The sequence below is a fragment of the Mobula hypostoma genome, chromosome 12, assembly GCF_963921235.1.
Source record: "Mobula hypostoma chromosome 12, sMobHyp1.1, whole genome shotgun sequence".
In the NCBI taxonomy this organism is placed as follows: Eukaryota; Metazoa; Chordata; class Chondrichthyes; order Myliobatiformes; family Myliobatidae; genus Mobula; species Mobula hypostoma.
In genome coordinates this window covers 68,192,726-68,264,814 of record NC_086108.1, presented here as the reverse complement: position 1 = coordinate 68,264,814, position 72,089 = coordinate 68,192,726, and the positions used below count along the sequence as shown (strand labels likewise).

General features: G+C 41.4%; 1 long non-coding RNA gene across 1 annotated transcript; it reads right to left on the bottom strand.

Annotated features, from left to right (window-relative positions):
- Window positions 1-15,257: 15,257 nt before the first annotated feature.
- LOC134355193 (uncharacterized) lies at window positions 15,258-70,404 on the bottom strand. The gene is made up of 3 exons (XR_010019975.1): window positions 70,326-70,404; window positions 49,572-49,660; window positions 15,258-15,383 (listed from the first exon to the last, which is right to left on the bottom strand). It is a non-coding gene; the product is annotated as an uncharacterized LOC134355193 (long non-coding RNA).
- Between the last annotated feature and the right edge of the window lie 1,685 nt (window positions 70,405-72,089).

Sequence of the window (72,089 nt, the reverse complement as noted above, 5' to 3'; positions counted from 1 at the left end):
CCCTTCCAACTTAAGCTTTGTTTACTTCCCCACTCTTCTTAATGCATTTATGACCATAAAATGATAACTTGTATGCTGCTGCAAAAAAACTAATTTTCTTGGCATTTATATCCTCCATTTACATGCCTTTGAACTATATCTTTTTAATATCACCAGCAAAAATCTATCATTCTTAGTCTTGAAATTTTCAATTTCATCCAGTCTTTAAAAAGTTCCTTATGGTGAATAAGTTGATACTGAGTGGGTAGTACCAGGATAGCTTCTCGTGCTGTCTGATAAGTCTAGAATTGCTTCCATTTTTCTGCTATTCCTTTACTTTCTCAAGCATTTATACTATGTGTCTTGAAATTCTACTTGGGAAGACTATAATGCAACCCTCATCCAAACTCCTTAATTATCTTACGAGAAACAGTATTTTAAAATGTTATGCAATATTTTATAGAGGTCTCAAAAATGTAGTGATGATTTCACTACCCAACCACTGCCAACACCCTTGATCTTAAATTTACTATGAATCCTAAATTTCAAAATCTTGCACAAGTATTCTCAGTTGAGGAAAGTGGTTTTCATTTAAATGAATGGAGATTTGAATGAATCATATTTTCAAGGACAACTGGCAAGGAGAAAGGGGTTGAGTTTAGAATTGATGTCATGTGATCCTAATTCTGGAAATCACAGATGATTTCTGTTAGGAAGGCAAATGTTTCATTAGCATGTTCTGAGACTGACAGATCTTATCCCAAAGGTGAAACCCAGTGTGTATCACTTCCATCAGAAATTCTGACTTTCTCAAATAAGTAATTGAGATTTATGCCTTCCCCCTACCCAAAAGTTATGGAGGTACTAAATTTCTGAAAGCAATATAAAGAATCAATTATTTCAAAATAACTTTCAACATGTATTATATTCTGCAAGTATTTTCACAGCTTAATAGACTGTAAAGTGCCGGGAAAGCTCTGAAAGAACATTAAGGATGCTAAAATCAATTACTACTTCTAAGTTTTATTTTAATAATCCAATTTCTAGATGCCTTAGTTTATTTCCCTGTTATTAATTCAAAGATGCAAAGATTTGGGCAGAAAGACCAGTGTTTGGACCAATTGTTATGTACTGGCTCACAAAGACTGTTCTTGGCATTTTTCATTGTTACTTGACCTGTTTCTATTCTTATACTAAGTCATAGCAAAGGAATCTTATGTCATGGATTTGCCTCCCATACATTGTTACTTTAGAATCTCTCAAGTAATTATCCTTGACCCTCTCCTATTTCTTATCTACAAAGGTGTACATGTTGGCTCCTGGGTAACTTCATATGTACAATGATGACATCAGCTCTACTGTGCCAAAACAGTAGATATAAACAGTAATAAAAACAGTCTGTTTAAACATACATGTTAATTATTTTGATACAGTTAATTGAGCCTATATTTTCTGCATCAGAGACCACCTTCTAAAGATTGTGCCATGTTATTCTTTGCCCCAACTGGTACCAAAATACATTCATTATTTGTTACCTCTAAAGCCAACTGTTCCAATGTTCTCCAAGCTGGATATCATTATCCATTCTCTATTAAATTTCTGCTGAATTAAATCCCTGCTGCTCCAATTTTAATGGGGCACTAAACCCTATTCACTCCAATGCTTTGACCTTTATTGGATCTGTTCCATCAACAAAACAATTTAAAAATTCATATCAAGTGTTTCAGTCCTTTATTAAATAAGTAGCTCCTCAGATCCATAACCTTGACCTTTGCTTTTTACCTTTAACTCCCTCCACTCTGGGTATATATATATATCCTGTTCTCCTAATATCTGTGAATTGTCAACTGTGTCTTCATTCTTCTGGACCTAAAGTCTGAAATTCCTTTTGTAAACCTCTTTTGTTTTCCACCTCTTTTCAAAACATAGTGCTCAATAAAACCTACCACTATGGTCACTATTTCATCTGCTTCTTTGGATTAATCTTGAGTTTTGTCCAGTAATCCCATAGCAATCTGCCTTGAGATATTTTACAATGTAACATTTCATTTGCTGTAAACATCTACATTTATAAAATTTATTGTGAAAATGGAAAGTATGCATCTTTTGTAGTCTAATATTCATGTTACATACATTTTTACTTACTTAAGCCCATCAGCCCTACTTGGGCATAGGCCGCCAATAGCAGTTCACCAAATTTTGTGATCTGGGCAGTCTTTCAAGTTGCCCCCAGGCATTGCATGTTTTCTTGGTGTATCCTTTCCTGCCCAGGGATCAGGTCTTTGGAGCTTCTGTTGGCGATTCTGTAGTTCTGGGTTTATTACAGGATGGGGTTGCTAGCCCCATGCCCAATCCTCCTCCTTTTGCAGCAGCAATTAGGACAATTTTAGCTCTGAGAAATTTGCAAGTAACATCATCCAATACCATTAAAGTTTCCGCTAAGTTACCCATCTGCACAATGAATAAGTTGTCCTTCATTCTGTCCAAGCCTCAATAAGATCACCGTTCCATATCTCAAACAAGAGAAAATCTTCAGATGCTGGAAATCCAAGCAACACCCTCAAAATGCTGGAGGAACTCCGCAGGCCAGGTAGCATCTATGGAAAGGAGCATAGTCAACATTTTGAGCAGAGACCCTTCAACAGGTCCTGGCCTGGCCTCCTGAGTTCCTCCAGCATTTTGTGTGTGTTGTCCATTCTAAATCTTTTCATTCCAAAGGAAGCACTCCCAACTTAGTCACTCTCTCCTGATAACTTAAATTTTCAACCCTGGCTTCTTACCTCCCTCTGCAACTGCATCCTTGACTTCCTAACCGGAAAGCCACAATCTGTGTGGATTGAAAATAACATTTGCACCTCACTGACATTTAACATTGGCACTGGCATCTCAGGGATGTGTGCTTAACCCACTACTCTGCTCTCTCTACATCCCTGACTGTGTGGCTAGGCGCAGGTCAAATGCCATCTATAAATTTGCCGATGATGTTGTTGGCAGAATTCAGCAGGAGCGAGGTATATCAGCTAGGTGAGTGGTGCCGCAGCAACAACCTTGCATTCAACCTCAGTAAAACAAAAGAACTGATTATGGACTTCAGAAAGGGGAAGACAAGGGAACATACACCAGTCCTCATAGAGGGATCAGAACTGGAAAGAGTGTGCAATTTCATGTTCCTAGATGTCAAAGGATCTATGCAGCTACAAAGAAGGCATGACAGCAGCTATACTTCATTTGGAGTTTGAGGAGATTTGGTATGTCACTAAAGACAATTGCAAATTTCTACAAATGTATTGTGGAGAACATTCTAACTGGCTGCATCACCATCTGGTTATGGGGGGGGGGGATGGGAGGGGGCTTCTGCACGGGATCACAATAAGCTGCAGAGAGTTGTAAGCTTTAGTTCCATCATGGCAATAGTATCCAGGACATCTCCAAGGAGCGACCCCTCAAAAAGGTGGTATCCTTCATTAGCAACCCCCATCACCCAGGTCGTGTCTTGTTCTCATTTCTACCATCCTGAAGGAGGTACAGGAGCCTGAAGGCACACACTCAATGATTCAGGCACAGCTTCTCCTTTGCCATCTGATTTCTGAATTGACATTGAATCTATGAACACCACCTCACTATCTTTTTATTTCTATTTTTGCACTACTTATTTAATTTAACTATTTTATAGACATATATTTAGTGTAATTTACATTTTTTCTATTATTTTGTATTGCATTGTACTGCTGTTCCAAAGACAACAAATTTCACAACATATGCTGGTGATATTACACCTGATGCTGATTCTCATTCTGAACCTCTTAAGACTTCTCCAGGCATTCTCTAGTGCTGTCAGTTGCTTCTGTATTCTTGTGACCTGAATTGTGCACAGTACTTTCCTGTGGCACAGGTCTAATCTTAACACAGGATGACTTCAAAACTTACGGCTGAACTGCAAATAAGACAGGTACATTTGGGAAAAAGTAATTACCCATATTTATTCATGCCATTTTATCTAAGGCAGTAAACATATTTGTTTACGAGAGGGAAAACAGATGAAATACACTTCGTGGCCACTATTAGTCACACCTGTACATCTACTCATTAATGCAAATATATAATCAGCCAATCATGTGGCAGCAACTCAATACATAAAAGCATGCAGGCATAGGCAAGAGATTCTGTTATTCTTCAAACCAAACATCTAAATGGTGAAGAAATGTGATCTAAGTGACTTTGGCCATGGAATGATTTTTGGTGCCAGATGGAGTGGTTTGACTATCTCAGAAACTACACACAACAGTATCTGGAGTTTACGGAGAATGGTACAAAAAAAAAACAAAGAAAAATAACATCCAGCGAGAGGCAGTTCTGTAGGTGAAAATGCCTTGTTTAATGAAGCAGTTAGAGGAGAATGACTGGACTTGTTCAAGCTGACAGGAAGACAACAGTAACTCAAATAATCGTGTGCTACAGCAGTGGTGTGCAGAAGAAGTCTGACCCCTTGGAGGGTCAGACACCCTGAGCCAATAGGCTGGTCCTGGACTTATTTCATAATTTACTGGCATAATTTACATATTACTATTTAACTATTTATGGTTTTATTACTATTTATTATTTATGGTACAACTGTAACGAAAACCAGTTTCCCCCGGGATCGATAAAGTATGACTATGACTATGACAACATGCTGAACCTTGAAGCGGATGGGCTACAACAGCAGCAGACCATAGACATTCACTCAGCGGCACTTTGATAGGTACACGAGGTACTTAATGCATAAGTTAATGCTCTCTTAACAAGGGTTGTATTAAACCACTGAAGTTAGATTATCTTGTTAACTTGCATAAAGGAAGATCTTTAAGAGTATCAAAATGACACTTATTTCTTATGTGTTTTTTTAAAATAAAAATGAATTCATGCTTGGTGGCAATTTGATGTTATGGATAGACTACTTTGACACCTAAAACAGAATGAGACTAGTTTTCTTCCAGTTTTATAATCTGTATTATATTAATAGAATAGGTATAAATATTGAATTAGTTTTTAAAATAGAATCACTGTTTAGTATTTTGGAATCACTGAAATATTTGATTGTGTAATAATGCAGTGTATGAATGGTGAACTTTCAGTTAATTTCCCACTCTAATGAGTTGTCAGTATTCAGAACTTCCTTTTTTTTCCAGATTTGTACAATTTATTATAGGATGCAATGTATAACCAAGATAAACTAAATTTGAAACATTTCCAGCCAGATGGAAAACAAAACTGCAAGAAATGAATTTCTTAAGATCTCTTCCTCTTGATGATCTCTGGTTTCCAGTTGACAGGGTGAGTTTCTTCAGTAGCCATGTCATCTTCCTTCTAGACTTTGATTGTTTCAGGACTTTGTATTGCACCTTCAAACGGTTAATTTAGGAAAGAGCTGAATAGAATTGACTCTCTCTTTCAATTTATATATTTATTCTCAAAAAGAATACTAAAAATGCATCATCATTTGCAAGCACAATTTACTCTTTTAATTTAAAATCAGATATCCCCCAGCAAGAACTAACTTAATTTATTATAGAATTATAGATATTATAGTTTGAGCAGAAGATGTTTCTGGATTTCAGTTTGGCATTCAACACTGCTGTCCTACAGATCTTGGCGAACCAATTCTTTCTCCTCGATCTAAATGCACCACTGTGCAAATGTGTGTTGGACTTTCTAACCAAAAGACTTCAGATAAGGATGCACAACGGCTCCTCCCTCCCATCGGTGGGGTGTGCTCCAATACGAGACCTCCCAAGGGTTTGTGTACTGAGACCATTGCTGTATGCTCTGTTCACATATGACTGCATAGTCAGACACCTGAGTAATCACAATGTCAAGTTCGCTGATGGCACAACATTGGTGGAGCTCATTACCAACAACGATGAGACAGCCTACAGAGACCAGGTGGAACAGCTCAAGGCTTGGCGCCAGGCAACTAATTTTTTCCTTAATGTCAACAGGGCAAAGGAGATAGTTATCGAATTTAGGAGAACTCACACCACTCAAACCCTTCTTTACATTGGTACATTGGATTTGGAGTAACAACTATTTTGTTCTCTTTTACATTTGTGTGCTGGAAATAACATTATACCATTTCAAGTTGAATCTTAAAAGGAAGAGGTTAGCTCAAGTAAGGACTGGTTGGACCAAGATGATAAGAACTGATGAACATGATGGGGCTGATAGTTTGAGGTGTATGTATTTCAATGGAATATGTGTTATGTGTAAAATAGAATACACATAAAATAAAACAAATTATGTGTATTATGTGTAATAGATGTGTTAAGGATGTGTATAATCCTTAAGGCCAGGATTAGTACACAAAAGTACAATGTTGTAGCTATTACCAGCTATTGGTTGACAGAAGAGTACGGTTGATAGCTAATTTTTCCAGGATTCAGATGTTTCAAATGTGTAGAGAGGGATGTTAGAGGTTGGCGGGGGGGGGGGGGGGAATGCATTACTGATCAGGGAAAATAGATAAATTATGTATACATGGACTTTAGTGAAGTTTTCAACAAGGTTCCTCATATAGGTTGATCCAGAAGATTGAGGTACTTGTGATCTGTGGATTAAAAATTAGCTTGTGCATATATAAAGGATTTGGATGAAAAGGTAGATGGGATGATTAATAAGTTTGCAGACAAAATAAAAGCTGGTGGAGTTGTGGACAGTGAGGAAGGTTGCCAAAGAATTCCATATAATATGTTATAGAATGGTTGGAAATGTAGGTAGAGAAATTACAGCTGGTATTTAACCTGGACAATTATGAGATATTGCTCTTGGAAAAGTAAAGTACAAAAGGAAAGTATACATTAAATGGTAGGATCATTAGGAGCATTGAACTACAGATTGTTCTGTGGTGCTTTGGAGGATAAAGAGTGATCTGTTAGAAGTGTATAAAAAGATGAGTGACATAGATAGGATAGATAGAGTCTTTTCCTCCGGGTGGAAATGTCAATAGCTTTGAGATAAGAGGGGAAGTATCTTAAGGACAACCAAGTTTATTTTACACAGAGTGTGACAGGTGCCCGGAAATAACTCCCAGAAGTTGTTCAAGTAGATATGATAGAGCTGTTAAAGAAATGTTGACACAGGCACATGAACAGGGACTGAAAGGATATCAACCTTGAGCAGGCAGAAGAGATTAATTTGGATTGGTATCATGGTCAACATAGACACAGTGGGCTGAAGGGCCTGTTCCTCGTGTCCCGTTTTATGAGTTATTTCTGCATACACTAACTTGGAATGTTAGAGTCATTGAATCACTCACTTGCCGATAATTTGATTCACTCATGGAATTTGTCATTATTCTAGACTGGAGTTTCCAAACTTTTGTGCTTAAATGGGCATGTTCAGATAAGAGATGAAGACCACAGGCTGAAATTGCTCCAGGCAAATTTGCACCAATATGATAATGCACTGATGCCACAGGACAGATGCAACAATGTCCAACAGCATATAATGTTTTAATCAAGTCACCTGCCTGAAATTCTATTAACCATATTAGAATATGTTAGTGAGACCAATAGCATATCACCACTTGGGAGAGCATTTGCACTCTGTCTAAAATGGTCAACCCTGAACTCCCAGTTGCAAGCCTTTTCAACTCCCCTTCCCAATCCTACCCTAACATGTCCCTTGTGGACTTCTCTCCTGCTAGGGTGAGGCCCAATGCAAACTACATGAACAAAGCCTCATATTCCATCTGAGTAGTCTACGACCCAGTGATATCAAGTCTACCACCTCAAATTTATACCAGCTGCCTTCTTTCTTGACTCTCAGCCCTAATACAGGGTGTCGGCCTGAAACATAAACGATTCCTTTACCCTCTTCACATGCTGCTTGACCCACTGGACTTGGAGCTCTTCCAATAGTTCATTTTTGCCTCTAGATTCCAGAATCTGCAGTCTCTTGTTTATCCATCCCGAGGTTGATACCTGCTTTAACTTTCCAACATCACTCTGGTGGTTTCAACTATTGAGGCATAATATGCTATCCCATTACAATCATCTAATTAATATCCTCTTAATAATGTTTCTGACAAATCATAAATTGTACGCCTAGATCCTTTCCTGATATTTTCACGTAACACTCCCCATAACTTACTTCCTACACAACCAGTCTCCACAATGTTAGGAAATTATCGTGGAAAGCCAGTGCTACTTTTCCAAAGCTGTTTAGCCAGGTAATTTCCTGGGATATTTCTGCCGCTCTTTCCTTAACCAGTAAGTGAAAGTAGTATTTGGGAAATCAGGTCACATCCAGACCTTTGCTTCTTGATGCAAGTAAGCAAGCGAGTGAGTGAGTGAGTGTTGCTGGGAAACAATAATGCATTCTGAATCTTTCTCGTAGTCACTACAAAACACTTGACTACAGAAGTAACCTGCCCCTGTAATTTTATACTTGCCAATTCCACAAATTTAAGAAAAAATATGTTGGCAAGCACTCACTTAAAATCCAATTGTTAATGTGACCATTTCCATTATTACATGATTTGATCTGAACTTAAAAGCCCACATAAATGTTTTCAATGAAGTTTAAAATATGATCAATTATTTTCAATATTGTAGTGTTATTTAAAAAACACATCTTAATAGACATCTTAAAATGAAATTGCAAGATTCAATGGAGTAAAATTATAATCACTTAGACATATTTGTGCATAAAGTTTTAATTGCTATAGTTGGGGTTATGAAGTGGGTAAATATTTTGCAGTAGCTACTAGTCATTACAGTCTTTTCAATCAACAAGAATTTAAAATTCTATTTACTAAAATCTACATTCAGATAACCATAAATAAAACAGCTGGACCTACCCTTAAATCTGTTTCCAATATCAATAGTGATGCAATGGTGAAGAAGAATTCAGCAGGTTTTGACAGTTCTGTCAGATCCAGTTGTTAATGTTTGACACTATGGACTATCAAATGTTTGATCTTAGAACAATGGTATTTGATCTACATTATTTTTTGGTGTATTTAAAAATCAACTTAAAAAACAATTGTTTTTATTTATGAAGTTTATTCTCAGGCGTTAGAAGAAAAGATACCTTTGCAACATTGCTGTTGAGTTGGAAGATAAATGCCTTGCTACCAATAGATTTATTGATTATTGACCATTTAGTAGATGCTTACTACACCTTATTCTAACTGCTCATTGCCAATATTGTTTTTATAAAACAATTGGTACTTTCTGATACAAAACCTTACTATTTGTCACATTTTACTGATAATTTTCTGTCACTACCAGTGGTATGTATGTATAGTACTATGCAGAAGTTTTGGGTATATATATTATGTATTGCCCTGTACTGCTGCTGCAAAAAAACAAATCCCATGACATATGCGACTGATGATAAGCCAGATTCTGATATGTGTCTGTATTGTGGACAAAGAGTGGGAAGGGGGCAGGGAGAGGGGAATCATAGTTGGGAAAGGGGGAGGGAAGAGGAGGGGGTGCAGGAAGCACCAGAGAAACATTCTGTAATGATCAATAAACCAATTGTTTGGAATCAAATTACCTTGCAAGGTGTCTCAGGGCTGAGTGCGACTCCACCCATGCCACCCTCCACCACTGGCACTTCTTTGCCTCCTGTCCCACACCCATTCCATGGTACTTTGCCCTTGCCAATCCCAACATTCTTTGCTCTCACCAAATTTACGAACTCTCTGTGCTACATTGGTTCATACAGTACTGTGCAAATGTCTTGGGCACCCAAACTATATATATAGAACATAGAATAGTACAGCACAGTACAGGCCCTTCGACCCACAATGTTGTGCCGACCCTCAAATCCTGCCTCCCATATAAGCCCCCACCTTAAATTCCGCCATATACCTGTCTAGTAGTCTCTTAAACTTCACTAGTGTATCTGCCTCCACCACTGACTCAGGCAGTGCATTCCACGCACCGACCACTCTCTGAGTAAAAAACCTTCCTCTAATATCCCCCTTGAACTTCCCACCCCTTACCTTAAAGCCATGTCCTCTTGTATTGAGCAATGGTGCCCTGGGGAAGAGGCGCTCGCTATCCACTCTATCTATTCCTCTTATTATGTTGTACACCTCTATCATGTCTCCTCTCATCCTCCTTCTCTCCGAAGAGTAAAGCCCTAGCTCCCTTAATCTCTGATCATAATGCATACTTTCTAAACCAGGCAGCATCCTGGTAAATCTCCACTGTACCCTTTCACATGCTTCCACATCCTTCCTATAGTGAGGTGACCAGAGCTGGACACAGTACTCCAAGTGTGACCTAACCAGAGTTTTATAGAGCTGCATCATTACATCGCGACTCTTAAACTCTATCCCTCGACTTATGAAAGCTAACACCCCATAAGCTTTCTTAACTACCCTATCCACCTGTGAGGCAACTTTCAGGGATCTGTGGACATGTACCCCCAGATCCCTCTGCTCCTCCACACTACCAAGTATCCTGCCATTTACTTTGTACTCTGCCATGGAGTTTGTCCTTCCAAAGTGTACCACCTCACATTTCTCTGGGTTGAACTCCATCTGCCACTTCTCAATGTCAATGTCTCTCTGCAATCTTTGACAATCCTCTACACTATCTACAACACCATCAACCTTTGTGTTGTCTGCAAACTTGCCAACCCACCCTTCTACCCCGACATCCAGGTCGTTAATAAAAATCACGAAAAGTAGAGGTCCCGGAACAGATCCTTGAGGGACACCACTAATCACAATCCTCCAATCTGAATGTACTCCCTCCACCACCACCCTCTGCCTTCTGCAGGCAAGCCAATTCTGAATCCACCTGGCCAAACTTCCCTGGATCCCATGCCTTCTGACTTTCTGAATAAGCCTACCATGTGGAACCTTGTCAAATGCCTTACTAAAATCCGTATAGATCACATCCACTGCACTACCCTCATCTATATGCCTGGTCACCTCCTCAAAGAACTCTTTTAGGCTTGTTAGACACGATCTGCCCTTCACAAAGCCATGCTGACTGTCCCTGATAAGACCCTGATTCTCTAAATGCCTATAGATCCTATCTCTAAGAATCTTTTCCAACAGCTTTCCCACTACAGACGTAAGGCTCACTGGTCTATAATTACCCGGACTATCCCTACTACCTTTTTTGAACAAGGGGACAACATTCGCCTCCCTCCAATCCTCCGGTACCATTCCCGTGGACAACGAGGACATAAAGATCCTAGCCAAAGGCTCACCAATCTCTTCTCTCGCCTCGTGGAGCAGCCTGGGGAATATTCCGTCAAGCCCCGGGGACTTAACTGTCCTAATGTATTTTAACAACTCCAACACCTCCTCTCCCGTAATATCAACATGTTCCAGAACATCAACCTCACTCATATTGTCCTCACCATCATCAAGTTCCCTCTCATTGGTGAATACCGAAGAGAAGTATTCATTGAGGACCTCGCTCACTTCCACAGCCTCCAAGCACATCTTCCCACCTTTATCTCTAATCGGTCCTACCTTCACTCCTGTCATCTTTTTTTTCTTCACATAATTGAAGAATGCCTTGGGGTTTTCCTTTATCCTACTCGCCAAGGCCTTCTCATGCTCCCTTCTTGCTCTTCTCAGCCCCTTCTTAAGCTCCTTTCTTGCTTCCCTATATTCCTCAATAGACCCATCAGAACCTTGCTTCCTAAACCTCATGTCTACTGCCTTCTTCCACCTGACTAGATTTTCCACCTCACTTGTCACCCATGGTTCCTTCACCCGACCATTCTTTATCTTCCTCACCAAGACAAATTTATCCCTAACATCCCGCAAGAGATCTCTAAACATCGACCACATGTCCATAGTACATTTCCCTGCAAAAACATCATCCCAATTCACACCCGCAAGTTCTAGCCTTATAGCCTTATAATTTGCCTTTCCCCAATTAAAAATTTTTCTGTCCTCTCTGATTCTATCCTTTTCCATGATAATGTTAAAGGCCAGGGAGCGGTGGTCACTGTCCCCCAGGTGCTCACCCACTGAGAGATCTGTGACCTGACCCGGTTCATTACCTAGTACTAGATCTAGTCTGGCATTCCCCCTGGTCGGCCTGTCCACATACTGTGACAGGAATCTGTCCTGGACACACTTAACAAACTCTGCCCCATCTAAACCCTTGGAACTAATCAGGTGCCAATCAATATTAGGGAAGTTAAAGTCACCCATGATAACAACCCTGTTATTTTTGCACCTTTCCAAAATCTGCCTCCCAATCTGCTCCTCTGTATCTCTGCTGCTACCAGGGGGCCTATAGAATACCCCCAATAGAGTAACTGCTCCCTTCCTGTTCCTGACTTCCACCCATATTGAGTCAAAAGAGGATCCTGCTACATTACCCACCCTTTCTGTAGCTGTAATAGTATCCCTGACCAGTAATGCCACCCTCCTCCCCTTTTTCCACCCTCTCTATCCCTTTTAAAGCACTGAAATCCAGGAATATTGAGAATCCATTCCTGCCCTGGTGCCAGCCAAGTCTCTGTAATGGCCACTACATCGTAATTCCATGTATGTATCCAAGCTCTCAGTTCATCACCTTTGTTCCTGATGCTTCTTGCATTGAGGTACACACATTTCAGCCCTTCTACCTTACTGTCTTTACACCATTTATTCTGCTTCTCTTTCCTCAAAGCCTCTCAATATGTTAGATCTGGCTTTACTCCATGCACTTCTTTCACTACTCTATCGCTCTGGGTCCTATCCCCCTCGCAAATTAGTTTAAACCTTCCTGAACCATGCTAGCAAACCTACCTGCAAGGATATTGCTCCCCCTCGAGTTCAGGTGTAACCCATCCAATCTGTACAGGTCCAACCTTCCCCAGAAGAGATCCGAATGATCTAAAAATCTAAAACCCTGCTCCCTGCACCAACTCCTCAGCCACGCATTCAACTGCCATCTCCTCCAATTCTTACCATCACTGTCACGTAGCACTGGCAGCAATCCTGAGAACGCCACCTTTGAGGTCCTGTTCTTCAGCCTTCTGCCTAGTTCCCGAAACTCACACTTCAGGACCTCATCCCTCTTGCTGCCTATGTCATTGGTCCCAACATGTATCACAACTTCTGGTTGCTTTCCCTCTCATACCAGGATGTCGTGCACCCGGTCAGAGACATCCCGGACCCTGGCACCCGGGAGGCAACAAACCATGCGGGTGTCCTTCTCATGTCCAGAAGATCTGCTGTCTGCTCCCCTGACTATAGAGTCTCCCATGACGACAGCTCTCCTCTTCTCCGTCCCACCCTTCTGCACCAAGGGTCAGACTCAGTGCCGGAGGCCCTGCCACCGTGGCTCACACCTGGTCGGTCGTCCCCGCCAACAGTATCCAGGACGGTAAACTTATTATTCAGGGGAATGGCTACAGGGGTGCTCTGCACTACCTGTCTGCTCACCTTTGCTTCCCCCCCCTCTGACTGTCACCCAACGACTTACTTCCAACAGCCTAGGTGTGACTAACTCCCTGTAGCTCTCATCTATGACTGCCTCATTCTCCTTATGAGTCGAAGGTCATCCAGCTGCTGCTCCAGATTCCTTACACGGTCTTCCAGATTGCCCAGCCGTATGCACTTCTGGCAGATGTGACTCTGCGGGAGAGGGGAGTTCCCCCAAGACTGCCACATCTCACATGAGAGGCACATCACCGTCTCAGGAGACATTGTAAAAACTAACTGCGAGCTAGCTTGTCCTCCGCTCCTTCCCGTCAAAGCCTCAAAGTGCCACTCCTTCACTGGCCCACTCACGCATTGGCCACTTTGCTTGAGCTATCCCTCTATTTATCTGTTTGAGCTTTTCAAAATGTTTGGTCACCTGACCTCAGCTGCCCAATAAGCTGCTTTCTGCTGAGTCTGAGCTATTCAAATCTTGATTGTCTAATCAACGGCTTTCTGCCGATCTATTCAAATCTGTGCCTAAGACTTTTGCACAGTACTGTAAGTGGCAGCACAATGGTGCAACAGGAATTGCAACTGCCTCACAGCTCTGGGGATTCAAGTTCAGTCCCAACACCGGGTGCTATCTACACTGAGTTTGCACATTCTCTCCTATGGTGTGTGGGTTTCCTTTGGGTGCTCTGGTTTTCTCCCCCATCCCAAAGGCATGCTGTCAAGTAATTTGATATTACAAATTACTCCTTAATGAAGGATAATAGCTCTAAGAATCAAAAGAGAATTCTCAAGCTTGTGTGAGATAGAATGAATTGATTAATAAATATATTAAATTGAGAATAAACTGGAGTTAATCTATTCCCTATTATTTAGGGTCCTGTACATCGCTAGTGTGGCGTGTTGCCAAGTGGTTAGGGCATTGGGCTCACGATCTGAAGGTCGTGGGTTCGAGTCTCGGCCAAGGCAGCGTGTTGTGTCTTTGTGCAAGGCACTTAACCACACACTGCTCCAGTCCACCCAGCTGAAAGTGGGTACCGGCAAATGGTAGGGGTTAACCTCACGATAGACTGGCGGGAATGTCATATGTTGAAAGATTGGAGCTTGTATACACTGGAATTTAGAAGGATGAGAGGAGATCTGATTGAAACATATAAGATTATTAAGGGATTGGACATGCTAAAGGCAGGAAACATGTTCCTGATGTTGGGGGAGTGCAGAACCAGAGGCCTTAGTTTAAGAATAAGGGGTAGACCATTTAGAACAGAGTTGAGGAAAAACTTTTCACACAAAGGGTTGTGGATCTGTGGAATGCTCTGCCTCAGAAGGCAGTGGAGGCCAATTCTCTGGATTCTTTCAAGAAAGAGTTAGATAGAGATCTTAAAGACAGAGGAATCAAGGGATATGGGGAGAAGGCAGGAACAGGGTACTGATTGTGGATGATCAGCCATGATGAGTGGCAACATAACAACAACTTCCTCAATGTCAGCAAGACCAAGGAGCTGATTACTTACTTCAGGAGCAGGAAACCAGAGGTTTATGAGCTAGTCTTTATCGGAGATGAGCGGTGGAGAGGATTAGCAAATGTAAATGTCTTGGTGTTATTACTTGGGGGGGCCTTTTCTAGGCCTGGCATGTAAGTGCAATTACAAAGAAACCATGAGAGCACCTCCACTTAGGAGTTTGTGAAGATTTGGCATGACATCTAAAACTTCGACAAACTTGTATAGATGTGTGGTGGAGAGTCATTTGATTGGTTGCATCACAGTCTGGTATGGAAACACCAATGCCCTTGAACGGAAAACTTTACAAAATATAGAGGATACAGTCCAATCCATCATTGATAAAACCCTCCCCACCTTTGAGCACATCTACATGAAGCGTTGTTGCAAGAAAACAGCATCCATCATCAGTACCCCCCATCATGCTCTCCACGGTGCTACCATCAGGAAGAAGGTACAGAAGCCTCAGAATCTTCACCGACAGGTTCAGGAACAATTATTACCCCTCAACCATCAAGCTGTTGAATCAAAGGAGATAACTTTACTCAATTTCACCTGCCTCATCATTGAAATGTTCACACAACCTACAGAATTATTTTCAAGGGCTCTTCATCTTATGTTAGAAACATAGAAACATAGAAAACCTACAATACAATACAGGCCCTTCGGCACACAAATGTGTACCGAACATGTCCTTACCTTAGAACTACCCAGGCTTACCCATAGCTCTCTATTTTTCTAAGCTCCGTGTACCTATCCAGGAGTCTCTTAAAATACCCTATAATTTCCGCCTCCACCACAACTGCCGGCAGCTCATTCCACGCATTCACCACTTTCTGCATTAAAAAAAATAAAAAAAAATTACCCCTGACATCTCCTTTGTACCTACTTTCAACCACCTTAAAACTATGCCATCGCATGTTAGCCATTTCAGCCCTGGGAAAAAAGCCTCTTACTATCCACACGATCAATGCCTCTCATCATCTTGTACACCAATATCAGGTCATCTCTCATCCTCTGACACTCCAAGGAGAAAAGGCCGAATTCTCTCAACCTATTCTCATAAGGCATGCTCCCCAATAAAGGCAACATCCTTGTAAATCTCCTCTGCACCCTTTCTATGGTTTCTTCATCCTTTCTGTAGTGAGGCGACCAGAATTGAGCACAGTACTCCAAGTGGGGTCTGACCAGGGTCCTATATAGCTGCAACATTACTTCTTGGCTCTTAAACTCAATCCCATGGTTGATGAAGGCCAATGCACCGTTTGCTTTCTTAACCACAGAGTCAACCTGCGTAGCAGCTTTGAGTGAACTATGGACTCGGACCCCAAGATCCCTTTGATCCTCCACACTGCCAAGAGCCTTACCGTTAATACTATATTCTGCCATCGTATTTGACCTACCAAAATGAACCACCTCACACTTATCTGGGTTGAACATCTGCCACTTCTCAGCCCAGTTTTGCATCCTATCAATGTCCCGCTGTAACCTCTGACAGCCCTCCACACTATCCACAACACCCCCAACCTTTGTGTCATCAGCAATTTTACTAACCCATCCCTCCACTTCCTCATCCAGGTCATTTATAAAAATCACAAAGAGTAGGAGCCCCAGAACAGATCTCTGAGGCACACCACTGGTGACCGACCTACATGCAGAATATGACCCGTCTACAACCACTCTTTGCCTTCTGTAGGCAAGCCAGTTCTGGATCCACAAAGCAATGTCTCCTTGGATCCCAAGCCTCCTTACTTTTTCAATAAGCCTGGCATGGGGTACCTTTTCAAATGCCTTGCTGAAATCCATAAACACTACATCTACAGCTCTACCTCCAACAATGTGTTTAGTCACATCCTCAAAATATTCAGTCAGGCTTGTAAGGCACAACCTGCCTATGACAAAGCCATGCTGACTATTCCTAATCATATTATGCCTCTCCAAATGTTCATAAATCCTGCCTCTCAGGATCTTCTCCATCAACTTACCAACCACTGAAGTAAGACTCATTGGTCTATAGTTTCCTGGGCTATCCTTACTCCCTTTCTTGAATAAGGGAACAACATCCGCAACCCTCCAGTCCTCTGGAACTTCTCCTGTCCTCATTGAGGATGCAAAGATCATTGCCAGAGGCTCAGCAATCTCCTCCCTCGCTTCCCGCAGTAGCCTGGGGTACATCCCATCTGGTCCCGGTGACTTATCCAACTTGATGCTTTCCAAAAGCTCCAGCACATCCTCTTCCTTAATATCTACATGCTCAAGCTTTTCAGTCCACTGTAAGTCACCCCTACAATAGCCAAGATCTTTTTCTGTAGTGAATATGAAGCAAAGTACTCATTAATTACTTCTGCTATCTCCTCTGGTTCCATACACACTTTTCCACTTTCACACTTGATTGGTCCTAGTCTCTCATGCCTTATCCTCTTGCTCTTCACATACTTGTAGAATGCCTTGGGGTTTTCCTTAATCCTGTCCGCCAAGACCTTCTCATGGCCCCTTCTGGCTCTCCTAATTTCATTCTTAAGCTTCTTACTGCGAGCCTTATACAACTTTCCCCCACCATCTTAAGGTAGAGCGTTCCTATGAAACGGTTCGTAAGCTGGAATGTCGTAAAGCGAAGAAGCAATTACCATTTATTTATATGGGAAAAATTTGTGAGCGTCCGTAGACCCAAAAATAAACTACCAAATCATGCCAAATAACACATAAAACCTAAAATAACACTAACATATAGTAAAAGCAGGAATGATATGATAAATACACAGCCTATATAAATTAGAAATACTTCTCTACAATGATTGCCTGCACTGTTCTCCATAGTGAAAATCTCATGCAAGCGCCGTCAGCAAAAACACGGCGCAAGCGCTCTTGGCAGAAAATCTCACGCAAACGCCATCGGCAGAAACACTCTCTCCAGTAACCTTTAGGCTATAAAACTGCCAAATCATACCAAATAACACATAAAAATACACAGCCGATATAAAGTAGAAATAATCTATGTACAGTGTAGTATCACTTACAGGAATCGGGAAGACATCGATCACACTGATGGTGTGTTAGGCTGAGTCGTCGGAGGTTGGGGTGGTGCAGTGGTCCCCACCCTCTAGGCAGCGACCCGATACCGATCCGCGAAGCATGCAGCGGTCCAGCGGTGCCCGGGATGCATCCAGCACATCTTTAAGAAAAAAGCTGAAATAAACAAGCTAATTAATTAGGTGCTGCCCGGCACATAATTAATTAGCATGTTTATTTCAGCTTTTTTCTTAAAGATGCGCTGGGTGCCTCCCGGCTATCGCTGTATTCTCCGCAAATCGGTATCTGTCCGCAGCCCGGTGGTTGGGGTGGTGGGACACCGGGGTGTCATCTGTTTCCATCAGGGCGGGCAGGTCATCTTCTCCTATGACTGCTTGCCTCGATGTCGAAGCTCGAGGTTCGTCGTCTGCTGTGGCTGATGTGGAAGGCTTGCTTGACTGCTTAGCCTTGCGCATTTTTCTATCATACAGTTGTTTGTAAGCACTCAAACCATCCTGCAAATATGCCCTAAACTGACGTAACCTTTCAAAATTAGAGTCGTACTTTATCATTGCAGCGAAAATCTCACGCAATTGCTTCACGTTCAGTTCCTGGACGATTTCACCTTTGGTCCGTTTGCTACTGAATTCGGTTTTGATTGTTATTCTTTCCTCTTCCAATTGCATCAGCTCTTCATCTATCAGTTCTTGGTCATGAGATGCCAAAACCTCTTCAACATCATCTCTGTCAACTTCCACAAGCCAAACTCACTTTGTCCTTACTTGATTCACTATGATCGAAATGCTCAATTATGTTTAGTTTTACGCTAAGTGTAACACCCTTATGAGTTCTTTTAGGCTTTTCCTATACTTTAGAGCTCATCTTGCTAACTGCTGCTCACAGGCACGTGTTTAAGCAATGCCGGTGAGAATGCCGTTCCCGGGGAGAGCGGCTGCTCAGGGCGCGCGCTGCCTTTTTTAGTAACAGTGAAACCACCTTCTGTTAGTGAAAACAGGGAACTAATATAGGTCTTTCATAACAGTGAGGTTTCGTAAAGCGAACGTTCGAAAAGCGGGGGACATCTGTAATCTTCCTCATCTCTGTCGTTACCTAGTTTTTTACCTTTCGTAAGCTCTTCTTCTTGAGTAGGTTTACAACAGCCTTTGTACACCATGGTTCCTGTACCCTACCATCCTTTCCTTGTCTCATTGGAACGTACCTATGCAGAACCCCACACAAATATCCTCTGAAAATTTGCCACATTTCTTCCATATGTTTCCCTGAGAACATCTGTTTCCAATTTATTCTTCCAAGTTCCTGCCTGATATTTCCCCTTCCTCCAGTTAAACGTTTCCCTAACTTGTCTGTTCCGTTCCCTCTCCAATGCTATGGTAAAGGAGATAGAATTGTGATCACTATCTCCAAAATGCTCTCCCACTGAGAGACCTGATACCTGATCAGGTTCATTTCCCAATACCAGATCAAGTACAGCCTCTCCTCTTGTAGGCTTATCTATATATTGTGTCAAGACACCTTCCTGAACACACCTAACAAATTCCATTCCATCTAAACCTCTCACTCTAGGGAGATGCCAATCAATATTTGGGAAATTAAAATCTCCCACCACAACAACCCTATTATTATTACACCTTTGCAGAATTTGTCTCCCTATCTGATCCTCAATGTCCCTGTTACTATTGGGTGGTCTATAAAAAACACCCAGTAGAGTTACTGACCCCTTCCTGTTTCTAACTTCCACCCACACTCAGTAGACAATCCCTCCATGACTTCCTCCTTTTCTGGAGCCGTGACACTATCTCTGATCAGAAGTGCCACGTCCCCACCTCTTTTGCCTCCCTCCCTGTCCTTTCTGAAACATCTAAAGCCTGGCACTTGAAGTAGCCATTCCTGTCCCGAGCCATCCAAGTCTCTGTAATGGCCACAACCTCATAGCTCCAAGTGCTGATCCACACTCTAAGCTCATCCGCTTTGTCATAATACTCCTCGCATTAAAATAGACACATCTCAAAACATCGGTCTGAGCATGTTCCTTCTCTATCACCTGCCTATCCTCCCTTTCGCACTGTCTCCAAGCTTTCTCTATTTGTGAGTCAACCTCCCTTTCCTCTGTCACTTCAGTTCAATTTCCACCCCTCAACAATTCTAGTTTAAACTCTCCCCAATAGCTTCAGCAAACCTCCCCGCCAAGATATTGGTCGCCCTGGGATTCAAGTGCAACCCATCCTTTTTGTACAGGTCACACCTGCCCCATAAGAGGTCCCAATGATCCAGAAATCTGAATCCCTGCCCCCTGCTCCAAACCCTCAGCCACGCATTTATCCTCCACCTCATTCTATTCCTATACTCACTGTCACATAGCGCAGGCAGTAATCCCGAGATTACTACCTTTGAGGTCCTGCCTCTTAACTTCCTTCCCAACTCCCTGTAGTTTGCTTTCAGGACCTCTTCCCTTTTCCTGCCCATGTCATTGGTACCAATATGTATCACAACCTCCGGCTGTTCTTCTTCCCTCTTCGAGATATCACAGCCGCGATCAGAAACATCCCGGACTCTGGCACCTGAGAGGCAAACTACCATCCACGTTTCTTTCCTGCATCCACAGAACCGCCTGGCTGACCCCCTAAATATAGAGTCCCTTATCACTACTGCCATCCTTTTCCTTTCCCTAACCTTCTGAGGGCCAGACTCTGTGCCAGAGGCGCAGCCACTGTTGCTTCCCCCAGGTAGACTGTCTCCTCCAACAGTACTCAAACAAGAGTACTTATTGTTAAGGGGGATAGCCACAGGGGTACTCTCTAGCATCTGCCGATTGGCCTTCCCTCTCCTGACTGTTACCCTCTTATCTGTCTCCCCAGACCCCGGTGTGGCTACCTGCCTATAGCTCCTCTCCATCACCTCCTCACTCTCCCTGACCAGAATAAGATCATCGAGCTGCATCTCCATTTCCCTTATGCGGTCCCTCAGGAGCTGTAGCTCGATGCACCTGGTGCAGGTGTGGCCGTCTGGGAGGCTGGGAGTTTCCTGGACCTCCCTCATCTGACACCATGCACAGAAAACCAGCCACACACATACTTTCTGTCTGTATTCTACACAGATAACTTACCTTGCCTCGACCCTTTATCGTCTAAGCCCCGTTGAGCCAAAGCCTTCCTACTCTGTCTCCCTCTATTCCGATGCCCGCTGTATAAATCTGTCTTCTTTTTAAACTCTTCTCGCTGTTCTCACTGTCCGTCCTCTACGTGCTTGCACAGTCGTGCCCTGTTCAAACCGCTGAAGAAATAACCGTCACCGTTTGAACTTTTCTCACTTTTAAACTCTTCTTGCTGTTCTCACTGGTTGACTTCCATGCGCTTGAGCAGTTGTGCCCCAGTCAAACCGCTGAAGAAAATGTTCTCAAGATTTATCGCTTATTTATTTATTAATATTCCTTATTGTGTTTGCAGTCTATTGTCCTTCTCACACTGGGTAGATACTCAAGTTGGTGCGGACATTCATTGATTCTATTGTGGTTACTATTATATTATGGATTTATTGAGTATGCCCACAAGAAAATAAATCTCAGGGTTGTATATGGTGGCATATATGTACTTTGATAATAAATTTACTTTTGAACCACTTTCCAAACATGTATATCAAATTGTGTAATCTAATTTACACTCTTCTTTATCCTACAATTAAAACAAATCATTTTCTCCTCAGTGTTAAATTGCATTTGCAAAGTGTCTGATTTCATTGGTCTGCTTTTAGCATCCTTGTCTATTACTTTGCCGTTCATTGCTAAATGCAGATCCGAGTTTTGTATCAGGTCATTAATGTAAATGTTATAAAGTGCAGAACACTTAATACTCAGCCATGTAGAACATTTATCCAGCTTGCATTTCAGAGAATATTTTTGGAACAAAATAATTAGTATGGAGAGACAGGCTTTTTACTGGTGAAAATTGGTAGTAAAAGTTAGCGAACAGAATAACCAGTTCAAACAGTTTACTGATGACAATTAAATACAGTAAACTCCCTTAACAATATGATTCCTACAGCCATGACATAAACCATAGATGCACAACGATTTACTTGATAGGTACTTTATCCTCGATGTGCTCGTCAGTGTTATGTTTGTTCTTGATAAAAGACAAACTTAGCAGCATGGGTAAAAACTGAACACATCTTTATTTGGGACAATCCAGCAATGGCTTCGGCCTGACATGAGTATGTGCGACCTGCTCCCAACGTCCTGGCTCTGGGAAAAACCACCCATGTTGCACACTGGGAACTGGAATTCTTTATTATATTCACATATAACACATCTTCTCCCTTTAAAGAAAACCAACACAATATAATGTCCTCAAACCTGCAGGAAACAATAATGCTTTCCAACATAGATATTTACATTAACCAATTGTAATAAGCAAATACTGACCCTTATTCATTCCCCTACTGTTAATCCATCTTTGTGTGGTTTAATGATCTTTCTTGGTCTGCTATTTGTTTCCACAGATGTCTTGCTTTCATTTGCTGCGTTAATATTAGTGTCTTTTTGAGTACTCTGACCTACATGTTCATTTCTTTCACATCCTTGTACAAAAGGATGTGCAAAAGTGATGGGTTGCACTTGAACTCAAAGGGGATCAATATTCTTCTGGGCAGATTTGTTAGATCTGTGGGGGGGTCTAAACTAATTTGGCACAAGGATGGGAACAGGAGTGAGGGGACTCAGGATAAGATGGATGGTGTAAAAAAGCAAAGATAGCATGCAGTCAGACTGGCAGGAAGGGCAGGCAGATGATAGGACAAAATTGCAACTAGCAGGGTGAGTACCAGTGAATGAAAGATGCAGAATCAAAAAAGGTTATCAAATACAGTACTCAAAGTGCTATATGCACGGAGAATAAGAAATAAGGTGGATGATCTTGTTGCACTATTACAGGTTGTCAGGTATGATGTTGTGGCCATTATTAAATCGTGGCCAAAGGATGGTTATAGTTGGAGCTGAATGTCGAAGGTTGCACATTGTATTGGAGGGATAGGAAGGTAGGCAGAAGGGTGGTGTGGCTCTGCTGTTAAAGATGGCATCAAATCAGTAGAAAGATGTGACATAGGATCGTGTGGATGAATTGTGTGAAGATGTTGAATTGTGTGGGTTGAGTTGAGAAACTGCAAGAGTAAAAGGACCCTGATGGCAGTTGTATATTGGTTTCCCAACAGTAGCTGGGATGTGGACCACAGATTACAACAGAAAATAGAAAAAGCGATGTTATGATAGTCATGGGAGAGTTCAACTGCAGGTCGACTGGGGAAAATCAGGTTGGTAATAAATCTCGAGAATGAGTTTGTTGAATACCTATGAGATGGCTTTTTAGAGCAGTTTGTCATTGAGCCTGCTAGAGGATCGGCTATACCGGATTGGGTGTTATGTAATGAATCACAGGGAATTAGGGAGCTTAAGGTAAAGGAACCCTGAGGAGACAGTGATCACGATATGATCGAATTTAACTTTAACTTTGACAGGGAGAAAGTAAATTCAGACATAGCAGTATATCTGTGGAAATTACAGTGGTATGAGAGGGGAGTGGGCCAAAGTAAATTGGAAGGAGATGCTGGAAGGGATGACAGCAGAGCAGCAATGGGGTGAGCTTCTCTGGGAAATGAGGAAGTGCAGGTGTATTCCAAAAAATGAACAAACACTCAAATGGCAAAATAGTACGACTGTGGCTGACAAGGGAAGTCAAAGCTAATGTAAAAGCAAAAGAGAGGGCATACAACAAAACAAAAATTAGCAGAAAGATAGAGGATTGGGAAGATTTTAAAAACCTACAAAGAGAAACTAACAGGAACATGAGGAAGGAGAGGGATCAAATATGAAAGCAATCTAGCAACCAATATCAAAGTGGGTAGCAAAAGATTTTTCGAGTATGTATGTAAAAAAAAATAAGAGAGATGAGTGTGGATATAGGACTGCTAGAAACTGAGGCCGGAGAAATAATAACAGGGGACAAAGAGATGGCATATGAACTAAGTGAGTATTTTGCATCAACCTTCACTGTGGAAGACACTAGCAGTGTGCCAGATGTTGAAGTGTGTGAGTGCAGTTACTATTATAAGGGAGAAAGTGTTCAAAAAGCTGAAATACCTAAGGGCACATAAGTCATTCAGACCAGATGAATTGCACCCTAGTATTCTGAAAGTGGTAGCGTTAGAGATGGTGGAGGCATTAGAAATGATCTTTCAAAAATCATTGGACTCTAGCATGGTGCCAGAGGACTGGAAAATTGCAAATGTCACTCCACTTGTTAAGAAAGTGGACTGGCATTCATTTCTAGAGGAATAGAGTGTAGGAGCAGGGATGTGATGTTGAGGCTCTATAAGGCACTGGCAAGACCTCACTTGGAGTACTGCGGGCAGTTTTGGGCTCCTTAATTAGGAAAGGATGTGCTGACGTTGGAGAGGGTTCAGAGAAGATTCACTAGAATGATTCTGGGAATGAGAGGGTTAACATATGAGGAACGTTTGTCTGCTCTTGGACTGTATTCCTTGGAGTTTAGAAGAATGAGGGGGGATCTCATAGAAACATTTCAAATGTTGAAAGGCATGGACAGAATGGATGTGGCAAAATTGTTTCCCATGGTGGGGGAGTCTAGTACGAGAGGGCATGACTTAAGGATTGAAGGGTGCCCATTCAGAACAGAGATGCGAAGAAATTTTTTTAGCCAGAGGGTGGTGAATCTATGGAATTTGTTGCCATGGGCTGGTGTGGAGGCCAAGTCATTGGGTGTATTTAGGGCAGAGATTGATAGGTATCTGAGTAGCCAGGGCATCAAAGGTTATGGTGAGAAGGCGGGGGAGTGGGACTAAATGGGAGAATGGATCAGCTCATGATAAAATGGCAGAGCAGACTCGATGGGCCGAATGGCCAACTTCTGCTTCTTTGTCTTATGGTCTCATGGAAAGGAGGGAGGCAGCAGAAAGGAAATGATAGACCAGTTAGCCTGACATCAGTGGTTGGGAAGATGTTGGAAACAATTGTCAAGGATGAGGTGATGGAGTACTTTGTGACACAGGACAAGATAAGACAAAGTCAGCATTGTTTCCTTAAGGGATCATCTTGCCTGATGAACCTGTTGGAATTCTTTGAGGAGATTACAAGTAGTACAGATATAGAGGACATGGTGGATGTCGTATGTTTGGACTTTCAGAAGGCTTCTGACAAGGTCCCACATAAGAGGCTGCTTATCAAGTTTAGAGTCCATGGTATTACAGGGAAGTTACTGGCATGTTTAGAGTATTTGCTGATTGCTGGAGGCAGTGAGTGGAAATAAAAGGATCCTTTTCTGGTTGGCTGCCAGTGAGTAGTGATCTTCCGCAGGGGTCGGTGTTGGGACCGCTTCTTTTTATGCTATATATCAATGATTTAGATGAAGGAATAAATAGCTTTATGGCCAAGTTTGCAGATGGTATAAGGATTGCTGGTGAGGCAGGTAGTGGTGAGGAAATAGGTAGGCTGCAGAAGGGCTTAGACAGATTAGGAGAAAGGCAAGAAAGTGGCAAATGAAATACAATATTGGAAAATGCATTGTCATGCTTTTCTTTAGAAGAAATAAGTGTGCAGACTATTTTCTAAATGGAGAGAAAATCCAAAAATCAGAGATGCAAAGGGACTTGGGAGTCTTTGTGCCCTAATGGTTAACTTGCAGGTTGAGTTGGCGGTGAGGAAGGGAAATACAGTGTTAGCATTAATTTCAAGAGATCTAGAATAAAAGAGCAGGGATGTGATGCTGAGGCTTTGTAAGGCACCGGTGAGACCTTACCTTGAGTATTGTGAACAGTTTTGGGCTTCTCATTTAAGAAAAGCTGTGCGGGCATTGGAGAGGATTCTGAAGAGGTTCAGAAGGATGATTCTAGGAATGAAAGGGTTATCATATGAGTAATGTTTGATGGCTCTAGGTCTGTACTCACCGGAATTTAGAAGGGTGAGAGCGTTTTTCATTGAAACCTTTCGAATGTTGAAAGGCCTAGACAGAGTAGATGTGGAAAGGATGTTTCCCATGGTGGGGGCTTCTAGGGAAAGTGGACACAGGCTCAAGATGCGGAGAAATTTCTTTAGCCAGAGGGTCATGAATTTGTGGAGTTTGTTATAACAGGCTGCTGTGGAGGCCAGGATGTTGGGTGTATTTAAGGCTGAGCTTGATAGGTTCTTGATTGGACATAGCATCAAAGATTATGGGGAGAAGGCTAGGGAATGGGGCTGAGGAGGGCAAAACGGATCAGCTGTGATTTAATAGCAGAGCAGACTCAATGGGCCAAAAGGCCTAATACTGCTCCTGTGTTTTATGGACTTATTCTTCTGTCAAGATCCTATCTGTTGATCTCTGTTCTTGTTCTTGCTATGTGACCATAATTGCCTCTATGTGCCCTGGACTACATTCATGTGATCACTGAGTCTTTGCACAAGTTCCAACAGATTCTGATTCAATTCACAGTGCATCTTCTGTTGGCTGTGTTTCATAGATAGTAATACCTCCTGTTGGTATGTGTTAAACTGCTGCTGTTGTTCTAGTCTTGGAGGTTACATGGGCTCCTTGTCTTCCTTTTTATTTTTCCTCTTCAACATCAGCAAAGATCATGAAGCTATTTTTTGATTTCCGGTCTTGAAATGAGAGACAGATTTTGAAACCAGCTGCATGATACGGAATCAAGACAAGAGATTTCATCATGATCACTCTATCCATCACGGGCATACTGACTATCATGCTAGTGTAGCTGTTACGGATGTCTATGGAAGGTGGAGTTCTTGTACTTCTCTTGCCTGTCCTCTCTGGAGCTCTCAAGATTGCTGTTATGAGGTTCTCGAGTTACATCAGGTAAGAATCTGAACCCTTCAAAGACATTTGAGTACTCTTCCATGAGTGATGTGTGTCCTCTTTGGTCCGTGAAACCACTACGGAAACGCTTTACACCAGGTTGAGCTTTCCATATGCCCTCAGACCTAATACTGGCCATACTTCCTTTTCTATAATCGGTAGTTGTGCCTCTTGGTTGAGCTCCATGTGGCTAAAGTTGACTATGCAGCCCCATTTTATTGGTACGTTCTCTCCAGCATAGCTTGTCACTCTTAACCTCACTGGATAAACTTGCTCTTTACTTTGAGCGTTTTGTATTCATCCATGGACAACAGGTTCACCTGGGCTCTGGTGTAAAGTTTGAATGGAATTACCGTCTCATTGTCACTCAGACAATCCATTCTGTTTTACCAACATTCACTGTTTGTAGAGAATCTGTAAAGACTTCCTCAGCAATCGAGTGCACCTTTGTCTTGGTAGCCCCCCGGCTTTGCAGTACTTTGCAAAATGATTTTTCTTTCCACAATTATTACAGGACTTTCCATAAGCAGGACATGTCTTTGGAATGTGCCAACCTCCACATTTGCTGCAGTTGCTGTTTGTACCAACCTCTCTGATTTGCTGTTTTTTTTTGAAAATGTTTTGTGCTTTGCCCCTCTATTTTCAAAGCAGGTACTGTTGGTTTTCTGCCCTGTGTAGCTTCTTTGCTTGAGACCCTGTGGTCTCTGCTGCCCTGCACATATTTACAGCCTTTTCCATCAATATATCTTTCTCATGGCGTAACCTTCTTCTGAGCCCATTATTTGAAATTGGGCAAACTATTTTGTTTCTAACTAGTGAATCTCTCAAATCTCTGAGTTCATTGCCCTTCTGCCCCAAACACTGCTTCAGATATGTCAATGACACCTTTGTAGTGTGGCCTCATGGAGTCCAGGCACTTGAACAGTTCCATGACCATCTGAGCAGTATATGGTCAAACATACAATTTACGATGGAATGGAGAAGAATGATTGCCTCCTATTCCTGGACTTTCTATTACGGCGGCAGCTGAGTGGTAGCCTCGGACATGGGGGTCTTTCGGAAACCCACTCATATGGACTTGTATCTGAACAATAATAGCCACCTTTCCACCTCCCAATGTAGAGTGGTTCTTCCTGCTTTGATTAATCGTGTGACAACTATTTTGGACCCAGAGACTCTATGAGGAAATAAGATGGTTATGCATGACATTCTTACAGAATGTCTACAAGGTGAAGGAAATCAATTGGACCCTTAAACGGGCTGACACAAAAACCAGGAAACCTAACAATGAGGAGGAACCTGTTGCTACTATGTCTTCCTTATGCTTCCATGGTTTTGGAAGGATTGCTGAAGCAGTACTAGATTAGTATCATCCACAACCTTAAGGAAGCTCGGATCTCAGTTTATGTAGGTCAAGGATGACCTGTGACTCACTTACAGGATTCCCTGTGAATGTGGAGCGGCGTATATTAGCCAGATGGCATGCACAGTGGAAACCCGCATCAAGGAGCATGGAGGTGTATCCATTTGGGTTACCTGGAGAAATCGGTGGTAGAAGAACACTGGATTTGCAATGGCCATAGGCTTGACATTGATGACACAAAACTATTGGCAGTGCGAATACAAAACTACTTTGCAGTGCCAATAGATTTTGGGGCCGCCTGGTGAAGGAAGCCATTGAAATAAAACTAGAGGAAAAGAATTTTAACGAAGACGAAGGTAAGAACTAGAATTCAATTGTAAACAAGGTGGGACAGCAGAAACTTAATAGGATGAGGACTAACGAATCGGGAGGAACAGACACTGGGGGTATAAATGATGAAGATGGTAGAGTTTGTCATTGAAACGTTGGTTAAAATTGATACCTGTACCCAACTGGAAGCTCGAGAGAAGTTAATTTGTCATATACGCCGGGAAAACAATAAAGTTTTTTTCTAACACATCTTTACTTGGGACTCCCCAGCAATGGATTCAGCCCAACATGAGCGCAGGTGACCAGCTCTCCAACGTCACTCCCGGTTCCAGGGTGAACTGCCTGCATTGTACACTGGGAACTGAAGTTCTTCTTTATGTAAGCACATAGTAGCACATTTAGTTTACTATCTTCTTCACAACTAATGAAAACTTAATATTAATGTAGGCTAATAATTTATGATTTTGGGCAGGGTGAGATGGATTGGAATCTCATCAGTGTGCATATTTTTAATCATGAATTTTCAATAATTAATGGAAATAAATGTAGAACCATTTTAATGTATTAATAGTCATTATTAAATGCGATGCAAAAACAAAATTTTTAGAAATTATAAAAAATCAATGTTACATGAATGTTGATTTATATTATGTATTTTTTCTAGGTATCTGCTTTATAACATGAATATTTCACAAATTAAGCATAATCTATTTATAAAAGGAAGAGATTAGTATTTCTGTGAGGGAGTGAAAGGATATTTTATTTAACATAATGTTTTGATATGGAGAACCATTGCCAGTACTATTCATGTGAACTATCACGATTATTCTCCTCATGAATCTATTGATTGTAAGCTTTGGAGCAATAACTCAAACAGTAAAATGTTGCAAGTAATTCATATTGACTTTCTTTTTTTCATCATCTTTTCTTAACAGTGCCTTTGGTCATATATTTGAAAATCATAGATTTGCAGATATAAGACTTCATTTTGACACTCAAAAGCATTCGATTGAAATCAATCAAGCTATTAAGACAGTTAAATATTTTAAAATTAATATATTTAGATATTGAAATAAACAAGTAAAGATAGAAACTTATGAACATGTCCTCACCTCACCCTTTTTCAACTATTCCACACCCTTGATATTTGTATCAGCTCCAGGCTGGTACTAGTCCTTTTAGCTGATTCCCTCAGGAAGTAGTCACAATTTTGTTCTTCATTACTGGAGTGCAGCTGGAAGTTGCTAGTGAACAGTTTTTGCAAGTTCAGGAAACTCACAGTCACCCATGCATGTGTGGAAGTTCTGAATTCACTGATGGTTACACTGTGAAATATCAATATTGTCCAGTGTTTAAAGCAATCTTGGTATCTACAAAAGAAAGCATTAAATACTGGAAATATGCCAAAATATGCCACTTCGTTATGTTTCTATAGACACCTACTATCCTGAAGTGTCTCTCAAAGTCATTGGTTTATATCAGATTTCATATTTTTATATCAGATTGCTGAAAGTAGAGCAGTTCATGTAGTGTATATGGATTTCAGTAAGGCATGTGATAAGGTTCCCCATGCAAGGTTCATTCAGAAAGTAGGGAGGTATGGGATCCAAGGAGACCTTTCTTTGTGGATCCAGAATTGGCTTGCCCACAGAAGGCAAAGGGTGGTTGTAGATGGTTCATATTCTGCATGGAGATCGGTGACCAGTGGTGTTACGCAGGGATTTGTTCTGGAACCCCTCCTCTTTGTGACTTTTTTTATCAATGACCTGGATAGAAAAAGTAGAAGGGTGCTTAGTAAGTTTGCTGCTGACACAAAGGTTGGGGGTGTTGTGGATAGTCTGGAGGGTTGTCAGAGGTACAGCGGGACATCAGTAGGATGCAGAACTGGGTTGAGAAGTGGCAGATGGAGTTCAACCCAAATAAGTGTGAAGTGGTTCATTTTGGTAGGTCAAGTTTGAAGACAGAATATAATATTAATGGTAAAACTCTTGTAGTGTGGAGAATGAGAGAACTTGTGGTCCATGTCCATAGGTCTCTCAAAGCTGCTGCGCAGGTTGACAATGTTGTTCAGAAGGCGTATGGCATGTTGGCATTCATCAACCCTGGGACTAAATTCAAGAGCCGTGAGGTAATGTTACAGCTAAATAAGACCTTGGTAAGACCCCACTTGGAGTATTGTGTTAAGTTCTGCTCACCTTATTACAGGAAGAATGTGGATGCTATAGAGAGAGTGCAGAGGAGATTTACAAGGATGTTGCTTGGATTAGAGAACGTGCCTTATGAGAATAGGTTCAGTGAACTTGGCCTTTTCTTCTTGGAGCGACAGAGGATGAGTGGTGACCTGATAGAAGTATATAAGGTGATGAGAAGCATTGATCGTGTGTATAGCCAAAGGCTTTTTCCTAGAGCTGAAATAGCTCACATGACTTGGCATAGTTCTTGGTGCTTGGAAGTAGGTACAAAGGAGATTTCAGGGGTAAGTTTTTCACATAGAGAGTAGTGGGTGTGTGGAATGCACTGCTGGTGATGGTGGTGGAGGCAGAAACAATAGAGTCTTTTAAGAAACTCTTAGATAAGAGCTTAGAAAAATAGAGGGTTATGCAGTAGGGTAATCCTAGGCAGTTTCTACAGTAGATTACATGGTCAGCACGATATTGTGGGCTGAAGGGCCTGTAATATGTTGCAGGTTTCTATATTCTATCTTCTGTATTCTAGTTACTTGGTCCAAGGGAAATAAATGTTAATTTCCTCCAAGAGGACCACAACCTTGTCATTGTCTGGAGGTTAGTCTGGCTCAATGATCGGGAGAGCTCTGCTGGCTGGGGTCAGGGTCATATGTTTTGGCTATTGGAAGTGACCCCCAAACCAAACAGATCAAAAGGTAAGGGCCAGACTAAGAGTAGTTCACCGGTCATCCAGATTTGGGGGTCCAGCTCAGGGTGGACAACCCTGACTGGTCAAACAAAACTGTTAGGGAAACAGCAATGAAGAATCCTTTGCATCTGCATGCGATGGCATTCTTGAGTCTCCACCTGGAATCTGCATGGCTGATAGCAGTGAAAACTGAGAGGAAGCTATTGGCACGATGAATGAAGCCCTTATCATCACTGAGGATGGAGGATCTTCATTGCTGTCCTAAACAGCAGCAGAGTAATCGGCAGTAAAAAGTAAGTAAATAAGTAATTTGCATTTTTGGATTTGTTTAATGACTTTTTAATTGTCCTTGAATGGTTTATGTTCTTTAATTGTTTTTAATCCTTTTGGGTCTTCAAGCAAGTGGTCCTTCATTTATTCACCCAAGGACTGATCAGCCATTGAACATCAGGCTCAAACTCCTGCCTCGCCAATGACAGGACCCCAAACACTAACCCTAAAACTCCAGTCTCAGCGTTATGTGAACCAATGCGGTCATCAGTCATCGTTCTTCCTGCACACATAGAACTCTGACCCATATGGTACAAAAGAGGAATGGCAAAGTAGTGTTTGTGGGTCCATGGACCATTCAGAAATCTGATGGTGGAGGGGAAGAAGCTGTTCCTAAAATGTTGAGTGTGGGCCTTCAGGCTTTTGTACTAAGTTAGTAATAAGTACTGGATGGTGAGGTTTCTTGATGATGAATGCTGTTTGAGGTGAGTCCACAACCTTGTAGCCTTTTTAGATCTTGCATCTTGATGCCACACTACTAGGTGGTGATGCAACCAGTCAGAAAGTTCTTCACGATTCAATTGCAGATGTCAGGCCAGCTACAAGTGTGGAGAGGACTGCGATGCATGTCACAGTCAGCAGAGATGCGCACAATTGAACTTGCCCTCAAGCATAATTTTCTTGACCAGTATCCAGCATGAGGGTGAATGAGGACAGTGGCAGCTGGCCTGCTTTGTGAGATCTGACAGATCCTGGCTAGCAGCAAGCAAGTGATGGTTTGAATCAATGGAAAGAAAAATCTGGCAGACTGAATAGTGTTCGGGTCCATCTGCTTGTCTTTACCCTATAGTCTTTGAGAGGGCATTCTTTTGGGTGTGCCAGTGTTTAGCATGGCTTTGGCTCATCAGCCTTGGGAGAGGTAAAGTATTTGCTAAGGTTCTGTCTTTCTGTTTTTGTCATTCCTTGTCTGTTAGAAGATAGTAGATCATTGAGAATGGCTCCAGGGGCAGTATTTTATACTCTGTGTGGGATGTGGGAAGTCTGGGAGACATTCAGTCTCCCAGATAAGCACACCTACTCTAGGTGCACCGAGCTGCAGCTCCTGAGGGCACGTATTAAGGAACTGGAGCTGCAGCTCGATGACCTTCAACTCATACAGGAGAATGAGGAGGTGATAGATGGGAGCTACAGATAGGTAGTCACCACTAGCTTGCAGGAGAGAGGTAAATGGGTGACTGTCAGGAGGAGATATGCACAGCCAATCCAGAGTACACCTGTAGCTGTTCCCCTCAATAATAGTTATACAACTTTAGATACCTTTGAGGGGGAAAACCTGCCGAAGAGTGTCATAGTGACTGGATCTCTGGCACTGAGTCTGGTGCTGTGACTCAGAATAGCAGAGAGGTGAAGAGGACTGCAGTGTTGATAGGAGTTTCCAGGAACAGAAACGAGATACCATGGGTGTGCTAGGACACCTGGATGGTATGTTGCCTCTCTGGTGCAGGGATCAGGAATGTCTCGGATTTGGTCCATGGCATTCTCAAGGGCAAGGGTGAGCAGCCAGAAGTCTTGGTACATAATGGCACCAATGACATAGGTAGACAAAGTGAGAAGATCCTGGAGAGAGATTTTAGGGAGTTAGGTATAAAGCTAAGAAACAGGACCTTCAGGTTAGTAGTCTGTGGATTGCTGCCAGTGCCAAGTGCCAGTGAGGATAAGAATAGGATGATTTGGTAGGTGAATGCGTGGCTGAGGAAGTGGTGCAAGGGGCAGGTGTTCAGATTTATGGATCACAGGGACCTCTTCCCAATGCAATGGGGAAAAAAAAGTGCAGAAATTGCAGTGGTGAAAAAACCATTGTGGGAATCATATATAGGCCTCCAAATAGTAGCCAAGATGTAGGGTTAAGATTGCAAAGAGAGCTGGAAAAGGCATGTAATAAGGGACTTCAATATGCAAGGGGATTGGGAAGATCAGGTTGGTGTCGGATTGCAAGAGAGGGAATTTGTTGAATGCCTACGAGATTGATTTTTAGAGAAGCTTGTGCTTGACCCTAGTCAGAGAAAATCTATCTTAGATTGGGTGTTGTGTCATAACCCAGATCTTAGTGAGAGCTTAATATAAAGGAATGCTTCGGAGGTAGTGATTGTAATATGAATTCATACTGCAATTTGAGAGGGAGAAGCATAAGTCACATGTATCAGTATTGCAATGGAATAAAGGGAGTTACAGAGGCATGAGAGAGGAGCTTGAACAGGTGGATTGGAGGAGGATACTGGCAGGGATGACGGCAGAGCAGAGATGGCTGAAGTTTTTGGGAATAGTTCAGAATGTGCAGGATAGATATGTCCCACAGAAGAAGAAATTCTCAAAAGGCAAGTGTAGGCAACTGTGGCTGACAAAGGAAGTTGAAGACTGCATAAGAGTCAAGGAAAGGGCATATAAGGTAGCAAAAGTGAGTAGGAAGTTGGGTGATGTAGAAGCTTTTAAAATCCAACAAAAGGCAACTAAAAAAGCTATAAGAAGGGAAAAGGGGAAATATGAGGGCAGACTAGCCAATAATATAAAGCAGGATACCAAAAGTTTTTTCAGTTATATAAGGAGTAAAAGAGAGGTGAGAGTTGATATTGGACCACTGGAAAATGATGCTGGTGATGTAGTAATGGGGGACAAAGAAATGGCAGATGAGCTTAATGGGTACTTTACATCTGTCTTCACTGTAGAAGACACTAGCAGTGTGACAGAGATCCATGAGTGTGGCAAACACCTTCTGAAAATCCAAGTAAATGACATCCACTGCCACTCCTTAATCCACTCTGCTTGTTAGTTCCTCGAAGAATTATAAAATATTTGTCAGGCTAGATTTCCCTTTACAGAAACCATGCTGACTTTGACTTATTGTATCATTCATCTCCAAGTACCTTGAAACCTCATCCTTAATAATAGACTCCGATATTTTCCCATCCACTAAGGTTAGGCTAACTGGCCTATAATTTCCTTTCTTTTGCCTTCCTCCCTTCTTAAAGAGTGGAGTGACATTTGCAATCTTCCAGTCCTCTAGGACCATGCCAGAGTCAAGTGATTCTTGAAAGATCATGACCAACGCAACCATTACCGCTTCAGCAACCTTCTCTCAGGACTCTGGGATGTAGTCCGTCTGGCCTAGGTATCTTATCCACCTGAAAACTTTTGAGTTTGCCTCACACATTTTCCTTTGTAACAGCAATGGCACTCACTCCTGCTTCCTGACACCCAGAGACCTCTAGCCCACTGCTAGTGTCTTCCACAGTGAAGACAGATGCAAAGTACTCATTAAGTTCATCTGCCATTTCTTTGTCCCCCATTACTACCTCACCAGCACCATTTGCCAGTGGTTCAATATCAACTCTTATCTCCCTTTTATTCTTTATATAACTGGAAAAAGCTTTTAGTATCCTGCTTTATAATATTGGTTATTTTGCCCTCATATTTCATCTTTTCCCTTCTTACGGCTTTTTAGTTGCCTTTTGTTGGATTTTAAAAACTCCCCAATCATCCAACTTCCCATTCAGTTTTGCCACATTATATGCCCTTTCCTTGGCTTTTATGCAGTCCTTAACCTCCCTTTTCAGCCACAGTTGTCTACCTCTGCCATTTGAGAACAACTTCTTCTGTGGGACATATCTATCCTGTATCTTGTGAACTACTCCCAGAAACTTCAGCCATCTCTCCTCTGCCATCATTCCTGCCGGTGTCCTCCTCTAATCTACCCGAGCAAGCTCCTTTCTCATGCTTCTCTAATTCCCTTTATTCTATTGCAATATGGATACATGTGACTTATGCTTCTCCCTCTCAAATTGCAGTACGAATTCAATGATATTATGATTACTGCCTCCTAAGGGTTCCTTTACATTAGCTCCCTAATAAAATCTGGGTTATTACACAACACCCAATCTAAGGTAGCCTTTCCCTGAGTAGGCTCAAGCATAAGCTGCTCTTAAAAAGACATCCCGTGGGCATTCAACAAATGCCCCTTGCGATCCAACACCAAACTGATTTTCCCTAACCCCTTGCATATTGAAGTCCCCCATTACATCGTGTCAGTTTCCTTATTACATGCACTTTCCAGCTCCCTTTGCAATCTCAACCCCACATCCTGGTACTATTTGGAGGCCTATATATAATTTCCATAATGTTTTTTACTCTTGGAATTTTTTAAATTCCACCCACAAGTATTCAACATTCTCTGACCCTATGTCACTTCTTTCTAAAGATGAAATTCCACCTCTTTCTAACTGAGCCACACCACTGCCTACGCCTTCCTGCCTGTCCTTTTGATAGAAAGTATATCCTTCGATGTTAAGCTTCAACTATGGCCTTCTTTCAGCCAGAACTCAGTGATGTCCACAACGTCATTCTGACTAATCTCCAATTGCTCCATTATTTGCATTATATTTGAATGCATGTGGTATATGGAATAAGGAAGATGAACTTGTCACACCGTTAAAGATTGGCATGTACTGTATGATGTTGTAGGCATCACAGAATCATGGTTGAAAGAAGATTATAGCTGGGGGCTTAATGTCCAAGAATTCACATTGTATTGAAAGGACAGGCAGGTAGGTGGAGGCGGTGGCTTTGCTCTGTCAGTAAAAAATGAAATCATGTCATTAGAAAAGGGTGACATAGTGTCAGAAGGTGTTTAATCATTGTGGATAGAGCTAAGGAACTACAAGGGTAAAAAGACCGATGGGAGTTATTTACAGACCCCTGAACAGTAGTAAGGATGTGGTCTTCAAATTACATTGGGAGATAGAACATGCCTTCCAAAGGGCAATGTTACAATAGTCAGGGGGAATTTCAATATACAGGTAGATTGGACAAATGAGGTTGGTGCTGGATCACAAGAGGGGGAATTTCTTGAATGCATACGAGATGGGTTTTTAGAACAGCTTGTGGCTGAGCCCACTTGTGTATCAGCTATTCTAGATTGGATATTGTGCAATGAACCGGAATTGATTAGAGAGCTTAAGGAAAAGGACCCTTAGGGGAAGTGATCATTATATTCTCAGGACAGGGATAACGGCAGAGCAGCAATGTCTGGATTTTCTGGAAGCAATTCGGAAGACATCGGATATATACATTCCAAAGAGGAAAGATGACACAGCTAAGAAAAGAAGTCAAAGACAACATAAAAGCCAAAGAGAGGGCATACAATAGAGCAAAAATTAATGGAATGTTAGATGATTGGGAAGCTTTTAAAAACCAGTAGAAGGCAACTAAAAAAGTCATTATGGCAAGACAAGGCAAGTTGATTTCAAACACAAGGCAGTTCAAAGTGTTTTACATAAAACAAAATATAAAAATCAAACATCAAATTAAAGAAAATAAAATCACAATTAAAAATAAAGAAATAAAATTTACAGTGCAAGAGATTTTAATTAAAAGCTATAGTGAAAAGAAAAGTTTGAAGCCTTGGTTTAGAAGAGCTTAAAGTTGGGGCAGACTTCAGATCATCTGGAAGGTTTTTCCAAATATATGGAGCATAGTAACTAAAAGATGCTTCACCATGTTTAGTTTTGACCCTGAGAACGGTAAGCAGACCCACCCAGACGACTGAGAGCTGGGGAAGTTTTATAATACAGCAAGAAATCGGAGATGTACTTTGGCCCGAGACCATTCAGTGCTTCATAAACCAGTAGGAATATAATTAAGAAGATAAAGGTGGAATACAAAAGTAAGCTACCCAATAGTATTAAAGAGGATACCAAAAGCTTTTTCAGATGCATAAAATGTAAAAGAGAGGCTCGAGTGAATATCAGACAGCAAGTTAAGTCACCCGGGTTCAAAAAGAGATGATGGAAGAGATTGTGGAGTCATTAGTAATTATCTTTCCAGAAACACTAGATTCTGGAACGGTCCCAGAAGACATGGTATTACAGGAAAGATTCTAGCATGAATAAAGCAGTGGCTGATCGACAGGAGATATAGAGTGAGAATAAGGTAAGTCTTTTCTGGTTGGTTGGTGTTGACTAGTGGCGATAGGAGTGTGGGTTATGGTAGATTCTTTTACCTTGTATGTCAATGATTTGGATGACAGAATTGATGGCTTTTTTTTTACAAAGTTTGCAGACAATATGAAGATAGATGGAGGGACTGGTAGATTTTGAGGAAGTAGAGAGGCTACAGGAAGACTTAGACAGATTTGGAGAATGGGCAAAGAAGTGGCAGATGGAACACAATTTTAGAAAGTGTACGGCCATGCACTTTGGTGGAAGAAATGAAAGGGTAGAGTATTTTCTACAGAGAGAAAATGCAGAAACTGAGGTGCAAAGAGACTTGGGAATCCATGTGCAGGATTCCCTAAAGGTAATTTGCAGGCTGAAGCTGTGATGAGGAAGGCAAATGCGATGTTAGCATTCATTTCAAGAAGACTGGAATATAGTAGCAAGAATGTAATGTTGAGACTTTAGGGAGCACTAGTGAGGCCTCACTTGGAGTATTGTGAGCAGTTTTGGGCCTCTTATCTTAGAAAGGATGTGTTGAAATGGAGAGGGTTCAAGGGAAGTTCATAAAAATGATTCCAGGATTGAACGGCTTGTTAGATGAAGAGTATTTGATGGTTCTGTGTCTGTACTCATTAGAATTCAGAAGAATGAGCAGTGACCTCATTGAAACCTATCAAATTTTAAAAGGCCTCAATAGAGTGGACGTGGAGAGGATGTTCCCTATTGTGGGAGAGTCTAAGACCAGAGGACACATCGTCAGAATAGAGGGGCGCCCTTTTAGAACAGAGATAAGGAGTAAGTTCTTTAACCAGAGAGTGATGAATCTGTGGAATTCTTTGCCACAGGCAGCTGTGGAGGCCAAGTCTTTAAGTATATTAAAGGCAAAGGTTAATAGATTCGCGATTGGTCAATGCATGACGGGATACGGAGAGGAGAATGGGCTGAGGGGAACAATGGATCAGCCATGAGGAAGTGGTGGAGCAGACTGAATGGACCAAGTGGCATAAATCTGCTCCTATATCTTATGGTCTTATGGCCCTATTCAGCAAAAAGATCAACTTCAGGTTTCTATTTGCCTGATAGTCTCATGGTATATAGGAGGACATTGAATGGTGCACAATAATAACCTCTCATGCAATGTCAGCAAAGTCAAAGAGTTGATTATTGACTGCAAGAGGAAGAAATCAGAGGTCCATGAGCCAGACTTCCTTTGGGGAATGGAGGAGAAGGGGGTTAGTAGATTTATATTCTTTGGCATTAACATATCAGAGGACCAACACATAAGTATTATCACAAAGAAGTCACGACAGCACTTTTACTTTCTTGGAAGTTTGTGTAGATATGGCATGCTATCAAAAACTTCGGGTAACTTCTATAGTGGAGAGTATCCTAACTGTTTGCATCATGACTGGTATGGAAGCACAATGCCCAGGAACAGAAAAGGCTGTAGAACATGGTGGATTAGGCTCAGTCTTTCAAAGGCAAAACTCTCCCCACCACTGAGTAAATTTACTTGGAGCTCTGCCACAAGAAAGCAGCATCAATCGTTAGAGTCCTCCAGCATTTAGGTCATGCCCCCTTTTCTCTACTGCCATTGGTCAGGAGGTATAAAAGCCAAGGGTCCCACACCAGCAGGTTCAGGAGCTGTTATTACCCTACAACCATCAGGCTCGTAAACTGGCATGGATAACTTCATCCACTGATTCTACGACCTACAGACTCACTTTCAAGAACTTTTTACAATGCATTTTCCCAGTATTATTTTTATTTGCACAGTGTTTTCTTCTATTGATTGTTTTCAGTTTTTACGTATGTATAGATATGCGTAAAATCCAATTTTATTTCTTTTTCCCTGTAAATGCCTGCAAGAAAATGGATCTCAGGGTAATACATTTACGTAATTTGATTATAAATTTACTTTGAATTTTGAAGTTTGATATATTGTACAATATTGCTGTGTTAGTTACATTCTCAAGGGCAATTAAATATTAGGTTTGACTGTGACATCTATTAATTTGCTAAGAAGTTTCTTTGTGCTGAAATTTCTGAGTTTGCTATCAGGAACAGAGCACGAGCAATAATTGTACTTCTCAGCTTGTATCTTGAAGTTGTGCAAGGTCTGAAGTGAATCATGTGAATATTTAATTGATGACTCATTAGCTTCCCGATATCCAGTGATATTAACCTGCTCTTTGGTGGTTTAGTTTGTGACAATTTAAAGATTATAGCAAACTATATTAAACCAAACTAAAGATATAGAGATGGAAATTCCTTAATAATATTTCCTCAAGAGTTAAATTCAAAAGATATAGATAAATGTGACTCATTTGTGGTGACACATAAGGAATGTACATTAAAAAACTTGCATATACTGGTGATCCATCTCAATGGATGAAAAAGGATAATCTGCTTATGATTTCAAGACATTACAGTTATGTAATTTGCAAGCATGTTACAGAAAGGCAATGTATAATATATTCACACTATTAAGGAATCTTAATTCTGCATTTGGTGATATTAATTTTATGATCATTGATTCTGTTTATGGCAATTTTGAATTTTATTGAATTTTGAAATGATTTAACATTATATGCCAGTCAGTGGTGAATTGTACATTTTTATACAAGAAGAAACAATTTTCAATTTGTTAAATTAAGTTGCATATCTATTAATTCTCTCATTTATTTAAAGTTTCTTTTTGTGCAATTATAGTATCCAGTAAAAGGTTGAACCTGAAGAAAGTCATTCCAATTTATAGTTATTCCACTTATCTGTCCTTCTTGAAACTAAAAGTGCTTTGTATATATTGAATTAATGTAGAAAATGTTTTAATAAACTTTACACTAAGTGGATTGACCCTAATTTATGGAGGGGACGACTGAACAAATCTTATTCAGAAAGATTTTTTAAAAAGTATATGGCAGTGAAGTAACTTGTGATGCAATCTTTAGAAAATAAGTTAAAATGGCTGTAACAAAAGGAGAAGTTTGCTTAGGTTATACTGGGATTGGTTAAATTTAAGAACTTCAACATTAACCTTACCAAATGAAGCCTCTTATAGCCATAGCATCACAGATTTGTACAGCACGAACAGCCACTTTGACCCATCTTGTCATGCCAACTAACCAAAATACAATTCTGAGCTAATCCCATTAGTCTGCATTTGACCCAGATCCCTCTAAACCCTTCCTATCCACGTACCTGTCCAAATATTGTAACTGTACCTACCTTGACCACTTCTTTTGGCATTTTGCTCTATACACCCATCAATCTCTGTATAATAAAAATACCCCTCAGATTCTCTTTCTACTCTCAACTTAAACTTCTTCTCTCTATATTAGACTCTCCTATACTAGGCCTGCGATTATTTATCCCCTCATAATTTTATAAACCTTTATAAAATCAGCTCACATCTTCCTATACTCCAGGAGAAACAGCACAACTTATCCAATCTTTTACTACAACTCAAGCTGTCCAGTCCTGTGGTAAACCATATATATGTTGTAACTGTCTGGACACGCCCCTCTACTGACTGCCCCTGTGGCTCCTCCCACAGATTCATGGATAAATGTGTTTCGCCTTGCCCCTGCCCCTCAGTCCAGGGGCAGACACTCAGCATGGAGGTCGTATTGTACAGTGAATAAAAGCCTTTCAGTATTTTACCCAACTTCAGTCTTTTAGAGTTATTGAAGGTGCTTCAATTTTATTCGCCATAAATTTTAAAGCAGGGAACACACTCTGAGACCCAACAAGTTAGACCTCGATCCGCAAACACCTGAAGCTGGAAACGCTTTCGAACTCTGGCTGGGATGCTTCGAAGCGTATCTAGAGGAGATTAAAGCGACCGACCCCATAGCGAAGCGCAGAGTTCTACTCTCCAGGGTCAGTCCACGGGTTTATTCGCTGATCAGAGACCAGCCGAACTACGATGGCGTGATGAGTGCACTCAAAGGACAATACCTGCGGCCGATAAATAGCGTCTATGCTCGGCACCGCTTAGTAACACGGCAACAACGCCCGGGGAATCAGGTGCTGAGTTCGTCCAGGCCCTATGGACACTCGTGCGAGCCTGCAATTGCCGGGAGCTGACGGCGGCGCAGCATGCAGAACTCCTAGTGAGAGACGCCTTCGTCACGGGGACCAGGTCAGTGTATGTGCGCCAGTCGCTGTTGGAAAAAGCCGATCTTACCTTACGTTCGGCGATCGAGCTGGCCAATACGCTGGAGACCGCTCTTCATAACTCTGAGGCTCTCCAGGCACGCGATCCCCCGATGGCCTTGTGGGCGCCGCAGACCCTGCAACCCGCCGGCGAAATGACCATGGCTGCTGCCAGTCGCGAGTCCGCGAAATGCTACTTCTACGGACTCGAGAAGCACCCCCGGAAACACTGCGCGGCCCGACAAGCTACGTGCTCCAGCAGTGGAAAGAAGGGCCACTTCGTCAAGGTCTGTAAGTCCAAACCGCGAGCAGGATCGAGCAGCGGTGCGTGTGAAATATGGGGGTCGCCATCTTGCCTGCCGCCATCTTCCCTGCATGCCGCCACCATGTGCGAGACATGGGGGCAACCATCTTGGTTGGCGCCACCTCCCAGCGCCTACAACCAACAGGTGCTCACGGGGCACCCCACCGCGCCGGACCAAGACAGCGACTCAACTCCGGCTTCAGTGACCCTCGACCAAAGCGCTCCCCACCAGCTCGCAAGGTCAATGATGGACATGCTGGTGGAGGGGCGCAGGACAAGCTGCCTGTTTGACACGAACAGCACGGAGAGTTTTATCCACCCGGACACGGTGCAGCATTGTGGACTCGCAATACGGCCGGTAAGTCAGAGGGTCACCATGGCTTCCGGGTTGCATACAACAGACATCCGGGGGGGGTTGTGTAGCGACGCTAGTGGTGCAACAACTGTGTGCCCCTGTGCTATTGGGGCTCAACTTCCAGAGCCACCTGAAAAGCGTGACAATGAAGTATGATGGGCCCCTCCCGCCAATTACTGTCGTAAATCCCCAGTTTTGCAGAGATATGTCACATACCCCGCTACTGACCACACACACACACACTGACCCGCACATCCCACCCAACACCATGCCAACTGCCGCACTACCGACGCCACTTGCGGCCTCTCCACCCTCAAGATCCCTCCCCCACCGCTGTTTGCCAACCTGACCCCCGACTGTAAACCTGTGGCAACTAAAAGCAGGAGGTACAGTGCGGGGGACAGAGCTTTCATTAAGTCGGAGGTGCAGCGGCTGCTCAGGGAGGGGGTCATTGAGGCAAGCACAAGTCCTTGGAGGGAGCAGGTGGTCGTTGTTCGGAACGGGGAGAAGAATAGGATGGTCGTGGACTATAGCCAGACCATCAATAGGTTCACGCAGCTCGACGCGTACCCTCTACCCCACATCGCGGATATGGTCAATCAGATAGCACAGTACAAGGTGTACTCGACCATAGACCTAAAATCCACTTACCATCAGCTCCCCATCCGCCGGGAGAACCGCCCTTACACTGCCTTCGAGGCGGACGGCAGGCTTTATCAATTCCTGTGCGTCCCCTTCGGTGTCACGAATGGTGAATCTGTCTTCCAGAGGGCAATGGACCGGATGGTGGACCAGTGCCAACTGAAGGCCATGTTCCCATATCTGGATAACATCACCATCTGCGGTCACCACCGGCAGGATCACAACAACAACCTCCAAAAATTTCTCCAAGCAGTCAAAGCTTTCAATCTCACCTATAACAAGGACAAGTGTGTATTCGGGACCACCTGACTTGCTATCCTTGGGTGTCTTGTGGAAAATGGAGTCATTGGCCCTGACCTCGACCATATGAACCCCCTGCTGGAACTCCCTCTTCCCAACACCCTCAGAGCCCTCAAAAGGTGCCTGGGCTTCTTTTCGTATTACGCCCAATGGGTCTCTAACTACGCAGACAAGGCCTGCCCCCTGGTTGAGTCCACCACATTCCCCCTCTCAGCCGAGGCCCGCGCGGCCTTCAGCCGCATAAAAGGGGACATTGCCAAAGCAGCAATGCATGCGGTGGATGAGGCCATTCCCTTCCAAGTAGAGAGTGATGCCTCCGACTTTGCACAGGCTGCTACCCTCAACCAGGCAGGAAGACCAGTGGCGTTCTTCTCCTGTACCCTTTAAGGCCCTGAAATTCGGCACTCCGCGGTGGAGAAAGAGGCCCAGACCATAGTGGAAGCTATTAGGCACTGGAGGCACTATCTCGCCGGCAAAAGGTTCACCCTGCTAACTGACCAGCGCTCAGTCGCATTCATGTTTAATAACCAACAGCGGGGCAAAATCAAAAATGATAAAATTCTGAGGTGGAGAATCGAACTCTCCACCTACAACTATGACATGATGTACAGGCCTGGGAAGCTCAACGAGCCCTCTGATGCCCTATCCCGGGGAACGTGCGCCAGCGCGCAGATTGACTGACTATACGCCCTACATGTAGATCTTTGCCACCCGGGGGTCACCCGGCTTTTCCACTTTGTGAAAGCCTGGAACCTGCCTTACTCCCTTGAGGAGATCAGGATGATGACCAGGGACTGCCAAGTCTGCGCAGAGAGCAAACCACACTTCTACCGACCCGAAAAGGCACAACTCATCAAGGCCACCCGCCCCTTTGAGCGACTGAGTGTTGACTTTAAGGGCCCCCTTCCCTCCACCGACTGCAATGTGTACTTTCTTAACGTTATCAATGAGTACTCGCGGTTCCCCTTCGCCATCCCCTGCCCCGACACCACTACCACGTCAGTTATAAAAGCCCTGCGCAAGCTCTTCACTCTGTTCGGATACCCATGCTATATCCACAGTGACAGAGGGTCCTCGTTTATGAGTGACCAGCTGCGCCAATACCTGCTGGCTAGGGGAATTGCAACTAGTAGGACCATGAGCTATAATCCCCGGGGGAATGGACAGGTGGAGAAGGAGAATGACACAGTGTGGAAAGCCACACTCTTAGCCCTCAGATCAAAGGGACTGCCGGTCTCCCACTGGCAGGAGGTCCTTCCCGAGGCACTCCACTCCATCCGCTCCCTGTTATGCACAGCCACCAATGCCACCCCTCATGAGCGGCTCTTTTCTTTTCCCAGAAAGTTGACCACTCGGACCACCCTACCAACTTGGCTGACATCCCTGGGGCCAGTGCTGCTCCGGAAACATGCGAGGAGCAATAAATACTCCCCGATCGTCGAGAGGGTTCACTTACTTCATGCGAACCGCCAGTATACCTATATGGTTTTACCTGCTGGGCGGGGGGACACGATCTCCATCCGCAACCTGGTGCCCGCAGGAGCATTGGGCCCCTACCCTGAACACTCCGTGGTGACTATTGACCCCATACCCACCGATATATGTACCCACGGGACACCGCGCACTCCAAGCCCTACACAGACACCACACGACACTCCCATACCAGGCACGACGCACACGCACGCGGGATTACCAACACCTAACGTGCCGGCACCTCAAGTCAGGCCGGAGCCAGCACAACCGCCGTCACCGATGCAATCACCACCGGTGCTACGTAGGTCACAGCGACGGACTCAACCGCCTGATAGACTTGACCTGTAAAAATACTTGTTTTAAATATTGTCACTCACTTCACCCCGCAGGACTCTTTTTAACAAAAGGAGGGGTGAATGTGGTAAACCATATATATGTTGTAACTGGGTTAACTGTCTGGACACGCCCCTCTGCTGACTGCCCCTGTGGCTCCTCCCACAGAGCCCGGAATAAAGGTGTTTCGCCGTGCCCCTCCCCCTCAGTCCAGGGGCAGACACTTAGCATGGAGGTCGTATTGTACAGCGAATAAAAACCTTTCAGTATTTTACCCAACTTCAGTCTTTCGGAGTTATTGAAGGTGCTTCAAGTCCAGCAGTATCCTTGTGATTGTTTTCTGTACCTTTTCCAGCTTAATGGCATCCTTCCTATTGCTCAGTGAGTAGAATTCCATATAATATTGCAAGTGGACAAAGGAGTTTGAGGGATTCAACTCAGCCAAGTGTGATGTGATGCACTTTGGGAGCTGAAACCTTGGCAAGATTCCCACTGTACGTGGCAGGGCCCTAGAGAGTGTTGCAGAACAGGGACACTTAGGGGTACAAGGAAATAGTTCCCCGAAAGTGATGATACAGGTAGACAGAGTGTTGTGAAAGCATTTGGCAAACTTTCCTTCATTGGTTAGGTTATTGAGTACAAAAGCTGGGGCAATGCTACAGCTGTACAAATTGTCGGTGAGATCACACTTGGAAAGCTATGTGCAATTCTGATTGCCTGGCTATGGGAAGGAAATCATTATGCTAGGGAGTGCTCAGAAAAAGATTCACAACCATGTCACGGGGACTGAACAGCTTGAGTCATAAAGAGGGATTGGATAGGCAGGACTGTTCTATCCCAGAGCGTAGAAGGCTACTAAAGAAGGATATAAAGTCAGGAGGGGCACAGATAAGGTGGATGGTCACAGTCGTTTTCTCAGGGTAGGAGAATCTAACACGAGGATATTGCCTTAAGGTGAAAAACAAAGACTTAAAGAGTACTTGAGGGGCAAGTTTCACACAAAGAGAGTGGTGGGTATATGGAATGAACTACGAGAGGAAGTAGTCAATGTGGGGACAATTACAACATTTAGGCAGCTACATGGAGATTAAGCCTTTAGAAGAACACAGGCAAATAGGATTAACTCAGAAAAGGTACCTTGGTTAACGTGGATGTGTTGGACAGAGGGTCCTGTTTCTGTGCTGTATAACTCTATGACTGTGTTTATACACTGGTGCACAAAAAGTTAACTCAGACACAATGCCCTTTAAGGAAGAAAGCTTACAAAACTCACAAAGTCTTACTTTTTAAAGACTCCATTCTTTACTGTCCCTTGACTTAACCTGCAAGTTAACCTTTAGGGTATTCTGGACAAAGACTCCCAAGTCCCTTTGCATCTCTGATTTTTGGATTTCCTCTCTATTTAGAAAATAGTCCGCATATTTATTTCTTCTAAAAAAAGCATGACCACACATTTTCCAATATTGTATTTCATTTGCCACTTTCTTGCCGTTTCTCCAAATCTGTCTAAGCCCTTCTTCAGCCTACCTATTTCCTCACCACTACCTGCCTCACCAGCAATCTTTGTATCATCTGCAAACTTGGCCATAAAGTCATTTATTCGATCATCTAAATCATTGATATATAGCATGAAAAGAAGTGGTCCCAACACTGACTCCTGTGGAACACCACTACTCACTGGCAGCCAACTAGAAAAGGGTCCTTTTATTCCCACTTGCTGCCTCCTACCAGTCAGCCAATGCTCTAACCATGCCAGTAACTTTCCTGTAATACCATGGGCTCTTAACTTGGTAAGCAGCCTCATGAATGACACCTTGTCAAAAGCATTTTGAAAGCCCAAATATACAACATCAGTTTCATCCCCTTTATCTATCCTATTTGAAATCTCCTCAGAGAATTCCAACAGGTTTGTCAGGCAAGATGTTCCCTTAAGGAAACCATGTTGACTTTGTCCTATATTGTCCTGAGTCACCAAGTACTCCATAACCTCATCCTTAATTGACTTCAACATCTTCCCAACCACTGAGGTCAGGCTAACTGGTGTATAATTTCCTTTCTGCTGCCTTTCTCCTTTGTTAAAGAGTGGAGTGATATTTGCAATTTTCCAGTCCTCTGGCACTATGCCAGAGTCCAATGATTTTTGAAAGATCATTGCTAATGGCTTCACAAACCCTCCTTCTACCTCTTTCAGAACCCTTGGGTGCAGTTCATCTGGTTTGGGTGACTTATGTACCCTTAGGTCTTTCCGTTTTTTGAGCACCTTCTCCCTTGTAATAGTATCTTCATTCACTTTTCTTCCCTCACATCCTTCGACCTCTGTCTCACCACTAGTGTCTTCCACAGTGAAGACTGATGAAAAATGCTCATTTAGTTCATTTGCCATCTCCTTGTCCCCCGTTATTATTTCTCCAGCCTGATTTTCTAATGGTCTTATATCTACCCTCATCTCTCTTTTATTTTTTGACATACTTTAAAAGCTTTTACTATCCACTTTGATATTGTTTGCTAGCTTATTTACTATTTGCTCAATAGAATCTGCTAATTTTTGTCAGGAGCTGATTGTACTGGAAAGGGTACAGATATGTCAGGATGTTGTCTGGGATGGAATATTTCAGTTACGAGTAGGGAGTGGATCGGATGGGCTGTTTTCCTTGGAGCAGAAAAGGCCGAGGAGTCTACTGATAAAGACATATAAAATTATAAGTAGATGGGATAAGGAAGAAACATTTCTCATGACAAAGATGTCTAAGTCCAGAGAACTTCAGTTTAAGGTGAGGAGTAAGTGAGGGGCTTTGGAGGTTTTTTTCTCTTAGAGTGTGAGTTGGAATCTGAAATACACCTTTTGGGGAGAGTGAAGACCAAGACTCTACAAAGTTTAAGAATCACCTAGAAAACTATGGCCCAAGTGCTGGTAAATGGATTAGTATAGCTAGCTGTTTAATGATTAGCATAAATATGGTTGGTTGAAGGGACTGCTTCTGGCTGTATTTCTCTGTGATTCTATGTACAGAATAACTTTGCCATTATTGGATACTTGTACTTTTGAAAGAGTGACTTTAAACTAAAATGCCAGAGATCTTGCCACTGAACAGAAGGTTTAGCATCAGTTTATTGTCATTCAACAGTACACATGTATACCGCCAAATGTAACAACATTCCTCTGAGCCAAGGTGTGTAACACATATAATTCTCACACACACAAGACATAAAGTAATATTATCACAAATAAATTAACAAATAAGAAGTTGCATTTACAACAGAAGTTAAAAAAACAGTATAATGCTACAAGCTCTTCAGAATCAGAATCAGTTTTATTATCACCAGCATGTGTCCTGAAATTTAACTTAGCAATAGCACTTCAATGGAATACATAATATAGAAGAAGAAAAATAAGAAAAAATAATAATAAATAAATTAATTACAGTAAATGTGTATTGAATAGATTTAAATTGTGCAAAAAACAGAAATGACATATATTTTAAAAGTGAGGCAGTGTTCATGGGTTCAATGTCCATTTAGGAATCGGTTGGCAGAGGGAAAGGAGTTGTTCCTGAATCGCTGAGTGTGTGCCTTCAGGCTTCTGTACTTCCTTCCTGATGGTAACAGTGAGAAAAGGGCATGTCCTGGGTGCTGGATGTCCTTAATAATATACATTGGCTTTCTGAGACATCGTTCCTTGGAGATGTCCTGGGTACTTTGTAGGCTAGTACCCAAGATGGAGCTAACTAAATTCACAACCCTCTGCAGCTTCTTTCAAACATGTGCAGTAGCACCATCCCCCCTCCCCCAATACCAGACAGTGATGCAGCCTGTCAGAATGTTCTCCATGTTACATCCATAGAAGTTTTTGAGTGTCTTCAAACTTCTAATGAAGTATAGTCGCTATCTTGCCTTCTTTATAACTGCATCAATATGTTAGGACCTGGTTAGAGATCTTGACACCCAGGAACTTGAAACTGCTCACTCTCTCCACTTCTGATCCCTCTATGAGGATTGGTATCTGTTCCTTCGTCTTACCCTTCCTGAAGTCTACAATCAGCTCTTCCGTCTTATTGTTGTTGAGTACCAGGTTGTTGCTGCGACACCACTCCACTAGTTGGCATATCTCATTCCTGTACGCCCTCTCGTCTCCATCTGAGATTCTACCAACAATGGTTATATCATCAGCAAATTTATAGTTGGTATTTGGGCTATGCCTAGCCATACAGTCATGGGTATGCATAGCTCAAATGTGATGAGATTGGAATGGTGGCAGTGAATTCAGTAGTTTCACGACTCTAGGGGAAGAAGATGTTTCCCATCCTAACAGTTTTTGTCTTAATGCTAAGGTGCCTCCTGCCTGATGGTAGGGTGTTAAAGAGGTTGTTTGATAAATGGGAGGGATCATTGATAATGATAAGTGACCTGTGTATGCAGAGCTCCTGTTAATTACCTCTGATGGATGGAAGAGAGACCCCAATGATCCTCTCAGCAGCCCTCACAGTCCTTTGTAGGGACTTACGGTCAGCCGTCTTGCAACTCCTGTACCAGACAGTGATATAGCTGGTCAGAACACTCTCAATGGTGTAAAAATTATGAACATTGGTTACAGTGCCTATAAAAAATATTCACCCTCCCCAACCTTGGAAGTCTTCATGCTTTATTATTTTACAACATTGATTAACAATGACTTAATTTGGTTTTTTTGACATTAATCAACAGAAAAAGGCTCTTTCATGTCAGAGTAAAAACAGATCTCTATAAAGTGATCTAAATTAATTACAAATATGAAACAAAATAATTGATAACATAAATATTCACTCTCTTTAAAATGACACACCAAATTATCACTAGTGTAGACAATTGGTTTTAGAAGTTACAGCATTAGTTAAATGGAGATCTGTTTTTGAAGATGTGTCTGCAGTTGAGGTCTTTTAATTGATTGTAGTAAAAATACACCTGTACTTGGAAAGTCCAACTGCTGATGAGTTAGTATCCTGGCAAAAACTACATCATGAAGACAAAAGAACACTCTAAGCACTTCCGTGAAAAGGTTATTGAAAAGCACAAGTCAGGAGATGGATACAAGAAAGTTTCCAAGTTGCTGAATATCACTTGGAGCACAGTTAAATCAATCATCAAGAAATGGAAAGAATATGGCACAGCTGTAAATCTGCCTAGAGCAGGCTGTCTTCAAAAACTGAGTGACTGTGCAAGAAGGGGACTAGTGAGGGTGGTCACCAAGAGATCTATGATAATGCTGGAGGAGTTACAAGCTTCAGTGTCGGAAATGGGAGAGACTGCACATACAATTGTTGCCCTGGTGCTTCACCAGGTGCAGCTTTATGGGACAGTGGAAAAGAGAAAGCCACTGTTGGGAAAAAAAACTCAAATGAAACCTTGATTAGAGTTTGCCAGAGTCTTTTTTTATTGATTGTGTCAAAAAAAGCCAAATGAAATCCACCGTGATTCAATGTGGTAAAAGAATAAACCATGAGAAATTCCAAGAGGGTTTGTAGGCACTGTAGAATGAGAGGATGGTTCATGCCATTTCTGTGCTTTGGGCTCTTTTGAGTTACTGACAAGTTAATATAATTGAAGATGTTTTGAAAGCCATCATCTGGTTGTTAAAATCATCCATGTAAAGGTACAAAGATGAACTTAGAAAGGATGGAGAGCCTTAATATAAATAATTGCTTTTACCAATAAAAATACTGAAAAAGGCAGTACCAGAGCTTGATAATTGAAACTATACTTTTATCACTGAGAAAACAATATTAAAAATTACAAATTTTGAGCACAGAGAGATTATACTTGCTACAATTTCATTATACTTCCAGACATCCTTCAATAAATTGTTAACATAAATAATATGGAAACTAAGAAGACGGAATATGGTAAGTTAATTTAGCTTGCTTCACTGATTTTATCCTCTTACTAACCTCTTGGTATTATTTCATGAGAGATTCTACTGATGAATTTGAAAGCATTTCAAGAAATGGTAATAGAAATTATATTTCCTCCAATATTATGAGATGTCATTAACACTTCAAGAAATTTGTATAACAGTAACCATAGCGGCTGATTTTTTGAACATACACTGATTACCATTGGTGTTTTAAAAAGTAAGTGGATAATGTAGTATACACTCTTTTCTACTTAATACAAATTCATACTTAAAATTGTTGATCAATTATCCCACTTAACAAATACATTTATTTTCTTTATACTTTTCTAAGGGTTATGTATGTTGCAACAAAGATCTTAATAAATATCAGATTTCAGGTTGCTGAAAGGTATCAAGAGTTGACATCTTCATCGTCTGTCACAGGTTTACTAGGTCATTTTTTAAGGTTACTTGGCTGAATCTGTAGTTTGGAACAGTTGGAGGGAATAAAATCACTATGTTCCTAAAACAGTTATTTCAAGAATAAGCATTATCATATTCTGGTTTCTTATGGTTTCCTTCTATACACATTAGACATTCATATTGGGAGTCTATAGCATTCTGTCCCAGAATGCTCTGCTTTTCTAACAGCTCCCTATCAACAATTTACAATTGCATCAGTAATGTCAGTAATTATTATGGTGATGTCTTTTCCTGAAAGGCATTTGAATGAACCAAGAGACAGAGAATCCATTTGTTAGGCGTCAGGGAGTCCAGACAGAAGTTAGCTTTGTAAATGTGCCTGGAGTTGATTAATATGTTTTATAGATAAGCTGCTTCCTCACTCATCACAGCTCTGCCAGAAACCCTGCTCCCCTGTGGTTTCACCTTGATAAGAGATAATGGAGGCAGATTAAAAGTTTGAAGCCTGAAGCTTGTTCTCTGACCTGACATTACTCATGGGCCAAATGAATTGATGCAACACCTGAACATGCAGTAATTAGGGTGTACAAGAAAAGGCCCTTCTGTGAACTCCCAAATGGTAGTAATGTTGCAAAAAACTGCAGATTTACAGTGGTTAATTATCCAACTGTTTGAATATGCACATGACAAAATTAATAAACTTACTTAATCTGGAAATTAGGTGAATTTGTCTTTTTAGGTGTAAATTGCACATAAAATATATTTGCGCATATTTTAGAGCAATTGCAATAAATCCTGGTGGAAGGCCCACTAGGTATGGAATTTGTAATATATTATTGTGATTTATCCTAGAGGAGTGTTGTCTTATCAGCATCATTCAAGAACATGGTGATGCCATCAATGCACATGATACTCAGAATTACAAGCACATATGGCATTAATGAAGTGCAATCTACAAACTCTGGTTTTCTCTGAAAACAAGGAACAAATTGTGGACCAAGTCACCAACTTGATGTGATTTAAGATGCCCTCAGTGAGATGCTGTCCTGAAGAAGGGTCTCCGCCCAAAACGTCGACTGTTTATTCATTTCCTGCTTGACATGCTGAGTTCCTCCAGCATATGCTTTTGAGTGTGTTGCTCTGTGAGACACAGATGCTTTGCTTTCTGTTTATGCCTGTCTGTTCACAGTGCTGCTTGTGCAGATTATTTCTGTGTGAGAGAGCACTACTGGAACTTTTCGCTACATTTGATGTGGGCTGCATTTCACAATCTCCTCCATTTTCCTTCATTTCAATGATGGCCTCATTCTGCTGTATATGTTGTCTATATTGCTGCTGTTTGAATACATGAGTGTAATGAAGCAAAGTGAGAAAAAGCAAAACACTCCTATGATTTTAGAAAGACAAATTTTACTAACTTAGCAATTTATTTTTTCAACTCTCACAATTGGATAGGAAGGCTAAATTTAGCACTAATTTAGTACATCAGAGCAAGTTGAATTCAATTTCTAGGTATTTTTCTCCAGTCCTGCTGAAGAGATTCAGCCCAAAATGTCGACTGTACCTTTTTCTCATAGATGCTGCCTGGCCTGCTGAGTTCCTCCAGCATTTTGCATGTGTTGCTCTCGGTACTTTGGTTTTCTTGACTCATTATATATAACTGATAAAATTTATCTTGTTTCTAGTATATTTCTGTAAGGGGGAGGATGCCAAAATAAGGTGGTGGGGGAGGGGGAAAGACACCAAACTACACAGCGATAGGTGAAGCCAGCTGGGTCGGGGAGGGAGGATGAAGTAAGAAGCTGAGAGATGATATGGAGAAAAGGTAAAGGGCTGGAGAAGGAGTCTAACAGAAGAGAAGAGTGGACCATGGGAGAAAGGGAAAGAGGAAGGGCACCACGTGGAGGTGATAGGCAGGGATGCGAGGAGGTAAGAGTGGAGAATTGAAAAAGAGGGAATGGGGAGGGGGGAAATTACCAGAAGATGGAGAAATCAGTGTTCATGCAATGAGGTTGGAGGCTACCTTTACAGAATATGAGGTGTTGCTTCTCCTTCCTGAATATGGCCTCATTGTGACAGAAGAGACGGCCATGGACCAACATGCCAGAGTGAGAATGGGGAATGGAGTTAAAATGGTTGGCCACTGGGAAATCCTGCCTTTTGAGGATGTTGTGAAGGTGCTCAGAGCGATCCCCCAATCTATGTCAGGTTTCACCAATGTACAGGAGGCCTCAATGGGAGCATTGGATATAGTAGACGGCCCTGAACAAATTGGCAGGTGAAGTTTTGCTTCGCCTGGAAGGACTGTCTGGGGCCCTTAATGGAGGTGAGAGAGGAGGTGAATGGGCAGGTGTAGCACTTCTGCCACTTGCATGGATAAGTGTTGCTCTGGACTTCCAGGCATCTTTACAATCTCTTGTGCTTAAGCTGATTGCTCTTTTTAAGCAATATTAAAAATTGTTTCCTTCAGTATCAACTTAATCTTCATACTTCCTGAGACAAAGAACATAATTCTTCATGTTTCCTTCACGAATGGACCATAGTCTTGTCAGGTTTTTGTATTTGTAAATTATATATTATTTTTTAAACGCTTGGTCCAGGAAGTTGGAGTCATTTTTTTAAAATTATACTTCCCCTTTATTAAATGAATAAATAGTACCTTTAAGTACTTCATGCCTTATACCATAGTGGTTTGCTTTCTTTAGATTTAATCCCTTTGTTTCAGATTTAAATAAATCACGTACAGTGTTTGTATGGAATTCTCTCATGTTATACTCATTCTTTGCTAAAGGCCCCTTAACTAGAAAATTATTAATAATTCCTTCATCGTGCATGACTCTGGATCTAAAATAGCTCATTGCCTCTTTTGTTCTTCAGCATACTGATCTTGAAACTGCTTTGAAACATTGCATGAATTTCCCCTTCACTCTTTTATTGCCTGTCTATATGCAGATTAAAGACCCTCATGATTACTGTATTATTAAGTTGAAACTTAATTGTCATTCAACCATTCACATGAATACAGCCAAACGAAGCAGTGTTCCTCTGGGGCCAAGGTGCAAAACGTAGTGCGGACAATTGCACATAGTGCACAGCACACGTAACGCATATCATAAGTATACAGTTTTGGATACTCTTGTGGAGGATGACTTCCCAGGGGAATGCCACAGAGACCAGGTGACTGGAATTGAGCATGGGTCCATGGTGCAGAAGGGAAAGGGGGAGCAGGAGTGACAGGGACTCAATAGTCAAAGGAACAGACAGGAGATTCTGTGAACATGAACAGGACACCTGGATGGAATGTTGCCTCCCAGAGTCAGGGACGTCTTGAATAATGTCCACAGCATTTTGGAGGGGGAAGGAGAGCAGCCAGATGTCTTGGTAAATATTGGTACCAATGACATAGGAAGGAAAAGCAAAGAACTCCTGAAGAGAGAATTTAGAGAGCTAGGCAGAAATCTGAGAAGCAAGACACCAGGGTAGTAATTTCTGGATTACTACCTGTGCCACGTGCCAGTGAGGGTAGAAACAGGATGATTTGGCAGATAAGTGCATGGCTGAGAAGCTGGTGCAGGGGGTAGGACTTCAGGTACTTGAGTCATTGTGATCTCTTCTGGGGGAGGTACAGCTTGTACAAAAGGAATGGGTTGCACCTGAACCTGAGGGGGACCAATATTCTTGTGGGGGAGGTTTCTTAGGGTTGTTGGGGAGGGTTTAAACTAATTTGGCATTGTGATGGGAACTGGAGTGAAGACAGTCAGGATAGAATGGATGGTAAAAAAAAGCAAAGATAGCATGCAGTCGGAATATCAGGAAGGGCAGGCAGATGATAGGACAAAATTGCAGCCAGTAGGGTGAGCATCAGTGAATTAGTGATGCAGAACCAAAAAGGGTAGCAAATACAGTACTCAAAGTGATATACCTCAAAGAACGGAATATAAGAAATAAGGTGGACGATCTTGTACTTTTACAGATTGTTGGGAATGATGTTGTGGTCATCACTGAATCGTGGCTGAAGGATGGTTGTAGTTAGGAGCTGAATGTCCAAGGTTACACATTGTATCAAAAGGGTAGGAAGGTAGGCAGAGTGGGCAGGTTGTCAGTTGAGATAAGAAACTACAAGGACCCTGATGGCATTTATATACAGGCTTCCAAACAGTAGCTGGGATGTGGACTACAGAGTACAAAGGGAAATAGAAAAGGCGTGTCAATGGGGTAATGTTATGATAGTCATGGGAGATTTTAACATGCAGGTAGAGTGGGAAAATCAGGTTGGTAATGGATCTCAAGAGAGTGAGTTTGTTGAATGCCTATGAGATGGCTTTTTAGAGGAATTTGTCATTGAGCCTACTAGGAGATCAGCTATACTGGATTGGATGTTATGCAATGAACCGGAGGCAATTAGGGAGCTTAAGGTAAAGGAACTCTTAGGAAACCGTGATCACAATATGGTTGAGTTCAACTTGAAATTCGATAGAGAGAAAGTAAGGTCTGATGTAGCAGTATTTCAGTGGTGGAAAGGAATAGTATGTGAGAAAAGCTGAGCAAAGTAAATTGGAATGAAATGCTGGAGGGATGACAGCAGAGTAGCAATGGCATGAGTTTCTGGGAAAAATGAGGAAGGAGCAGGATAGATGTATTGCAAAAACAAAGAAATACTTAAATGGCAAAATATTACAAACCGCGGCTGACAAAGGAAGCCAAAGCTAGTGTAAAAACAAAAGAGAGGGCATACACAAAGCAAAAATGAGTGGGAGACAGAGGATTGGGAAGCTTTAAAAAACCCACAGAAAGCAACTAAAGGAATCATTAGAGGGAAAAGATGAAATATGAAAGCAGGCTAGCAAACAAAACCAAAGTGAATAGAAAAACTTTTTCAAATATATAAAAATTAAAAGAGAGAAGAGAGTGGATGTAGAGCCGCTAGAAAATGAGGCCGGAGAAATAATAACGGCCAAGGAGATGGCAGATAAACTAAATGAGCATTTTGCGTCATTCTTCACTGATTGTTCATGGATTTTATAGAAACCATAGAAACTACAGCACAGAAACAGGTCTTTTGGCCCTTCTTGGCTGTGCTGAACCATTTTCTGCCTAGTCCCACTGACCTGCACACAGACCATATCCCTCCATACACCTCCCATCCATGTATCTGTCCAATTTATTCTTAAATGTTAAAAAAGAACCTGCATTTACCACCTCATCTGGCAGCACATTCCATACTCCCACCACTCTCTGTGTGAAGAAGCCCCCCCTAATGTTCCCTTTAAACTTCTCCCCCCTCACCCTTAACCCATGTCCTCTGGTTTTTTTCTCCCCTTGCCTCAGTGGAAAAAGCCTGCTTGCATTCACTCTATCTATACCCATCATAATTTTATATACCTCTATCAAATCTCCCCTCATTCTTCTACGCTCCAGGGAATAAAGTCCTAACCTATTCAACCTTCCTCTGTAACTGAGTTTTTCAAGTCCTGGCAACATCCTTGTAAACCTTCTCTGCACTCTTTCAACCTTATTTATATCCTTCCTGTAATTTGGTGACCAAAACTGAACACAATACTCCAGATTCGGCCTCACCAATACCTTATACAACCTCATCATAACATTCCAGCTCTTATACTTAATACTTTGATTAATAAAGGCCAATGTACCAAAAGCTCTCTTTACGACCCTATCTACTTGTGACGCCACTTTTAGGGAATTTTGTATCTGTATTCCCAGATCCCTCTGTTCCACTGCACTCCTCAGTGCCTTACCATTAACCCTGTAGGTTCTACCTTGGTTTGTCCTTCCAACATGCAATACCTCACACTTGTCTGTATAAAACTCCATCTGCCATTTTCCAGCCCATTTTTCCAGCTGGTCCAAGTCCCTCTGCAGGCTCTGAAAACTTTCCTCACTGTCTACTACACCTCCAATCTTTGTATCACCAGCAAATTTGCCGATCCAATTTACCACATTATCATCCAGATCATTGATATAGATGACAAATAACAATGGACCCAGCACTGATCCCTGTGGCACACCACTAGTCACAGGCCTCCACTCAGAGAAGCAATTCTCTACCACCACTCTTTGGCTTCTTCCATTGAGCCAATGTCTAATCCAATTTACCACCTCTCCATGTATACCTAGCGACTGTATTTTCCTAACTAACCTCCCATGCGGGACCTTGTCAAAGGCCTTACTGAAATCCATGTAGACAATATCCACTGCCTTCCCTTCATCTACTTTCCTGGTAACCTCCTCGAAAAAATCCAATAGATTGGTCAAACATGACCTACCACGCACAAAGCCATGTTGACTCTCCCTATTAAGTCCCTGTCTATCCAAATGCTTGTAGATTCTGTCTCTTAGTACTCCCTCCAATAACTTACCTACTACCGACGTTAAACTCACCGGCCTATAATTTCCCGGATTATTTTTCAATCCTTTTTTAAACAACAGAACAACATGAGCCACTCTCCAATCCTTTGGCACCTCACCTGTAGACAGCGACATTTAAATATTTCTGCCAGGGCCCCCGCAATATCAACACTAGTCTCCTTCAAGGTCCGAGGGAACACTCTGTCAGGTCCCGGGGATTTATCCACTTTAATTTTCCTCAAGACAGCAAGCACCTCCTCCTTTTCAATCTGTACAGTTTCCATGATCTCACTGCTTGATTCCCTCAATTCCATAGACTTCATGCCAGTTTCCTTAGTAAATAGAGACTCAAAAAGCCTATTTAAGATCTCCCCCATTTCCTTTGGTTCTGCACATAGCCGACCACTCTGATCTTCAAGAGGACCAATTTTATCCCTTACAATCCTTTTGCTCTTAATATACCTGTAAAAGCTCTTTGGATTATCCTTCACTTTGACTGCCAAGATGAACACATGAACACATAATAAATGATGCATTCACACGAGAAATTCTGCAGGTGTTGGAAATCCAAAGCAACACACACAAAATTCTGGTGGATCTCAGCAGGTCAGGAAATGAATAAATAGTCAATGTTTCAGGCCAAGATCCTTCTTCAGGACTGGAAAGGGAGGAGGAAGACAACAGATTAAACAGGTGGAGGGAGGGGAAGTCGAACAGCCAGAAGGCGGATAGGTGAAGCTAGGTGGCTAGGAAAGGAAAAAGGCTAGAGAGGAAGGAATCTGACAGGAGAGAATAGTGGACCATAGGAGAAAGGGAAGGAGGAAGGTTCCCAGGGGAAGGTGATAGGCAGGTGAAAAGAAGTAAGCTCACCCTCATGAAAGGAGCTCTCAAGTTGGCCTCAGAAGCTGAAATCACAGGATTATCAGGGGTTGTGGTAGTTCATGAAGGTGCCTCCATGTTTTGAAGGTCAAAGCCAGCATAAAAGGCATTGAGCTCATCTGGGAGCGAAACCTTGTTTAGCTCCACAAGAACCTTAGCAGCCTCCTTTACTGAGTTGCTGTTTGTATACTAAAAGCTTAGAAGCCGCCCCAGAAAAACTGCACTTCAAATCAGGCCAATATATTTCTGCCATCAGAGTGTTCTATTGCAAGGGATGTTAAAGACAGCACATAAACAAAAGAGAGGGCATGTACTTCTAATAAAGCAAAAATTAGCAGGAAGCTAGAGAACTGGGAGTATTTAAAAGCCGACAGAAGGCGAATAAAAAACAATAAGGAGAGAAAAGATGAAATATGAAGGTAAGCTAGCCAGAAATATAAAAGAGGTTACCAAGAGTTTTTTTCCCGGATATATAAAGAAGCAAGAGTAGATAAAGAACCATTGGAAAATGATGCTGGATAGGTGGTAATGGGGAAAAGAAATGACAGGGCAAACTAAACAGTTATTTTCTATCAGTTTTCACTGTGGAAGACACACTGTGAAATTCAAGAGTGTCAGGAGACAGAAGTGAATGTAGTTGTGATTACTAAGGAGATGGTGCTTGGGAAACTGAAAGGTCTGAAGGTAGATAAGTCACCTGGATCAGATGGACTACATCTAGGGTTCTGAAAGAGGTAGCTGAAGAGATTGTGAAGGCCTTAGTCATGATTTTTCAAGAATCACTAGCTTCTAGAATGGTTCAGGAGGACTGAAAAATTGGAAATGTCACTCCACTCTTTAAGAAAGGATGGAGGCAAAAGAGAGGAAATTATAGGCGAGGTAGCTTGACTTCAGTGATTGGGAAGACGTTTGAGTCCATTGAGAAGGATAAGGTTTCAATGTACCTGGAGGCATATGATAAAATAGAGCGAAATCAGTATGGTTTCCTTCAGAGGAAATCTTGCCTAACAAATCATTTGGAATTCTTTGAGGAAATAACAGGCAGAATAGACAAAGGAGAGTCAGTGGATGTTGTTTACTTGAATTTACAGAAAGCCTTTGATAAGGTGCCCACACATGAGGCTGCTAAGCAAGAGAAGGACACATGCTATTACAGGAAAGATGCTGAAATGGATAGAAGATTGGTTGACTGACAAGTGGCAAAGAGTGGCAATAAAGGGATCATTTGCAGATAGTGGTGTTCAACAGAGGTCAGAATCTCAATGATCTTGATGAAGGAATTGATGGGTTTGTATCCAAGTTTGTAGAGGATAAAGATAGATGTGAGGTGGGGGAAACAGGAAGTCTGCAGAAGAATTTAGACAGATTAGGAGAATGGGCAAAGAAGCATATGGAATACAGTGTAGGGAAGTGTATGGTCGTTCTTTTTGGCAGAATGAATGAAAGCATAGAATTTTTTCTAAATGGGGATCAAATTCAAAAATCAGGGGTACAATAGGACTTGGAGTTCTCATGCAGGACTCCCTAAAAATTAACTACTTGCAGGTTGAGTTGGTAGTAAGGAAAGCAAACACGATGTTAACATTCATTTCAAGAAGATTAGAATATAAAAGCAAGGATGTAATGCCAATGCTGTAAAAGGCATTGGTCAGACTGCACTTGGAATATGATGAGCAGTTTTGGGCCCCTTATCTGAGAAAGGATCTGCTGGCCTAGGAGAGGGTTTATGAGAGTGATCCAAGGAATGAAAGGGTTAAAGTAGGAGAAGTGTTTGGTGGCTCTGGGCCTATACTTGCTGGACTGTGGAAGAACGAGGGGGAATCTCACTAAAACCTATTGAATATTGAAAGGCTTAGACAGTCTGGACGTGGACAGGATGTTTCCTGCAATGGGTGAGTCTAGGACCAGAGGGCATATCTCAGAATAGAAGGATATTTAGTTAGAATGGAGATGAAAAGAATTTCTTTAGCCAGAGGGTGGTGGATCTGTGAAACTCATTGGCATAGATGGCTATGGAGGCTGAGTGATTTGTTATATTTAAAGTAGAGGTTGATAGGTTCTTGTAGGGTGTCAAAGTTTATGGGGAGAAGGCAGGAGAATGTGGTTGAGAGGGATAATAAATCAACCATGATGGAATGGTGCTGCAGACTTGATGGGCCAGATGGCCTGATTCTGCTCCTCTGTCTTATGATCTTATGGCCTTATAGCCATAGTGCTGAGTTCCAGCCTGATATTCCACTGGAGTTTACATTAGTGTATTACAGCTTTCCAGACATGGCAGCATTTGATGAAGTTCACCTGTACCATTGCATTAATCTTACAATTGAAGATCACAATCCTTTGTGAACTTCTAAATACAACCCTGGACCAAAATGCTCATCTGTTTTAATGCTCCATTTTAGGATCAGATGGGAAGCCAATTCACAATTGAAGGAACCACTCCTCAAGACACACATTTAAGGGGGACTGCTGCTGCAAAACAACACATTTTACGACATCTGTCAGTAATAATTAACCTGATTCTGACTGTGAAACTGCCACCCCTCATGCTTTGGAAGCTTTTATCTGAATATCCAATTGCCTTGAAAAATTATGCGATTAAAAATAACCATAATTAGTTAATAGCTTTCCAAATTGGCGTCTATTTTCTATTTTAGAACTTTCTATTGTATAGAAGTATTGAGTACAGGAACTGGGATGTTATGTGGAAGTTTGTGTAAGATGTTTGCGGTTTTTGCATAAGGTTTAATTTGGAGTATTCTGTCCAGTTCTGGGTCACCTACGTACAGAGAAGTTATCAATAAGATTGAAAGAGACTTTACAAGTTGGGACCTGAGGACCTAACTTCTAGGGAAATATTGAACAGGCTATGACTTTCTTCTAGGGAAATGTTGAACAGGCTAGGACTTTATTTCCTAGAGCACAGGTGAATGAGTAGAGATTTGATAGAGCTGTACATTAGGTGTGGTGTAGATTGGGTAAGTGCAAGCAGGCTTTTTCCACTGGCATAGGGTGAAACTAGAACTATAAGTCATGGGTTAAGGATGACTATTAAAATATTTAAGGGGAACATGAGGGGGAACTTCTTCACTCAGAGAGTGGTGAGAGTGTGGGACAAGCTGTCAGAGTAAGTGGTGGATGTGGGTTCCATTTCGAAACTTAAGAGAAGTTTGGCTAAGTATATTGATGGGAGGGGTATGGAGGGCTATGTTGCAGGTGCATTGGTTCTGGGCAGATTAATAATCAGCATGGACTTGATGGGCCAAAAGGCCTATTCAGTCTTTCCTTTCTAATTATGGTATCTCTGATGTTTGGCGTTTTCTTCATCCAAGTGAGAGAGATTTTTTTTCATATCCATCATACTTTTACTAGAATCGATTATTTTTTAATCGATAATCTGCTGATTCCATCTGTCTGCACTTGTGATTATCAGAGTATATTGATTTCAGATCATGCCCCAGTTACCCTGTCCATATTTTTTCCTTGTCTCCCTCAAATGTATAAACACTGGCATTTTAATCTGACCCTGTTGTCAGATAATGATTTTATAAAATTTACGAAGGACCAAATAACTTTTTTTAGATATTAACATGTCATCTGAAACCTTAACTCAGGTTGTCTGGGATGCCATGAAAGCGTATCTAAGGGGTCAAATAATTTCATATACTGTGAATTTAAAAAGAAAGACCTATACAGTGCAATTAGATCTGGTCAGTCAAATAAAAGCAACCGACCAACTATATGCTCAGACCAAAAATCCGGAACTGTACAAGAAGCGAGTGGAACTTCAAACTAAGTTTGACCTTATTTGCACTCATCCAATTGAATGCCAACTTCTCGAAAGTAAGAGCGGGTTTTATATTCATGGTGATAAATCTGGTAAATTTTTAGTCAATCAACTAAGACGCTCTAAAGCTAAACAACAAATTACTAAAATTCGAATGGGAAATGGGAACATTACTTTGAATCATTCTGAAATTAATGATACATCCAAGAATTATTATTCTCGACTATATTCCTCTGAATCTTTAAATGATAGCATTTCTGGTGAGTATTTCTTAAATAGTTTAAATATTCCTTCGCTTTCTCCTGATCTCAAAGCAAAACTCAATGAGCCATTATCATTGGAGGAAATATATTTAGCCACTTCTGCACTGCAGTCTGTTAAATCTCCTGGACCTGATGGGTTCTCTGCAGAAGTCTATAAATCATTTTCCTCACTGCTTTTGCCTCAATTAACCTTAGTTTTATCCGATTCATTTAAACATGGTCAATTGCCAGCATGGTCATTTAATGAGGCAAGTATCATTCTTTTAGCGAAAAAAGGCCAAGACCCAACAGAGTGTTCCTCGTATAGGACAATTTCTTTGTTAAAAGTTGATGTTAAAGTTTTGGCTAAAATTTTGTCTCGTAGATTAGAGAACATTGTACCCTCAATTATTTCTGAAGATCAAACTGGTTTTATTAAAAATCATCTCCCCTTTTTTTAATATACAGCATCTATTTAATATCTTGTATTCACCTTCAATTGGGACTCCTGAATGTGTCATCTCTCTTGACGCGGAAAAAGCGTTTGATCGTGTGGAGTGGAATTATCTTTTTGCAGTTTTAGAAAAATTTGACTTTGGACAAAGTTTTATTACATGGATTAAATTGCTATGTTCATGTCCCACTGCCTCTGTTTTGACCAACTGTCAGCAATCCCGACCTTTTAACCTTAAATTTGGCACCTGGCAAGGGGGCCCTTTAAGCCCCTTACTTTTCGATCTGGCCATACAGCCATTGGCGATTGCATTTCATAGCTGCGCTGATCTGATGGGGATTTGGAAGGGGGGGGGTGTTGAGCATAAAGTTTCTCTTTATGTCGATAATCTTTTACTTTTTATATCAAATCCGACTATCTCCTTACTCCCAATGTTGGCACTGCTTAATAAATTTAGCCAGCTTGCCGGATACAAACTTAATTTACACAAGAGCGAACTCTTCCCAATAACAGAGAAGCACAAATATTAGAATTTCATAACCTCCCTTTTAAAGTAGTACTTAATCAATTCACTTACCTCGGTATTACTGAAACAAGGAACTTAAAGCATCTTTTTCGAGAAAATTTTACTAATCTTTTAAATCATACAAAACAGGGTTTGGCACACTGGTTACCTCTGTCCATGTCTCTGGGAGGTCGAATTAATGTTGTTAAAATGTATATCCTTCCTAAATTTTTATGCTTATTCCAATCTTTACCAATTTTTATTTCTAAAGCTTTTTTTGATTTGTTAGATTCTATTATTTCGTCCCATCTATGGAAGGGCAAACGTCCCAGACTTAATAAAGTTCACCTTCAAAAACCTAAAAGGGAAGGTGGTATGGCCTTGCCAAATTTTTGTTTTTATTACTGGGCAACCAATATTTGTTGCCCAGTAATTTGTTGCCTTACTTTTTGGTCTTTCTTTCATGATCAGTCTGACTGCCCAAACTGGGTGGCATTGGAGTTGAACTCCCTTAAGGATGTCTCCATTTCCGCACTTCCTTGTCATTTGCCTAAACTAATTGTTAATCCTCTCATTAGACATACTCTGAGAATATGGGCTCAGTTCAGAAAACATTAGGGTCTTTATGGTTTCTCCATCTCTAGTCCTATCTTTCATAATCATCTTTTCCGACCTTCTATGCAAGACTTAACATTTCATGCTTGGTACAGAAAGGGCATCAGGCGTTTTGAAGATCTTTTCATAGACAATTGTTTTGCAACTTTTGAACAACTGCCTGCAAAGTTTAACCTACCTAATACTCATTTCTTTAGATATCTTCAAATTAGACATTTTATTAACCCTTTAATACCAAATTTTCCTGAGATGCCTGGAAAAAATATTGTGGACTTGTTTCTTTGTATAAACCCATTGGGTAAAAGTTTAATATCTACCATTTGTGATAAGTTAGCAACCTTGAGGCATGCCCCCTTTGATAAAATTAGAACTGCCTGGGAGCATGATTTAAATATTTCTCTGTCTGACAAGGATTGGGATTCAGTTCTTAAGTCAGTTAACTCAAAGTCTTTATATGCTCGCCACTGCCTTTTGCAGTTCAAGGTTGTACCTAGGGCTCATATGTCTAAAGCCAAATTATCACAGTTCTATTCTGATATTAGTCCCTTTTGTGACAAGTGTATAGTGGGCAAGGTTTCTCTTATCCACATGTATTTCGGAGAGATGTCTTTTTAACTTTATCCCATATCCTTAATTGCCACTTAGAACCTAACCCTTTGATTGCTCTTTTTGGCATTTTGGGTGAAGTTGACACGCGTTTGAGTCTGACTAAATGGCAAATGTTGTCTTTTGCCTCTCTATTGGCTAGACGTTTAGTTCTTCTTAGCCCCACCCACTCATGCTCAATGGCTTAGAGACATAATGTCCTGCTTAGATCTTGAAAAGATTCTTTATTCACTTCTTAATTTGGATATAAAGTTCCGCAAGGTGTGGGGACCTTTTCTTGATTATTTTCATAACTCCCCTTTAGGTTAAAGCTTTATCTTCCTTTTTCTTTCAGTGATTTAGTCCCTTACATCCAGCTTTCTTTTCTGGTTAACTTTTATGGTTTTTTTTATGATGTGAAATATATTATAGTTTAGGTAGTAGGCAATAAACTTTTTTTATATTCACAGCTCTGTGGTGACAAAATCTCTGATTAACTTTTTTTTAATATCGTAATGGTTGGCTTGGAGTGCGTAGTGGGAGGGTGGGGTGGAAACTAACTTTATATGATTTTATTTTGGGTGCTTTTTCTTTACTGTTATGAATTGTACATCAGACACGTTGGTTTTGCACTGTATAAATTTCCTTTTTGTTGGTGGTTTTTTTTGTTCCAATGTAGAAACATTAAAAAAATTAATAAAAAAAGGCCTGTTTCTTTGCTATAGTGCTCTATGACAATGATTCTAAGTATAGCAGCTGAGGCTTCATCTTTATAGGGTCCATACACCAGCACCAAAAGACAGGCCATTCATCTAATTACTACATTTACTACAGTTTTTATCAACCTTATAAGGACATTTTCAAATGTTACTATATGTGCTTTATCTTGAAAGACTTCACTTCATTTATTCATGAAGATTTGGAAAAAAAACTTAAGTGGTCTTGCAGCCAAGTTCACTGCTCTGACCATGGTAGAGAACATAACCATAGCTAGCTTCTGTTCAACAGGATAACTTAAAGGTACCACAGAGTAGACGTTTCAGATAATTTATCTCATGCATTTCTTGTCCAATATGGTAAAAACAATTCATTTTCCATGCGTCGTTAAAAAGACAGTGGCTGGATTTTGTTAATAACTGTCAGTGGTTATGTTTGTAACTTGGAAGCAAATTCAACATTTCTATACACATTCTCTTTCGGTCATCAGTAGGGATTCTTACAATTGCCAACATTGAAATCCAATTACCACTGTTTTCCCTTATCTGTTTTTGTTTGTAATTTAATGTTTGGAACTGTATACTTTCTAAATGATAGCAGTGGTCTAGAGAGATATATAGGTCTGTTACATTGATCGTTAAGATAATTAAAGGAAAGTAATTAGAAAGGTAGTGCATGTAGCCTTTTATCTTGAGAACTGGAATACAAAGGTGTATAAGTTACGTCGCAGTTATGTGAAGCCATGGTGATTAATGCTTGAAAGTTTAGAGTGACCAGGTTGGGCCAGACATAATTGCTTGAATTGGATGAGCATGCGTTCTATCTGGGAGGACAAATGTTGATGTCCAAGTTTATGCCATTAAAGCCAACAATAATATATGCAGTATTTTAGCATAATGAATGTACCTTGACTCGTAGTATTGAAGCCAAGACTGCTAGATCTTCAAATATCAGTTAAAAAACTATCATGGCTGTTTAAAATGTCTGGCAATAACAGCAAATAACCATGAAATGGAGTTTGAATTCATTGGATCATCATTAGAAAAGTATATCAAACAGAAGCTTTAATTTAATTCTGTTGAAAATATCCCCGTTCCTATCTGTAACAGTGAGCTTTCACATGATGACCTACATGCTTGAAGCTGGAACAACATTATAGATATGGGAGATATTTCATTTTTATGGAACGTGTTCGGTCTGTATTCTGACATTTTTATTATCCAGCAATGTACTTCATTAATATTCTTGTTCAACTGCCTGTAGGTAGGAATACTTATCTCATACATAAACAGGAGGTAAAATAGGCAATGCTTCCTAGTTATAATGTCCAAAGTAGGTGGGTTTAATTTTAATTTTTGTAATAATATCAAATTAATAATAGCAATTGCATTCTTTAGATTAAAAATGCTAACAATGGAATATAAATGACAAAAAAGGTTAGTCTAGAAATCAACTATATGGATACCTAGACAACTGGGATTTTTAAGAACTGTATTACTTTGCTTGTTAGGATCCAAATCTTATTTTATTGTGATATATAAATTGCACTTGTCAGGCACATAGAAAATATATTTGGCTAATAAATACATTTGTGCTGTTGTAGAAATTAGAAACTGTTAGTTACAATAGCACAATTGAAATTACCATAATAAAAAGTAGATTCGCAATACACTTTGCTGAAGAGAACAATGAGATACCAAAATAAACTTTATTCTCCATCCTCAGTCTCAGTCAAGGAATCCAAGAACCAGTGGAAATTTATCCTCCAGATTTAAGCAACATTTGCTCCTTCATACCCAGTTCTCCAGAAACAGGTATCACACCCTGAAAGCCTAATTGCCAGTTGTGGCTCTAGGTCTCCTGGGTGGTTGCAAAGGGAAGAAATAAGCTTCTCTGACTCAAAGGAAACTTAACACGTTTTTTAATAAAATGGTGGGCTTAGACCATGGAGTGATACAGCACAGGAAGAGGTCCTTTGGCTCACGATATCTGTGCCGACCATGATACCAAATGAAACAAATCCCATTTACCTGCACACGATCCATATTCCTCCACTCCCTTCATCCCTTCTTAAACACCGATATCATGACTGCTTCTAGCACCAGCCTGGCAGGCCCATCCAATCACTTTTCAAACTCCTTGTTAAAAAAAAACTTGCATCATATCTTACTTAAACTTACCCTCTCTCGTCTGAGAACTATACCCTCTAGTATTTGACATTTCTGCCCTTGGAAACAGACTCTGATTATCTAACCCATCACTTTTGCCATGCGTTTCCAATTTCCTGATACCTGTTCAGTATCATGTGACCCAACACAAACTCTATACATTCACCCTGATACTATCCTTCAATCCCTCACCTTTACTTGTCTCACACAAAATGCTGGAGGAACTCAGCATGTCAGGCAGCATCTATGGAAAGGAATAAAGAGTTGATGTTCCAGGACCCTTCATCAGAGTCCTGCGTGTTACTCTGGAATTTCAGCATCTGCAGAATCAGTTGTGTTTTATGCCTTACTTGTCTCATTTTAAATAAAACGATTCACAGCCTAATCTTCTCACATGATCTCCAGCAGAGCTAATTTTATATAATCTTCATCACAAAGACCACCATTGGCCAAATCTGTAATATTATCCATCCCTATCCCGCCTCAGCTCATTGCTACTGAAAACTTCATTAATTTCCTTATTAACTGCAGAGTGTATTTTTTGTATTTAGATTGGCAGTCTGTTCAACCTCTACTTTACACTTTAGTTCATATAAAGATCTGCTGCCCAGTGGTTTGTGGTGTTGGCTTACCTACTTCTTCATAACTCACATTTAAAATTCTCAATCTTTTCTTCAATTACCTTCATGGACTTGACCCTCTTTATTTCCATATGACAAAATGCTAACCCTACAGTACACTTCTCCTCGCAAACACGAGGAATTCTGAAGATGCTGGAAATTCAAGCAACGCACATCAAAGTTGCTGGTGAACGCAGCAGGCCAGGCAGCATCGATAGGAAGAGGTACAGTCGACGGTTCAGGCCGAGACCCTTCATCAGGTCTAACTCCTCCTTTTAACTACACTTCTCCTTTTCATTCTGTCTCGTTTTGATCCCACTCTTTTTTCCTAATGTTGACGATCGTGCCACCAGCCACCCCAAGGAGCTGATAGTAGACTTCAGGAAATCAAAGTGCGTCGAGCACTCTGCTCTGCACATATACGGGAAAGAGGTGGAGAGAGAAGAGAGTTTCAAGTTCCTCGGCGTCCACATCTCGGCTGACCTCACCTGGACTGTCCATATCTCTTATCAGGTGGGGAAGGCTCAACAGAGGTGCTACTTCCTAAGGAAGCTAAAGCACGCTCTCCTCCCTTATCACCTGCTGATCAACTTCTATCGGACAACTATAGAGAGCCTCCTGACGTATTGCTGTGCAGTGTGGTTTGCCAGCTGCACAGAACAGTAAGGACTTGCAGAGGGTGGTGAGGGTAGCAGAGTGGGTTATTGGCACAACATTACCCTCCCTCAGAGACATTTATACTGGCAGACTTCAAAAGAAGGCTACTTGTATTTCAAAGGATCCCACTCATCCTGGACATCACCTGTTTTCCCCTCTACCTTCTGGGAAGAGATACAGAGCATTAAGGACGAAAACAAAGAGACTCCTTAACAGCTTCTACCCACAAGCAGTGAAATGTATAACACCCCCTTCCCTTCTCCTGCCTCCCTCCTAAGACGGCGGCAGCTAAATGCATCACACTTCCAGGAATGGCAGGTGTGCAATAGTCCTACCCCCCCATCCATATATTATTAATTTTGGACGGCACTCCTGAGGTTTTAGAGTTTATTTTATGTATATATTCTTGTCGTGCTGCAAAACGTTGAGCTGCTAAACTGTGTTTCATTGCTCCACAATAAAGATATCCTTTTTCTTCTTCTTTAGAATTCTGTTCTTAAACTCTTCCCGAGTTTTCAAATTTCTTTTTTGCTTTGACCTTTAAAATACAAATTTTTTTTCTAGTTTTGTATGTCCTGCTTTACTCAATATCCTTCTTTTCATTACATCTCTGTAATGTCATGTGATATTTTTACTGTATTAAAATGCTGTATTCATTATTGTGCCATCATTGAAAGTTGCTGCTGTACTGATCATTAGAATATACAGTATCATGCAATTTAACTGCTGTTGTGTTCAGGATAATGAGTTATAAAAGTTTGCTTACTCCAACTCTTATATTTTCATCTGTCTGCAACAGTACCTCTTAAATACAAAGTACAAAACAGAAGCAGATGACCTTAAAACTGTATTGTAGGCTTTTGTTCAATTGTAAATTAAAGGAACAACTGAGTGATAAATTTATCTAATTCTTTTGTTCTATTATCATTTCCAGGCAAAGACTTCCTTCAAAAAATGTCTATTACTACCTCTGCCTGGATCAGCGGAAAAACTATGTTATGTTATTTGCCGTTTTGCTGGGATAACGGGGTGTACCGATTTGCTTACTGCTTCCTTTCTACCTACCCTCAGTTGCAACGTTATCTAGATAACCTAGGAAGGAGAAAAATGGATTACTTCAAAAGTGATTTGCTTGGTCTAAGTGGGGTAAGCATATTAAAAATGTGCAAACTATTTTATACAAGAGTATCGGAACACAAAAAAAATGGTAGATTTTAAAACACTTTGAGATTGTTGGCTCCCTTTAAGTTAAACCTTAAATATTTCTTGCATTACAACAGTAGAACAGATTTAATATGATACCATTGCTGCGGTAGATGTAACATCGGTGTAACACTCCGGTTCCGTCGGCTGCGTAAGTCTAGGGAAGACACCTTCCGGCCCCGCCAAACGTGGAGATTGAAGGGCAAGCCCCCCAATCACACTGTTTGTGTGGAAACTGTGTGATTTGTTACCCTGTTACAGGTAGGTACCACAAAATAACGGACAGTACACCACATACAATTAAAAGATTTAGCTTTATAATTCTTAATTTGACTAAAAGGGTTAGTAAAGAATAAGCAAAAAAAAAAGAAAAGGGCTCATTTTAAATGAAACACTCTAATGTGCATAAGTTGAAGTGCACGGTTTCCCCTTTGCCGATCCTCCTTCGATCTCCCCGGGCTTCATCGAATCATGGCCCCACTCTGGATCGACTCCTTTGACTTCTTCTCTCCGGCATCTTCTCTCTTCTCCCCTCTCAAAAGCCCAAGCCCAACCTTAGTGACCGTCACCAGAGAAACCTCCCCTGAATCCGTTCATCCCCATCGGATGGCGCACATTTCTCCTCTATCTTATCTTCAACAGTAACCCAAAACAAGCAGCTTACACAGAGAACAGAAGAGCATAACAGAGAAACAATATGAACCATGTGAACCAGGGCATTACATTGGTTAAAAGAACAAATACTGCTGTAACTGAGTACATAAAATAATTTCATGCTGTGCTATTGATAATGTTCTGTCAAACATTCTCTTTTGCGAAAAAACACTGCCTGCTCGAACTATAGTCTGTGAGAGGAGGAGAGTAAAAAGTACCAACAGGGGAAGTATGATGAAAACATAGTTGTGGAGAAGGCAGCGGCAGAGAATGCACTCTCATTGGTAGTGGATGGAGGATGATAGTGGAGGATTGCGTTTGTGATTGGAAACCTGTAACCGGCAGTGTTGGTTACAGATTGGAACCCATGCTGTTTGTTAAATATATTAATGGTTTATATGTAAACATAGATGCTATGGTTAGTAAATTTGTAGGTGACATGAAAATAGGATAGATTGATGGTGAGGAGGATAGTCTTAGGCTACAGAATAAATTTATTAACTTATAAATTAGTTAGTGAAGTAGCAGATGGATTTTAGTCCTGAGTCATGTGAATTACAACATTATAAAAAAACATTGTTCAAACCACAGCTGGAATGTAGTGTACTGTTCTGATCACAACACTCTAAGAAGGGCGAAATGGGAGGTGAGGACCTAGATAAAATCACAGTCACTAAAGAGATAGTGATGAGCAAACTAGAGGGCCTGAAGGTATATAAGTCCCCTGGTCCTGATGGGATGCATTCCAGGGTGCTGAAGGAATTGGCGGAGGTTATAGTAGATGTGTTGGTAATCATTTATCAAAACTCTGTAGACTCTGGGCAGATCCCGGCGGATTGGAAGACAGCAAATGTCAAGCCACTTTTTAAAAAAAGGATGTAGGCAAAAGACGGGTAACTATAGGCCAGTTAGCTTAACATCTGTAGTCGGGAAAATGCTTGAAGCTGTCATTAAGGAAGAAATAGCGAAACATTTAGAAAGTGGTTCCATTAGACAGACGCAGCATGGATTCAGAAAGGGCAGGTCCTGTTTGACAAACTTACTGGAGATCTTTGAGGACATAATGAGTGCAGTGAATAGAAGGGAACAGGTGGATGTCGTATACTTGGATTTCCAAAAGGCATTCAATAAGGTGCCACATGAGAGACTTATAAATAAGATATGGATGCATAGAGTCGGAGGAAGTGTATTGGCATGGATAGTGGATTG